Below are 72089 nucleotides of genomic sequence, written 5' to 3' on the forward strand. Positions count from 1 at the left end.
CACGTTAAACTTATGACAATTTAGTTTTAATTACTACCAACTTAGCTTCAATAGTGTACAAAAACCCTGCTTCTATCCAGCTCTGTCCTCCTTCTTTATGTTGTCATTGTCACAAATTAAATCTTCATACCTTGTGTGCTCATTAACTTAGATTTATAATTATTGTTTTATGTGTTTGTCTTTTAAATCATATAGGGAAAGAAGAGAAGTTACAAACCATAATATAATTCAACAGGTCTTTATGCTTATCAACATAGGTACCTGTATCACTGCTATTTCTTTGTATGGCTACAAGCTACCTGTTTATATCTTTCTTTGCAGCTTGAAGGATGCCTTTGGCATTTCTTGTAGGGTAGGTCTTGCAGAGCAGATTTTGATATTTTTCATTTTTGTTGTTAGTCAGTTTGAACTATTTTCTAGTATCCTCTTTGACTCAAAAGTTATTTAGAAGTGTATTTCTTAATTTTTAAACACGTTGGGATTTTCATTTAGAAAATCTTTCTGTTACTGATTTCCAGTCTAATTTCACTGTAATCAGAGAACATACTTCTGAGCTCATTTTTCTTCTCACTGCAGTACATTCTATAGTATTTTCCAGTGAGATTCTGTGTGGTAAACATCATGAGTCCTTATATATCTGACAAAATATTTTTATTCCATTCGTATGTATTTGACTGATTTAACTGGGTGTAGAAACTTCAAATTTGTTTTCCCTTAATCTTCGAGAATATGACTGCATTGTCTTCTGTTATTCAATATATTCCTTATTAGGTAGTCTGATTTCAATTTGCATCTCTTTCTTTCTATCTTTTTATTTTGAACATTTATGATTTTTCTCTTTGCTATTGGTTTTCCGAAGTTTTACAAAGATATGTCTAAGTGGACTTTTAAAAGAATGTGCATCTAGGTCTTTAGTGAGATTAATCAAACAGAAGACTCATAACTTTCTTTTCACTAATGGAAAATTATTGGCCACTGTATCTTCAGATTTTACCTCTCTACCATTCTATCTATTCTCTCCTTCCAAAGTTGCTATTAGAAGTATGTTGTTGCTCTGCATTGTCCTCCATATTTCTTAACCTTTACTTCTATCTGTTTTGTATGCTGGGAATTTCTCTCTAGTTGATATGCAAGCAAACTAACAGGGCTGTCAGTGAGGCCAATTCTGACCTTAAGTCCTGGAGCAGACCCTTGCAGACCACCCAAGTTCCAGGGATTCTCTTCCTTAGACCATAGTATACTTGAACTTCAATCATCAGCACCTGTGACCCCTCTTTGGCAAGCTGACCTTGACTTCTGGCGCCAGTATGCCTGCAGAGAACAGGAAGTTCCTGGAAGTTTGTGTCCCCCAGGGTGGACCACAGCCAATGAAAGTTGGGTATGAATGTTTGAAAGCCCAGATGTCCTGAATCAGGTCAAGACAGCTTTGAAGCATAAGTGGCACTCACAGTCCTTATGCAGGGCCAGGCTGAGGCCACCTCCTACTGGACATTACCTCCATCAAGTCTTCCTCATCTCTGTCTGGCTCCCCTCTGCCTGCATGTATTCTCCTGGGAATATTTTCTTAATAATCTGCCTGCACAACAATCTTCATCTCAGGGTCTGCTCCTGGGGAGACTGGCCTAAGACAGCTGTTCTACTGATTTTATTTATTTGTTTTTATTCAGGTAGAATTCACATAACATAAAATTAATCAGTAACCATTTTGAAGTGTACAGTTCAGTGGCATTTAGTACATTCACACAAATTACATCCTTTATACATTTGTGTGCCCATTATAATAGATTTCTAATTACTGTATTATGCATGTATCTTTTAAATCATATAAGAACATAAGGGGAGTCACAAACCAAAACACAGTAATACTTGGCCTTTATATTCACCTGTGCAGTTATGATGAACAGTGTTCTTTATTTCTTGCACAGTTTCAAACTACTGTCCAGTGTCCTTCCATTGCAGCCTGAAGGTCTCCTCTTAGCATTTCTTATAGACCAAGTCTACTCATAATACACTTCCTCACCTTTGGCTGATCTGGGAGGGTCTTCATTTTTCCTTCATTTTGAAGGACAGTTTTGCTGCTATGGAATACTTTGTAGACACTATTGATCTTTAAATTTCAGTGATTATATATTTTTAATTCCCCAAATTAACATTTTCAGCCATCTCTATTTACTTCAGAGCATCCTGTCATTGTATCCTAGGTGCTACTCTATCCTCTATTTCTCTGAATATATTAAATATGCTAATTAAAGTCCTTTTAGGAACTGCTCTAGCTAAAAATAATTTTATTGGAGTAGAGTTGATTTACAATGTTGTGTTAGTTTCAGCTGCACAGCAAAGTGAATCAGTTATTCGTATACATATATCCACTCTTTTTTAGATTCGTTTCTCATATAGGCCATTACAGAGTATTGATGAGAGTTCCCTGTGCTATACAGTAGGTCGTTATTAGTTATCTATTTTATATACAGTAGTGTGTATATGTCAATCCCAATCTCCCAATTTATGCCTCCCCCACTTACTCCCTGGTAACCATAATTTTTCTTCTACATCTGTAACTCTATTTCTGTTTTGTAGATAAGTTCATTTATACCCCCTTTTTTTATATTCCATGTAGCGATATTATATGGTATTTGTCTTTCTCTGTCTGACTTACTTCACTCAGTATAACAATCTCTAGGTCCATCCATGTTACTGCAAATGGCATTATTTCATTCTCTTTTATGGCTGAGTAATATTCCATTGTATATATGTACCACATCTTCTTTATCAAAGCAACTGCTCTATTATTCCATTTCTTTTGATCTAAGCTCTTCTGTCAGATTTACCTTCTTTATGCTATTTCCCAACTGACTTTTGGTTGTGTACATGTCAAGTTTGTTTTTTCTATTATGTCTGTGTGTGTTCAATAGTAAAGAGTGCTTTCAACCTATACTCTAGCTACCCTCTCTAGGCAGAGGGTCCTCTGACCTCATTCCTCTGCTCTCCCAGGAAGCCACAGTCTGAGGAGCTCAGCTACCCACCCATCTTGGTTTCCTCAAGTCTAGAGGAGAGAGCACAGAGGTGTTGAATGCAAGCAGACCCTAAGTAGCAAGATTGCCAGCAAGACCAAGGAGCCCAGACTGGTGAACAAAAAAAGGCCTTGGCTCTGAGCAGCTGCTACACTGAGACATTGTGTGTGCAAAGGGGTCAAGGGGCCTGATGTTAGGGTAACAAATGCAGGAATTCCGGGTCTCCCTTTTTGTAAAGCTTCAATGACCTTATAAAATCTCAGACACGATTACAGCTCAGAGCAGCCCTCGTCTCCTGCATGTAATCCTTGGGTGCCCATCAGCCACTTCAGGACCACACCCCGTCTAGTCTTGCTTCAAGCTCTGGCACCCAAAGCCTGTCCTTACTTCTTGTACTCAGTCTCTCCGCAGTCCATTTACCCAGGTGGTGACCACTATGACAGATGCAAAGGGACAGAAGGTAAAGCGATTTGGGGAGAGAGAATATGCTGCCTAAAAGACTGGAGCTTAAGAAGCCTGGCGAGCAGGGTGAGCCCTTTGTGTCTTGAGAGACATAGAGCAACATTGAGATGCTGGCAGGGTCAGGGAAGCAGGGTCCCCTGTGGGGCCTGAGACACCCCTGAGGAGGTGGCAGTATACTTAGCGATATGAAATCCATCGATTCTGCACAGTATGAGAATTGGCACGAATGCCTGGGAACACAGGGAGGGCAGCCTCGTCACTTTTCTACGTGGCATCCAGATGTGGCTCGATTTACAGACCAGCAGTCCCCCAGAATTCCCCCGAAGAGAAGAGTTTGCTGTGGGCTGGGAGGAGATTGGCCCTCCTGTTTCCTGAACTCTCACTTTGATCACCAGGCACCATAATCCACCAGAATCTGGTGGTCAGGCATCCCCTGGGAGCTGACCAAGAGCTGGATGGGGCAGACCAGGCTGGTGGGGAGCAACTCCTCTGTCCACTCTGGATTCAGTTGCCTGCTCACTCACAGACACAGGCTCCAAAGGCCAGAGTTGAAATCCTTCTGCACATGGGCATCTGGTATCCCCGACACTGGCCTGCAGAACAGAGGGCTCCTAAGAACATCACCCTTGAGGCTCCCTTCCCACAACCCCTGCTGGGGTAGGCATACACACACTGCAGGACCCCTGCCCCAAGGGGCCAACTGGGAGTGGCCCAGTGCCCAGCCTGAGATCTGCACATGCTGCAGTCCATTGGACGCCAGGCACCCTGCTCGCTGGTCCCTGCCCCACAAGCACCCCTGCAGCTGCTCTTGCAGGGCCTGACTAGACATGAAGCTGTGCTCTTGGAGTCCGTAGGGCTAGGCCTTCTAGGCCCCTATGATCTGTGCACACCTGGACTCCATCTCAAAGTTCCCCCTGCTCAAACAAGTGAAATGTTGGAAACTGCTAGATTCAACTTGCCATTTTTGCCACTGTAACTCAGCACCTCCAAGCCAGGCATCGCTCACTTCACAGTTGCCTGCAGCAGGTCTTTCTGGGTATAGAAACTCACCCACACAGACAAATTGGGAGATAGGAGATTGCTCCTGGGCTGACTGTGAAAGACCCCCTGGAAGTGGGATTGCTCAGGCCATGACTGAGAAAGCAGCCTCTTGCCTTACTTTGTCAGTTCCTGGAGGAACGTTGAGGTGTGAGCTGGAGCTGGCAGGGGACTGAGCAGTGCTGGGCTTACGCCAGGACTCTGTATACAGGCCTGCCTGCATGCTTGCCTGTGTGCACAGTGTGGTTTAGGTGGATGGACCTGTGATGTTTGAATCATGGTTTCATGTTGAATTTTATCAAAAGTGTTAGAAACACTCCTGTGTGTTTTCTCTTTTATTCTTTTGATGTTAATCGTAGTTATGCGTTTTCTACTGTAAAACTATCATTGCCTTCCTAGGAGTAATAAGAAAATGAAAGGCAAACAAAGGAAATAAAGAAAGTAAAGTCCCTTTATTTTCAGATGATTGATGACCTAACTTGGAAACCTAAGAAGAATCTACAGACAAATATTGTAACACTTGGAGAGTTAATCAGATTTAACGGATTGGAGATCAATATACAGAATGATTACACTTCTCTCTTAAGTAACAAGTCGCTAGGTGAGACTTTCAGAGGTGGCCACTAAGGGACTTTGTGGCTCTGCAGAGCCCTTGTCAGGCCAGAGATCAAATGTTGATTCTACAGCCCACCGAGGGATGGCCCTACTTGGAGGGTGCCTGGAGACTGCCTGCCCAGGAGCTGGTGGCGGGTGTGGCCCTATGGCATCACTGTGCTCACAGGAGGCAGGAGCAGGAGAAAACCGCAGCCCATGTGCCTGCCGTCCTCACAGTCTCATTTGTAAGAAAATCACATTGTCAGAACCTAACATGGCCTACAGCAATTGAAAATGGCCTAGCCTGGAACAAACTCACAGGCAAGCTGACATGTGACCACATGCCAAGACAGCCACCCAAGGAACAGCAGAAATTCAGGGCAGATGCAAGGAGGAACCTGCTGGTCCATGCCCTCCACGGCCCTTGCGTGTTGATGGTGAGAAGCAGCAGACCACTGGATGGACATGTTGGACCTGAGTAACACTGAAACTGAGGAGGTCTCCACGCAGGGCTGGGTCTCCCTGCCAGGCCTCTCAGGACTGCAGCTCTGTAGGCAGCAGCGTTAGAGGACAGGCTGAGATGCTCTGCAGACAGAATAAACGTTTCCACAGTCCTGTGGTGTTGGGGAAACAAAGGCCAGTCAGTGGGAGGAGTGCTGGAGAGAGCCCTGGTGGGGTGAGTTGAGGACCAGGAAGGCCTTTCCAAGGGCACTTGCCAGTTCTGGGCCTCCTATCAGCCATGTTGTGGCTTGGCTTGGCTGTGGGTGGCTGGAAAAGAGGGACCAGCAGAGTCCTGGCAGCTTGTTGGGTTGGGTGACAAGCTGGAAGAGCCACAAAGACAAAGACTGTTTCCCAAACAGGAGAAATTCTGAAACTTCAGACAGCAGATTAAGGTCCAAGACAAAAGTCTCAAGAGACAAACACATTATCCAGCTGTCTTTGATGTGGAGACCTGAGTAGGACCTTGGGGAACACACAGGATTTCTCTGAAGTTCCTGGAGCTGTGACCAGACTGCACAGAGCCTTGATCCTGGGTCGTCCCCATATAACTAAGGTCATCAGACCACGCCTGCCGCCTGCCCAGCAGAGGGAACCAAAAGACCCCTAACTTCCACCATTCTTATGCAGAGGACCCTGGCATTCAAGCAAAACTTACTAGGCAGTGAGAGAGAGGATCGAGCACCACCGCATCAGAGGAAAAACAGACAGTGGATAGGCTTGCCTAGCCTCCCAGGAGGTAAGTAAGCCTGTGTTGCTAGCAGCCTCCCATCTCTCTTGCCCCTCAGGTCTGGGCGTCTCTCCCGCCTGAGTGCCACCCAGGGCCCGCCAGCCCCAGGGAATGTGTCCATTTATGGGGGGCTGTGCGCTTAGAGGTCCAGCTGCCAGAGACTGAGACAGTCGGGGGGCTTACCAGCCATCCCCTTGACCACTGGGAGGATATCCTCTGCTTCATTCCTTTTCTCTTTGGGACCTCTGTCCTGCTGGGTGGGCAGGTCCACCTCTTCTCAGTTTTATCTATGCATTTCTTTATGCCCACTTATTGCCACACCAGTCCTCTTAAGCCCCTCCACCTGAGGCAATTATTTACATATTTTCAAGGTGCATTTTTATTGGAATGTGTCCTTGCAATGTGTGTATTATTATTCTGTGAGCTTGCCTTTTTTTAAAGTTAGGTGAGATTCACATATAAAATTAACCATTAACCATTTAAAAGTGAACAGTTCAGGGGCATTAAGTACATTTGCACTATTGTGCAACCTCCAATTCCAAATGTTTTCATCACCCTAAGAGGAAAACCCATAACCATTAGCAGTCATACTCGACTTCCCTCACTCCAGCCCTTAACAACCACTAATTTGCTTTGTCTATTTGGATTTACCTCTTGTGGGCATTTCACATAAATGAGATGATACAATATGTGTCCTCTTGTGACTGGCTTCTCTCACTTAACATGTTTTTGAAGTTCATCCATGCTGCAGCATGTATCAGAATTTCATTCCTTTTTATGGCTGAATGATATTCCGTTGTGTGGATGAACCACACTTTGTTTACCATTTGTTAATGGACATTTGGGTTGTTTCCACCTTTGGGCTGTTACTCAATGCTGTTGTGAACATTTTCGTACAAACATTTGTTTGAATAGCTGTTTTAATTTCTCTTGGGTACATACCCAGGAGTGGAATTGCTGGGTCATATGGTAACTGCATGCTTAACTCTTTATGAACGACCACAGTGATCACCCCAGCCACTGAGCCTGTACACATGCATTTTTAGTTTATATAAACAGTTTACGTTTTAGCTTTCATTCTGTTTTACCTTATTCTCCAAACGTGAGGTCTGTAAGGTCACCTGCGGTGTTACGTGTGCCCCTAGACCCTGATTTTATTTGCCTCGCAGCTTATTCCATGGTGAGCTCACCACATTTCACCTACCTAATGATGGGCAGCCGCCCCCCAGCCCCAAAATTGCAGTGATTCGAATCCTCCCCTGTCCCTTTCAGGATCTGTGGGGGAAGGAGATACAGGCAGGAACTTGTTGGGTCCTAGGGTGAATGTATATTCACCTCAAGCAGCAGTGCCTGCGTGTCCTGGCAGGCCAGCACCGGTGGACGTTCCTCGCAGCAGTGGTTGGTGATGAGGCTGAGCATCTCTGCCTATATACTGCAACTTGTCAGGTTTCTTCATATGTAAATTGAGTCTTCACGCCTTAGTCCATTTTCTATTGAGCTGTTGCCTTTTCTGACTGATTTGCAAGATTACACTATGTATTTAGACATTATTCACCTGTTGGTTTTAGGCATTTCAGACTTCTTACATTCTTCCAGTTGTCCATGAACTTTGTCCACGTGGTCCCTCATTGAAAAGACGTTCTTTAACTTGCTGGAGTTAAATGACTGTTTTTCCCCAGATGGTTTGTGCTTTGAAACTTTTGTATAAGAAGCTCTTTTCCACTCCTTGGTTGCAGAGATGTTCTGCATTTTTGATTAATGTTTATTTTTAAGTTTTGTGTTTAGGTCTTTAATTGGTCTAGAGGCCACTGCCATAGGTGGAGCTGGTAAAACCAGTTTTGTTTTCCATCCTGTGGTGAGCCCTTCTTCCTGATGCTGTCTACACTAAACAGCCTGGCCTTTCCTTGTCAGTGGCACATTTTTCACCTGGGTCTCTTTGAGCTCTCTCTTCTGTTCCATTGGCCTATCTGTCTTTCACCAAAATCAAACTCTTGTTATGAAAACCACCATGGATTTGAAGTAGGTATTCAATCATATACTCACACTTACATTTCATGTTGACTTAGCTATTTAAAAACCTTTATTCCACTGTATACATTTTAAAAATTAAATCTATGGAATTTCTTTTACAAACCGAAGTTTTGGAATTTTGAATTTATAGATTTATTTGGAATGAAATGGACATTTATTAATATTGCATTATCTCTTTCAAGACTGTGCAATGTCTTTTTATCTTCCATTTCACTTTCTAGGCCTTCTTTGCCTTTATTAGATTTGGAAAGTTTCCTCCAGAGAAGTTTTATGTGTCCTTTACAGTTCCATTTATCTTTATTTGTGATTATGTTTCCTGGTTAGTTATTGCTGTGTCAAAAAATGCTATTGATTTTTGTAGGCTAATTGTGTGTCTGGAAAACGTGCTGAATTTTTAAACATTGTTTTAATAGTTTGTTGACTCTGTTGATTCTTCTAGGAGGACAGGCTAGCCTATCATCTGAAATATCATCAGATTTACTTCCCTTCCAGTCCTTCCTCTACTCAGCCTTGGCCAAGATGTCAGTATGCTATAAGCACTAAGGGGCATGCTGAGTACTCTTTTGGAGTTCCCAGTCTGGACAAGGCTGCACAGAGATGTTTTCCCACAGTGAATGTTCTCACATTTGCGTAGAGCCTTTGCCAAGGCAGGATGTTTCCCTGATGTATACTCAGTTTGCCCTGGGTGTATTTTAATCAAAAATAGAGTTGAAGCTTATGAAATGTCTTCTCTGCATCGATTGGAATAAACATATGATTTTTCTCTGTTAATCAATTAATATGTTTTCTGCTTCTGTGAATGGCTAAGTAGTGCCTATCAGACCAAACTTCCTGCAGATAACAACTATAAACTTGGATAAAACATAAAAAACAACCACCTAAAGACTTTGAAAAGTGAATAGCCTTTTCAAAATACCAACTTTTGACTTTATAGATCCTCTCTATCACATGTTTAGTTTCTATTTAATTAACTTCTCTTGTTTTAGGTACATTTCTTGTAATAGTATATGGTTTTTGTTGTTGTTTTTGTTTGTTTTTTACCAGCCTGACCATGCTTGATTTTCATTGGAGTGTCTGGTACATTTATATTTAGAGTAATTGCTGGTGTGTTTGGTTTAAATCTACTACTTTATTCCATGCTTCCTATTCTTCCTTCCCTTACGCTGGTTCATTTTCTCTTCTTTCCTGCCGCCTTTGGATTGGCTGATAAAGTTCTCCACTTCCTCCTTTATTATTTATAATTATACACTCTGTTTCTATTCTTTCAGTTTTTATTCTAAAAATTGTAATTTATAATCATAATTTAACCAAAGAATAAAATTAACCAGAACTTTTAGTCATCCTGAATAATATGAGAACTTAGCTCTACCTCCTCCACCCTAATCATATGTTCTGTTACGTAGTCTTTTATTTTATTTTATTTATTGATTGATTTTTTTACATCTTTATTGGAGTATAATTGCTTTACAATCGTGTGTTAGTTTCTGCTTTATAACAAAGTGAATCAGTTATACATATACATATGTTCCCATATCTCTTCCCTCTTGGGTCTACCTCCTTCCCACCCTCCCTATCCCACCCATCCAGGCGGTCACAAAGCACCAAGCTGATCTCAATCTGCTATGCGGCTGTTTCCCACTAGCTATCTACCTTACGTTTGGTAGTGTATATATGTCCATACCTCTCTCTCGCTTTGTCACAGCTTACCTTTCCCACTCCCCATATCCTCAAGTCCATTCTCTAGTAGGTCTGTGTCTTTATTCCCATCTTACCCCTAGGTTCTTCATGACATTTTTTCCCCTTAGATTCCATATATATGTGTTAGCATACGGTATTTGTTTTTCTCTTTCTGACTTACTTCACTCAGTATGACAGACTCTAGGTCTATCAACCTCATTACAAATAGCTCAGTTTCGTTTCTTTTTATGGCTGAGTAATATTCCATTGTATATATGTGCCACATCATCTTTATCCATTCATCCGATGATGGACACTTAGGTTGTTTCCATCTCCGGGCTATTGTAAATAGAGCTGCAATGAACATTTTGGTACATGACTCTTTTTGAATTATGGTTTTCTCAGGGTATATGCCCAGTAGTGGGATTGCTGGGTCATGTGGTAGTTCTATTTATAGTTTTTTAAGGAACCTCCATACTGTTCTCCATAGTGGCTGTACCAATTCACATTCCCACCAGCAGTGCAAGAGTGTTCCCTTTTCTCCACACCCTCTCCAGCAGTTATTGTTTCTAGATTTTTTGATGATGGCCATTTTGACTGGTGTGAGATGATATCTCATTGTAGTTTTAATTTGCATTTCTCTAATGATTAATGATGTTGAGCATTCTTTCATGTGTTTGTTGGCACTCTGTATATCTTCTTTGGAGAAATGTCTATTTAGGTTTTCTGCCCATTTTTGGATTGGGTTGTTTGGTTTTTTGTTATTGAGCTGCATGAGCTGCTTGTAAATTTTGGAGATTAATCCTTTGTCAGTTGCTTCACTGGCAAATATCTTCTCCCATTCTGAGGGTTGTCTTTTGGTCTTGTTTACGGTTTCCTTTGCTGTGCAAAAACTTTGAAGTTTCATTAGGTCCCATTTGTTTATTTTTGTTTTTATTTCCATTTCTCTAGGAGGTGGGTCAGAAAGGATCTTGCTGTGATTTATGTCATACAGTGTTCTGCCTATGTTTTCCTCTAAGAGTTTGATAGTTTCTGGCCTTACATTTAGGTCTTTAATCCATTTTGAGCTTATTTTTGTATGGTGTTAGGGAGTGATCTAATCTCATACTTTTACATGTACCTGTCCAGTTTTCCCAGCACCACTTATTGAAGAGGCTGTCCTTTCTCCACTGTACATTCCTGCCTCCTTTATCAAAGATAAGGTGACCATATGTGCGTGAGTTTATCTCTGGGCTTTCTATCCTGTTCCATTGATCTATATTTCTGTTTTTGGGCCAGTACCATACTGTCTTGATTACTGTAGCTTTGTAGTATAGTCTGAAGTCAGGGAGCCTGCTTCCTCCAGCTCCGTTTTTCATTCTCAAGATTGCTTTGGCTATTCAGGGTCTTTTGTGTCTCCATACAAATTGTGAAATTTTTTGTTCTACGTCTGTGAAAAATGTCAGTGGTAGTTTGATAGGGATTGCATTGAATCTGTAGATTGCTTTGGGTAATAGAGTCATTTTCACAATGTTGATTCTTCCAATCCAAGAACATGGTATATCTCTCCATCTATTTGTATCATCTTTAATTTCTTTCATCAGTGTCATAATTTTCTGCATACAGGTCTTTTGTCTCCTTAGGTAGGTTTATTCCTAGGTATTTTATTCTTTTTGTTGCAGTGGTAAATGGGAGTGTTTCCTTAATTTCTCTTTCAGGATTTTCGTTGTTAGTGTATAGGAATGCCAGAGATTTCTGTGCATTAATTTTGTATCCTGCTACTTTACCAAATTCATTGATTAGCTCTAGTAGTTTTCTGGTAGCATCTTTAGGATTCTCTATGTATAGTATCATGTCATCTGCAAACAGTGACAGCTTTACTTCTTCTTTTCTGATTTGGATTCCTGTTATTTCCTTTTCTTCTCTGATTGCTGTGGCTAAAACTTCCAAAACTATGTTGAATAAGAGTGGCGAGGGTGGGCAACCTTGTCTTGTTCCTGATCTTAGTGGAAATGCTTTCAGTTTTTCACCATTGAGGACGATGTTGGCTGTGGGTTTGTCATATATGGCCTTTATTATGTTGAAGAAAGTTCCCTCTATGCCTACTTTCTGCCAGGTTTTTATCATAAATGGGTGTTGAATTTTGTTGAAAGCTTTTTCTGCATCTATTGAGATGATCATATGGTTTTTCTCCTTCAATTTGTTAGTATGGTTTATCACATTGATTGATTTGCATATAGCTCTACCTCCTCCACCCTAATCGTATGTTCTGTTATGCAGTCTTTTACTTTATTTTATTTTTAAAATTTTAATTTTATATTGGACTATAGTTTATTTGCAGTGTTGTGTTAGTTTCAGGTGTACAGCAAAGTGATTCAGTTATACATATACGTATACCTATTCTTTTTCAAATTCTTTTCCCATTTACGTTATTACAGAATATTGAGCAGAGTCCATGTGCTATACAGTACGTCCTTGTTGGTTATCCATTTTAAATACAGCAGTGTGTATATGTCAATCCCAGAGTCCCAATTTATCCCTCTCCCTCTACCTTTCCCCTTTGGTAACAATAAATTTGTTTTGTAAGTCTGTGAGTCTGTTTCTGTTTTGGAAATAAGCTCATTTGTATCATTTTTTTTAGATTCCACATATAAGTGATGTCATAAGATATTTGTCTTTCTCTGTTTGACCTACTTCACTTAGTATTATAATCTCCAGGTCCATCTATGTTGCTGCAAATGGCATTATTTCATTCTTTTTAATGACTGAGTAATATTCCATTGTACATATATACCATATCTTCTTTATCCATTCATCTATCAGTGGACATTTAGGTTGCTTCCATGTCTTGGCTATTGCAAACAACATTGCAATGAATATTGGGGTGGATGTATACTTTTGACCATGCTTTTGTCTGGATGTATGCCCAGGAGTGGGATTGCTGGATCATATGGTAGCTCTATTTTTAGTTTTTTTAAGGAACCTTCATACTGTTCTCCATAGTGGCTACACCAAGTTACATTCTCACCAACAGTGTAGGAGGGTTCTCTTTTATCCACACCCTCTCCAGCATTTATTGTTAGTACTTTTTGATGATACCCATTGTGACTGGTGTGAGGTGATACCTCATTGTAGTTTTGATTTGCATTTCTCTAATAATTAGCCATGTTGAGCATCTTTTCATGTGCCTATTGCCATCTGTATGTCTTCTTTGGAGAAGTGTCTATTTAGGTCTTCCACCCATTTTTTGATTGGGTTGTTTGTTTTTTTTGCTATTGAGCTGCATGAGCTGTTTGTGAGTTTTGGAGATAAACCCCTTGTCAGTGGCATCATCTGCAAATTTTTTTCTCCCATTCTGTGGGTTGTATCTTTGTTTTGTTTATGGTTTTCTTTGTGTGCAAAAGCTTTTGAATTTAATTAGACCCCATTTGTTTACTTTCGTTATTTCCGTTACTCTAGGAGATGGATCCAAGAAAATATTGCTGCAACTTATGTCAAAAAATGTTCTACCTATGTTTTCCTCTAGGAGTTTTATAATATCCAATCTTATATTTAGGTCTTTAATCCATTTTAAGTTTATTTTTGTGTATGGTGTCAGAGAATGTTCTAATTTCGTTCTTTTACATGTAGCTGTCCAGTTTTCCCTGCACCATTTATTAAAGAGACAGTCTTTTCTCCATTGTATAGTCTTGCCTCCTTTGTCGTAGATTAAGTGACTACAGGTGCAGGGATTTATTTCTGGGCTTTCTATCCTGTTCCATTGATCTATATCTCTGCTTTTGTGCCAGTACCATACTGTCTTGATTACTGTAGTTTTTTAGTATAGTCTGAAGTCAGGGAGCTTGATTCCTCCAGCTCCATTTTTCTTTCTCAAGATTGCTTTGGCTATTCGGGGTCTTTTGTGTCTCCATACAAATCTAAAAACTTTTGGTTCTAGATCTGTAAAAAATGCCATTGGTAATTTGATAGGGATTGCATTGACTCTGTAGATTGCTTGGGTAGTATGGTCATTTTAACAATATTAATTCTTCCAATCCAAGAACATGGTATATCTTTCCAGTTCTTTGTGTCTTTGATTTCTTTCACTAGTGTCTTGTAGTTTTCCAAGTACAGGTCTTTTGCCTCCCTAGGTAGGTTTATTCCTAGGTATTTTATTCTTTTTGATGCGATGGTAAGTGGGACTGTTTCTTTAATTTCTCTTTCTGATCTTTCATTGTTAGTGTATAGAAATGCAACAGATTTCTGTGTATTAATTTTGTAACCTGCAATTTTACTGAATTCATTGATGAGCTCTAGCAGTTTTATGGTAGTGTCTTTAGGATCTTCTATGTATAGTATCATGTCACCTGCAAACAGTGACAGTTTAACTTCTTCTTTTCCAATTTGGATTCCTTTTATTTCTTTTTCTTCTCTGATTGCCATAGCTAGGACTTCCAAAACTATGTTGAATAAAAGTGGCAAGAGTGGACATCCTTGTCTTGTTCCTGATCTTAGAGGAGATGCTTTCAGCTTTTCACCATTGAGAATGATGTCAGCTGTAGGTTTGTCACATATGGCCTTTATTATGTTGATGTATGTTCCTTCTATGCCTACTTTCTGGAGAGTTTTTATGATAAATGGGCGTTGAATTTTGTCAAAAGCTTTTTCTGCATCTATTGAGGTGACCATATGTTTTTTTAAATTTTGGCATCAAAATTTAGGTTTATTTGTGTATCCTAGAAGTTTATTTTTTTTTAATTTTTTGTTGTATGTTCAAATTGTTTTTTTTAAACATCTTTATTGGAGGACAATTGCTTTACAATGGTGTGTTAGTTTCTGCTTTATAATAAAGTGAATCAGTTATACATATACATATGTCCCCATATCTCTTCCCTCTTGCGTTTCCCTCCCTCCCACCTAGAGGGGTGGGATAGGGACGGTGGGAGGGAGGGAGATCATATGGCTTTTATTCTATTTGTTGATGTGGTCTAACTCTTTGACTGATTTGTGGATATTGAAAAATACTTGCATCCCTGGGATAAATTCCACTTCATCATTGTGTATGATCCTTTTAATGTATTGTTGGATTCAGTTTGCCAGTATTTTGTTGAGGATTTTTGCATCTATGTTGTTCAGTGACATTGGCCTCTAATTTTCTTTTTTTGTGGTATCTTTGTCTTGTTTTGGTATCAGGGTGATGGTGCCCTCATAGAACAGTTTGGGAGTGTTCCTTCCTCTGCAAGTTTTTGGAACCTTTTCAGAAAGATATGTGTTAACTCTTCTCTAAATGTTTAGTAGAATTCACCTGTGAAGCCATCAGGTCCTGGACTTTTGTTTGTTGGGAGTTTTTTAATCACAGTTTCAATTTCAGTACTTGTGGTGGTCTGTTCATATTTTCTATTTCTTCCTGGTTCAGAGATTGTACCTTCCTAAGAATTTGTCCATTTCATCCAGGCTGTCGATTTTTTTGGCATACAGTTGCTTGTAGTAGTCTCTTATGATTCTTTGTATTTCTGTGGTGTCCGTTGTAACTTCTCTTTTTTCATTTCTAATTTTATTGGTTTGAGCCCCCTCCCTTCTTTTCTTGATGAGTCTGGCTAAAAGTTTATTACTATAAAACTCTTAGAGGAAAACATAGGCAGAACACTCTCTGACATAAATCACAGCAATATCTTTTTCGATCTGTCTTCCAGAGTAACGGAAATAAAAACAAAAATAAGCAAATGAGACCTAATTAAATTCAAAAGCTTTTGCACAGCAAAGGAAACCATAAACAAAATGAAAAAGACAACCCACAGAATGGGAGAAGATATTTGCAAATGATGCGACCAATGAGGGACTAGTCTCCAAAATTTACAAACAGCTCATGTGACTTAATTGCATAAAAACAAACAACCCAGTCAAGAAATGGTGACCTAAATAGACATTTCTCCAAAGAAGACATACAGATCGCCAAGAGGCACATGAAAAGATGTTCAACATGGCTAATTATTTGAGAAATGCAAATCAAAACTACAATGAGTTATCATCTCACACAGTCAGAATGGCCATCATCAAAAATCTACAAACAATAAATGCTGGAGAGGGTATGGAGAGAAGGGAACCCTCCTACACTGTTGGTGGGAATGTATATTGGTACAGCCACTGTGGAGAACAGTATGGAGGTTCCTTAAAAAACTAAATAGTTACCATATGATCACACAATCCCACTCCTGCACCTAAATCTGGAAAAGATAAAAACTCTAATTTGAAAAGATACATGCACCCCAATGTTCATAACAGCACTGTTTACAATAGCCAAGATATGGAAGCAACCTAAATATCCATCAACATGTGAATAGATAAAGAAGATATGGTATATATATAACAATGGAATATTAGTCATCCATAAAAAGAATGAAATAATGCCATTTGCAGCAACATGGATGGACCTAGAGATTATCGTACTAAGTGAAGTAAGTCAGACAGAAAAAGACAAATATCATGTGGTATCATTTACATGTGGAATCTAAAAAAAAAATGATACAAATGAACTTATTTACAAAACAGAAATAGACTCACAGACACAGAAAACAAACTTAAGGTTGCCAAAGGGAAAAGGTGGGGAGGCACAAATTAGGAGTTTGAGATTAACAGATACATACTACTATATATAAAATAGATTAACTGCAAGGACCTACTGTATAGCACAGGGAACTATATTTAATATCTTGTAATAACCTATAATGGAAAAGAATCTGAAAAAGAATATATATATATACATATATATCTGAATCAAAGGCTGTATACCTGAAACTAATATTGCAAATCCAGTATGCTTCAATAAAAAATAAAAAATATGTTCTAACTAATAATAGTTGTAGGCCATAAGAATAATAGACAGTAATAAATTGTATTTCTGTACACTAGCAACAAATAATCCAAAAATGCAATTATGAAAATAACTCAATTTACCATAGTATCAAAAAGAACAAAATACTTAGGAGCAAACAAACTTATGGTTAACAAAGGGGATAGTGGGGTGTGGGGGAGAGATAAATTGTAATAAATTATAACGGAAAAGAATCTGCAAAAGAATATATATTGCTGTACACCTGAAACTAACACAACATTGTAAATCAACTGTACTTCATTTTTTAAAAATTGAGCCCTTGTCTTATATCATATACAATAATTAATTCAAAATGGATTAAAGACCTAAACATAAGACCTTAAGCTAATAAAGTCCCAGAAGAAAACGTAGGAGAAAAACTTTATGAAATTGGATTTGGCAATGATATTTTTTGGATATGACACCACAAGTAAAGGCAAAGCAAATATAGACAAATGGTTTACACTAAATTTAAAAAGTGTGCATCAAAGGGCATAATCAGCAGAGTTAGAAGGCACCCTATAGAATAGGAGAAAATATTTGCAAATCATATATGTGATGAGTTAATACCCAGAGTATACAAAGAACACTTATAACTCAACAAAAAGAAACAACCTGATTTTAAAAATCAGCAAAGAGTTAAATAGACATTTCTCTAAAGATGGTATACCAATGGCCAACAAGTACGTGAAAAGATGCTCATTAGAGAAATGCAAATCAAAAGCAATGAGATATCACCTCGCACCCATTAGGATGCTTGCTATCAAAAACCAGAACATAAGTGTTGGCAATGGAATAGTTTCAGCTCAATAAAGGAAGGAAATTCTGATATATGCTACAACATGGATGAATCTTGAGGACATGCTCAGTGGAAGAAGCTGGTCACGAAAGAATAAATACTGTATGATTCCAAGAGCAAATGCTGTACGATTCCACTTATATGATCCTATAGCAGTCAAATTCAGAGACAGAAAGTAGAATGAGGATTGCAGGATTGGGGGAAGGGAAGTGGAGAGTCATTAATAAATACAGTCTTAGTTTTACAAGATGAAAAGATATGGATGTTGGTGATGGCTGCACACAATATGAATGTATTTCATACCACTGAAATGTACACTAAAAATGGTTAAGATGGTAAGCTTTATGTTATGTGTATTTTGCCACAATAAAAAATCTAAAAATGAGTAAAGAGGCAAACCACAGAATTGGAAAAAATATTTGCAAATCACATAAAGGATTAATATTCAGAATATATAAACAATGCCTAAAACTCTACAACAACAGAAAGCAACCAAACAAAAAATGGGCAAGGGGTTTGAATAAACATTTCTCCAAAGAAATGGCCAATAAACACATGAAGAGATGTTTAACATCACTAATAATTAGGGAAACGTAAATACAAACACAAGACTACACATACATTAGAATGGCTATTATAAAAAATCAGAAAACAAGCGTTTTCAAAGTTGTGGAGAAGTTGGACCCCTTGTACATTGCTGCTGAGAATGTAAAATGGTGCACCTGCTGTGAAAACAGTATGGAAGTTCCTCAAAAAATTAAATATGGAATTACCATACGATCCAGCAATTCTACTTCTGGGTATATACACAAAAGAATTGAAAGCAGGACTCAGATATTTGTATGTACACAAATGTGCATAGCAGCATTATTCACATTAGCCAAAAGGTAGAAACAACGCAAATGCCCAATGACAGATGAATGGACAAACAAAATGTAGTGTATACATCTGATGGAATATTATTCACTCTTAAAAGGAATTAAATTCTGGTACAGATTACAACATGGAAGAACCCTGAAAACATTATGCTAAGTGAAATGTCAGACACAAAATGACAAATACTGTGTCATTCCGCTTATATGAGTTTCTTGGAGTAGCAAATTCATAGAGACAGAAAGTGGAATGGTGGGTTCCAGGGACTAGGGAAGGAGGGAATAAGAGTTATTGTTTAATGGGCAAAGAGTTTCAGTTTGGGAAGGTGAAAAAGTTCTGGTGATGAGTAGTGGTGATGGTTGTACAACAATGTAAACTGAACTTAATGCCACTGAAATAACTGTACACTTTTAAATGGTCTAAATGCTAATTTTTACGTTATGTGTATTTACCACAATAAAAAAAGAAAAAAGTTTAAAACAAAACAGTAAGTGGAAACTTTAGTCTTGGAGAACTTACCAAGACATCATAAAAGTTTGACCACCTAATACCTTGTTTAAACATTGGTTGAACCTTCTAGATGTGTGTTCTCTTCGATTCTCTGTAAATATTATTGTGATCATGCCTGAAAAACAAATTCTTTCACATTAGCAGTGTTGATGAACTGCACTCACAGTGGAAGAACATGGGACTTACCAAGATCAACAAATTCATCAAAACAACCAGCTGTGCCCACCCTTCTGGCCCTCTCACTATGTGTTGTCACTTTCACTTCTGCTGTTTCAGTTCATGATTAGAATGTCCTTGTTCTCATAAACTGCTTCGACTCTTCTGTTGTCATTTCCATTCTCTCTCAACTGGTTCTCATGACTGTCATCCTTATTTCCTTCATGATTTTGACTACCAGAGTCTTTAGTTTGCATTTGGATGTAATAAGAGAAGTTTTGTCTCTGAAGTCTTTTCTTTTTTTTTCTGGTTTGCATTTTTGGCTTCTTTTTCTCTTGATTATTGTTTGACTAGGTTACTCCCTGCCTGTCATTATTTGCATTTTAATATGATCAAGAATACTGAAAAAATGTACAAATTAATTTGATATTAAGGCCTCCACAAGAGCAATTCAAGATGCATTTTAAGTTGCCACTTTGTTCTACTGAGTGGTGGTCACTGATGCACTGACGTGTGTAGGAGTTGTGTCATTGGAGCACTTACTTTTCCAGGCAGTTTGGCTGCATCTGCAGCCACAGTGTGTTGTTTTTCACCAGGAACCAACAAAACTTTGCCAAGGCAGACCAGGAAGAGGAACTAAGGCATGCAGGTCATCTGGGATGCATGAAGCACTCAGCTTCAATGGCCACTTTGCCATTGTGTACTTTAAGTTTTCTGGCCAACTGACACAGGGATTTGTAAGTTGTACTTCCTGAAATTCCATTCAAACAGGAGATGTTTAGTATGTTTACTACTGCACATGCTGCATTATCAGCTATATTCCTGACAGCAGAGAGCTTCCATCTTGACCTGTGTGGTAAGAACTAAACTCTCGCTTGCAGACGAGCTTGTGCCTCTGTGCCGCACAGTACAGGACATGAGTGTTCCTGGCAGCATTGCTGCACCCAAATGGCTAGCAGTTACTCACCTTTTCACAGAAGGATGTATACCATGTAAATAAGTGCAATGTGGGAAGATGTATCACACACTGACTCTCCCTTAACTGGATCCCCAGTGGCCCTGGATGAGAATGAAGGAAAGGCAGGGAAAGACACCAAATGCAGTTAAAGTTTGTCTTAACCAATTGCTGTTAAAATACTCAAGTGTTGCAAACATCACAGATCACAATGATGGGAATGCATTGCTCTGGCCCCGAGTGCAGCTTCATCTCATCTTCACGCCAAGGTGCCTCTTGTCACTCCAAGGTCCTGACAGTGCTTGGCACACAGCAGTGTTCAACAAATATTTTGCGACTGTTGCATGGAATGAATGTGGTTATGTTTTGACTATTAAAATAATTGTAGTGTTCAATCATTCCAAAATTCCTGGAATAAAGTCTACTTGGTCAGGATGTATACTGTTTCTGGGACCAACTTTTTATGGCCATGCCGAATTGCACTTTTGAAAACTTAAATACCTTCAGTGATTTAAAGTGACACATTTCCCATATACTGATTTTCCAACATGTACTTGGGCCCAGTTCTGAGTGTTTTATCCACTGGTGTGTATGCACAGACACAAACTGTCAAGTCTTTACAACATGTTATAATTGCAGCATCTTTATGGGATATTTTAATTTCTGCTGGGTTAGTCCCCACCATGGCCTTCATATTTAGTTTTATTCCTGGGTTTTCTCACTTTTTTGTGTTTTGATACAAACTCTGAAATCAATTTATCTAGCTCCAGAAAAAAAATACACACACACACATTTTGAGTTGATCTGTTCAAGAATATAGGCTGCCTTATCATTCATCCAAATCCTTTTCTTTTGTATGTATGTGTGGTGTTTTGTTTTGGTTTTTTTTTTCCCCCAGGAGTATTTTAAAGATTTCCTCATATCTATGTTCACATTTCTTGTTAAGGTCATAGGTATCTTATCTCTTTCGTTATTATAATTGGAGTCTTGTCTTCCATTATGTAACTTCTAACTGGAATATAGACTGGTTTTGTCATGTTTTATCTAATGACTTTACCGAATTTTCTTACTATTTGTGGTAGTTTCATAGTTTTCTCTTGGGTGTTCCAGATATGCTCTCTTTTTATAATAGGAGGTAGTTTTAAAGGCTCTTTTCCATTTCCCTGGTTGATCCTCTTGTGCCGCTGTGGTGGCCAATCTTCCAATACGGTGTTAATTAAGCAGCAGGGGATAGAGGAGCAACATTTCTGTGACCCTAACTTCAGCAGAAAGGCACTCAATGTTTCCTCACTAAGGAAAGTGTTAACATTTAGGCTGAGGTATATATATCTTATTATCCATTGATTCCTTTTTTAAAAGTTGGAAATGGGTTTTGAATTTGTTAAGCACCTTGTCATTAATTTTATTCTCCTTAGAAAAGCAATTAGTATGGTGAATTATATCTATCGGTTTTCTAATACTTAATCATCTTTGCATTACTGGAATAAATCCTACATGATTATAATGTACTATTTAAAAAATAATGTTGAATTGTTTGTTAATCTTTCATCAGGATTTTTTTTTAATTGACAAGTTGGATTGTCTTAATTGTTTTCTGTGTGATCAGTTTTTGTCTTCACAACATTCTGCTCCCTTGTCTGTGTCTGGAACAGCATGGACAGCACTGGGACAATCCTGTGGTTGAAGGTCTGATATGATTCCCAAGGAGGCCATCTCAGCTAAGGACTTTTACTAGGATGGAGAATTTTTTCTTAAATTTCCCCATTTCTTCTATGGAAACTGGTCTCTAGTCTTCTGTCTCTACTGTGGTTAGTTTTGGTAAATTAGTTATTTCCTAAAAAGTGATACTTTTCATTTTGAATTTATTTATATAGAGGTGTACAGTATCTCTCATGATTTCTTAAATTTTCTGCGCTTAATTGTCGTTTCTTGTTTTGTGTATTTTTGGTCTTACATTATATCTCTTTTTGTGTGTGGCTGCATTGGGTCTTCATTGAGGTGCGCGGGCTTCTCACTGCAGTGGCTTCTCTTGTTGTGGAGCACGGGCTCTAGGTGCGCGGGCCTCAGTAGTTGTGGCTCGCAGACTCTAGAGTGCAGGCTCAGTAGTTGTGGCACACGGGCTTAGTTGCTCTGCGGCATGTGGGATCTTCCCGGACCAGGGATCGAACCCGTGTCCCCTGCATTGGCAGGCGTATTCTTAACAACTGCACCACCAGGGAAGTCCCCTCACATTATATCTTGATTATATTCGTGATTTATTTTCCTACTTCTTGATTTTTTTTCAAAATCTATATTTCTAAAATGCTAGTTTTAGTGTTTTCTGATGTTTGGCTATTTATTTCTGCTTTTATCTTTTTTAGTTTCGTGTGCCGACTCTCAGCTCATGTTTTCCATTTTCCAAATTAGATGTTTGAATATTTAAAACTCTTTGATATTGATAGGTCTAAGTTTTTAAGATGACGACCTTCCCTTTGCCCTGGCTTTGGTCACACCCTGGATTCTATATCCAGACACCAGGGTTTGTATGGCTATCCTTTCCAGAGATGCTGCAGTTTGGTTTATCCTTCTCCTCTCACCCTTCTGCCTGTCATTGTGATAAGGCAGGGTGATGAACATACTCTGTGTGCATGAGGGAGCCTGCACTCTGGATAGAAAGATGAACATAAGACTTCTGGGACACTTGCTTTGTAAATATTTAATATCTTACCAAATCTCAGGTGCCCAGAGCACTCAACCAATGTGCTCTGCTCTCCCATGTACCCCTGCCCTTCTGTGATGAGACCAGCCTCTGCCTTCCTGGGTGTGGCCCTGGTCAGCCTCCTCTTGGACCTTGCATGTGGGCCTGGCTGATTGCCCACACCTTGCTCAGGTGTGTGAAGACTTCGGCTGGAGCTGGGTAGGAACAGAGGCATGCAGCCATGAAGAAGCTGGATGAGGGCTGTGGTCCTTACAACATTGACAGGACAGCCAGTGAAGTCACAAGGACATTGATGGCAGCCCCCAGAGTGGAGGAGAGGGTAGGGAGTGGCTGAAGAGGTAAGGGTGTGTTTTCTATGTGATAACGAATCCATTCTGAGAAAAAGGAGACTCGGGCATAAACTGCAGGATACATAGGGTATGTACAACCACGCCCCCAGCTCACTACTCCAATTTGCATCCAGGTGCTGTTGAATTCACAGACAAGTGGGCCCCCAGAGTCACCCTGGAAAAAAGAGGAGTTTCTTGTGAACTGGGAGTTTGGGGCCTCCTGCATGAGGGTGGCCCAGTGCCAACACTGTGGGATGGGGCCAGGATCCTGCCACTCATGCAGCCCCACCTTGTCAGTGAAGAGGCCCTGCTGCAGGCAAGCAGTGTTCACTGCATTGTCCTGCAAGTAGAGGGTGGGTGCTATGGAGTGACAGTCAGCAGGCATGGCCCCTGGGCAGACGTGGAGCCCTGGGCTGCTCTGGCCAGCACTGGGGTCCACAGGGCCTGACTGAGGCCTGTGTTCCATTTGCACATAAGCTACCCTGTGGCTTCCCACTCAACCCATGGCTGCATGGAGATGTACTTCTGATCCCCACAGGAGCCAGGTGGTCTGGGACCACCTACCCAACTGGCAGAAGTGCCCCGGGCTTAAAGCAGATGGAAGATCTGAAATCCCTGGGCTTAGCCTCCCGCCCCCACAGTGGGTTGTACCTCACAAGCAGTCTTCATGTTCCTGAGGTCCCCGGCACACAGCATGTCCGGCAGAATGTAGGACGTGTGTCCATAGAGCATCTGGCATAGGGGCAATGGGACCAGAGGCAGCTGCACCTCCTGCAGCTTGTCTGAAGTGTCTCCTGTCAGAAAGGAGTGCAGGCCCAGTGAATGGTCTTCTCACACCTGTTCCACAGGGCACACCAAGCCCCAAGGCCTAGTGGGCTCACACTGGAGTTCCTTCTCTTACTCCCACCCTCCACATGGCTCCTTTCTCTGCAATGGGGACTCAGGCTTTGGTCAATAAAGTTTAAACATATGTCACATGACACTTCCTAAGAGAGATGTAAGAGCCAGGACTTGGTTCAGCCCATTACATTCCCATTGCCGTGGCTCAAGTGCAAACAGCTCCATCAGCTGAGCCCCTGGGTGAGAGTGAGCACATGACACAGTGCGTGCAAGAAAGTAGCCTCCAATTTTTGTGGGTTGTCACTCCATGTGTCCTTGTCTATGCCAATGGATATAGTAATTGCTCCCAGAAAACTTGCACTTTCCTGACCAATGTGCAAGTGGGCCTGCTCTACCTGGAGAGGAGCTGTTCTCACAGGTTAAAGACTCAAACGATTGGGTATCAAGTGGGGGCATGTATTTGGGGATGGCATAGCCTGCGGTAGGTGCGGAATCAGTTTTAGAGCTAACGAATGTGTACCTCGAAGGAAGAAAATGGGAAGCAGAATATCAGCAGTGTTTGCGGTTGCTGCTGTGTTGGCAAGTTAATATCAGGAGAGGAGCCATGGAAGAATTAGATGATTGCAAATAGGAATGCAGAGCAATAGAAGGAGTCAAAAAACTCAGGGTGGGGGATGCTGGAGAAGGAACACAGTGAAATGCAGTTAGGAAATACTTTTAAATACTAAGCCAGCTAAAAATCTACCTGAGGCCTTTCATTGTGCCCACAGTGGGGTGACTGGGAGTGAACTTCCCTCTACCAGAAGCTAGCAGTAAACATGTCTACCCAGCAGGCAATTATTTCCCATTGGACCTGAGTCAGGGCAGGGCTGTGGCCCCTGAGCAAAGAGAACAGATGAGGCAAGGTCTACAAGGGCCCCATCATCCTGCCTGGGGCACACTCCAGGCTGTGGCATGAGGAGGAGCACAGGCAGTTGGAATCCGCAAAGGCAGATGCCAGAAGGAGGGTGCTCCAGAGAGAAGGACCCTAGAGGGAACACAGGGGGCCTCAGTGCCCCAAGTCTGCCGTTGGACCCCGAGCCATGTGTGCAGAATGTACAATTCCACAGGAAGGGCAGAATGGCCAGGTTAGACTTCACAGTTCCCAGAGTCAAGAGTGGAGAGTCTTGTGGAGCAACCAAGACATTGAGTGAAAACAGTGTAGATGCAGGGTAAAATATCCCTTACACAGATGCCAAGGCCCACATGGAACCAGGTGGACAGAGGGCCAGAATGATGAGCTCTGCACAATTATTAGCACAGCACAAAGGAAGAGGTGTATCACAGAAGTGGAAGGGAGAAGTCAGCTAGCTGTAATTTCAATGAGTTCTTCAATTGTGGGCTAGTGTGCCAGTTCAGAATGATGAGAAATCAGACAAGAGGAGGATTGCACTCACTGGTAGGTCTTTCCCTTAGGTCTCCACTAGCAGCTCATGAAATATACTCAGGGCACGGCAGGGGTCCACAGAGAGGGCACCTCAGTGCAGGTGTTCAGAAAATGACCACTACCACTGGGGACCTGTAAGAACACAGCTTGCTTCCCTACTCACATGTGGAGCAGAAGCCTTCTACTGGTTGTGTGTGGGGGGCCACCACATACTCCTGCCCTCAGGACCTGGTACAGGTGGACTATTCTGGAGGAAGAGTAGAAACAAGCCCTACATCCCTGGAAAATCTGAGGTGCCAAGAGCCCACATCAGTAATACGAGAGGTCTGCTAACATGAGGGCAGGGTCTAGATTCTCTCAGAACCATCACAGATACAAAGCAGAGCTTAGCTGCCCCAAAGGTAGAGTAGTGGTGCACAGAGGTCCATTTCCAAATCTAAGACCTACAGCTCTGCCTGAGGCTGAGGCTGGGTCAGGGGATCAAGTTTCTCCTTCTCAATAGCAGCCTAGTAATGAATACCAAGAACAGCAATTTTCTTCTGGAGGGCAGGCAAAATGTGCTGTGGATGTACAGAGTGAGGTGAAGTGAAGGGTGAAGCAGGAACAGAGAAACGCCCCAGGTCTCACACAGAGCACAACATTGCAGCAGCCCACCATGGAGGGACCTGAGGCCTCTGGTGCTCTGAAGTCAGTAAGAGCAACAACAGAAGCCACAACCCAGCTCAAGTTCTCACTAGCCTGAATCAGCCCTGTCCCACCCTACTAATGCTTTGGCAGAAGAAGAGGAATGCCTATTTTGGGATACAGAGACTTTAGTCTTAAATATTCTTCTATAATGTCTAACATTCAACCAAAAATTAAAAGATACACATATATACACACACACATGCACAGACACAAAGGTATGGGGAAGGCAGGAATAAAACACTGGACCCACTGTCAAGATATAAAACATTGAATACAGTCAGGCCCAGAGATGACCAAAATGTTGAAAGTATATTTAAGGAACATTAAAATAACTATGATTAATATGTTGAAGAAATTATTAAGAAGTAAACAACAAGCATGAAAAGAATGAAGAATTTAAGCAGAGATATGGAAACTACAAAAAAAAAAGGACCAATTGGAAATGCCAGAAATACACATTATCAGAGATTAAAAAATTACTTCATTGGGTGTATCAGCAGACTGGACACAAATGAGGAAAAAATCAATTAATGTGAAGATAGGTTAATAGCTATTACCCATGCTGAAACACAAAAGGAAAAGAGTGGGGAATAAAGCAAAACAGAGCACTTATGAGCTGTGGGACAATAGCAGCATAACATATGTGGAATTATTCCCAGAAGAAGAGAGTACAGGGGATAAGAAATATGTGGAAATATAATGGCCAAGAAATTTCCAAAATTAAAGACTATAATAACCAGAGATTCAAGAAGTTCAGAGAGCCCCAGGCCAGAATAAAACAAGCAAACACATACACTTAGAAACATCATAGTCAATGGAATTCCCTGGTGGTCCAGTGGTTGGGACTCTGCCCTTCCACTGCAGGGGGCATGGATTCAATCCTTGGTTAGGGAAATAGGATCCTGCAGGCCGCATGGCAGAAAGAAAGAAAAGAAAGAAAGAAAGAAAGGAAGGAAGGAAGGAAGGAAGGAAAAGAAAGAAAGAAAGAAAGAAAGAAAGAAAGAAAGAAAGAAAGAAAGAAAGAAAGAAAGAAAGAAAGAAAGAAAGAGAAAGAAAGAATCATAGTCAAATGGCTGAGAAAAAAAGTCAAGGAAAAGCCTGAAGACAGGGAGGGTGGGGAAATATTTCATACAGAATATCACGAATAAGAGTTACAAGTTTATCATCAAAAACTATGCAAACCAGAATAAAATGAAGCAGCCTCTTGCAAAGCAAATTAAAACCAGAAAACCATCTACCCAGAATTCTGTATCTAGAATTATCTTTCAAAACTGAAGGTAAAATAAAGACTTCTTCAGACAAAGAGATCTGTAACTCTTATTCATTGCTGACAGTGTAAAATTGTACATACATTTTGGGAAATCCTTTGTAGTTTCTCAGAACTGCATAAATAAGTAAACACATTGTCATGTATGCGCCCAAGAGCAATGAAAGCACATATGTAGAGAGAGTTGTAAGAGAATGTTCATAAGAGTTTTATTCACAATAGCCCCAAACTGAAGCAACCCAAATGTCAGTCAACAGAAGAATAGACAAATGAATTTTGGTATTTATGTGATTAAATATTCCTCAACAATAATCAAAAAGGAACTAATGATACATGCAAAACATGAATAAATCTTACAGAGTATATTGAGCAAAAGAGTACTGTAACTCCATTTATATAAAGTCCAAAAATATAAAACTCATTAATGGGGACAGAAATGAGAACAATACTTACCTTAGAAGAAAGAGTTTGGCTGCAAAGCAGTAAGAAAACTTTTTGAGATGATGAAAATGTTAAATGTATTGATTTGAGAGTTTCACGAATGTTTATAAGAAAAAGAAACAATCCTAAAAGCTAAGAAAAAAGACCAGAGAAGCTCACTGAAGAACATTCAAAGAAGAGGTGAGTGAGTGGGAAACAGTGTGGTCTTGTGAGCTGAGTGTCAGAGAGTTCTTTTTGTTGGTAATTTTCAGAGGTTTGCTGGTGTGGAATAGGAGAAGAGGGAAATAAAGAAGAAATATGTATTGTATTGAAGTCAGAACGCATGTAATGTTATCTAAGCGACCTAAATAAAGATGGGGCTACTTTCTAGTTATTTTTGGTTTGTTGGCCTTGACTGAGAAACTGCAAAACTGCATTAGGTGGCCCTAGGGTTACTTGGACCACTTTTTTTTTATTGCAGTACACGGGCCTCTCACTGTTGTGGCCTCTCCCGTTGTGGAGCACAGGCTCTGGATGCGCAGTCCCAGCGGCCATGGCTCATGGGCCCAGCCTCCCCACAGCATGTGGGATCTTCCCGGACCGGGGCATGAACCTGTGACCCCTGCATCGGCAGGCAGACTCTCAACCACTGCGCCACCAGGGAAGCCCTTGGACCACTTTTGATTTGTGCATCCTAGAGCATGTTCTTGCATTCTAGATGGTTCTCTCACTGAGTTCTGCTGAGGGAAGGCCATAATGCTGTGGTTGTATCTTGAATGAAGGGTAAGTCAGGCCCAGGGTCTCATACAGGATGAGAAGATATATAAAGGCAGCTTCCAGCTAGAAGAGAATGGAACCTGCCATTCTTTTATTTAGGTCCAACCTTCCCAATCTGTGGCATTAGTTCCTGAGGGGTAGTGGATTCTATGCCCCGGAATCCATGTATATACCATGATTGTCTGTGAGAGATTTGTGGAGAGGATCCTGGGAGATGGCCAAGCAGGAAACACGGAATCTGTCTCCCACCAGGACAACTGCACTGGCAGAATTTGTCTGATGTAAGTATTTTGGAGCTCTAGAATCTGTTGAAGGCTTGGAGGGTAAATTGCAGTCAACTTTAGTCAATTTCAGCTCTTAGCACAGTAACAGCTACAAACCCCCACCCCTGGGACAGGCGGCTGTACACATATTCCTGGAGAGCTTGCACACAGCATGTGAGAGCCAAGGTGAGCAAAGAAGACCCTGTCCTCTGTATATTGGGGATCTGTGCTTTGATTGCTGTTCTGATCACAGAGGTACACACAAAGAGGGAGGCAGCCATTGTTGTTGCATCTCTCCCAATTGTCACAAGCACCTACTGCTCCAGATGAAGTGACTTCTAGGGAATTTATGGGGCCATGGCCCTTTTCTCCCTTCATTTTTCTGTTTTTGGGATCCAGACATTAAAGATTAGGACATTCAAAAGCAACTGAATATATGGGGAAAATTAGAAAGTAACCATGCATGCCCAGGTAAAGGTTCAGAAAAAACATAAGATCTCAACCTCAGACTGGTCCTCTGCACAGAGACAGCCTACAACAATCACTAACACACACAAATTTTTTTAAACCCAGCAAACCCTGGGTAAGGGGGAGGATCTGATTTCCATAGCTACCACATTGTTAGATTAAAATGTCCAGTGTTTGACAAAAAAAACCACAAGACATACAGAGAAACAGGAAATGGCTCAATCAAAGGAAAAATATAATTAACAGAATCTGTCCCTAAGAAAGACATAAAGGCAGATATATTAGATAAACTTTAAAACATGGTCTTAAAAATGCTCAAAGAACTAAAAGATGTGGAGAAAGTCAAGAAAATAATGTGTGAGCAAAGTGGAACTATCAACCAAGATAGAAAATCTAAAAACAAAACAAAAAGGAGGGGCTTCCCTGGTGGCACAGTGGTTGAGAGTCCGCCTGACAATGCAGGGGACATGGGTTCGTGCCCTGGTCCGGGAGGATCCCACATGCCACGGAGCAGCTGGGCCCATGAGCCATGGCTGCTGAGCCTGCACGTCCGGAGCCTGTGCTCCACAACGGGAGAAGCCACAACAGTGAGAGGCCCGCGTGCCGCAAACAACAACAACAACAAAACAAAACAAAAAGGAACTCCAAAGCTGAAAAGTACAATGACTGAAATGAAAACTTCACTAGATGGATTCAAAGGCAGCTCTGAGCAGGCAGAAGAAAGAAGCGGTGAACTTGAAGATAGGACAATAGAAATTATTGAGGTTGAGGAAGAGAAATAAAAAAGATGGAAGAAGGGCTTCCCTGGTGGCGCAGTGGTTGAGAGTCCGCCTGCCAATGCAGGGGACACGGGTTTGTGCCCCGGTATGGGAAGATCCCACATGCCGCGGAGCGGCTGGGCCTGTGAGCCATGGCTGCTGGGCCTACGTGTCTGGAGCCTGTGCTCCATGGCAGGAGAGGCCACAACAGTGAGAGGCCCGCGTACCACAAAAAAAAAGATGGAAGAAAAGCAAACAGAGCCTAAGGGACCTGTGGGACACCATCAAGAAGGCAACATACACATTATGGGTGTCCCAGGAGAAGAGAGAGATAAAGGGGCAGAAAGAGTATTTAAGAAATAATAGCTGAAAATTTTGCAAATTTAATGAAAGACATAAATATAAAAATCCAAGGGGCTCAACAAACTCCAGGAAAGATGAATTCAAAAGGATCCACACTGAAACACACTATAATCAAACTTTCAAAAGCCAAAGCCCAAGAGCGAATTCTGAAAGCAGTAAAAGAGAAGAGAATCATCACATACAAGGGATCCTCAATAAGATTATCAGTATATTTCTCATCAGAAACTTTGGAGACCAGAAGACAATGGACAGATATAGTTAAAGTGATAAAAGAGAAAAACTGTCAAACCAAGAATTTTAATCTGGCAAAAGTGTCTCTCCAAAGTGGGGAGGAACCAAGCTATTCTTAGAAATTCCTAGATAAACAAATGTAGAGTGGGTTTGTGACCACTAGACTTGCCATGCGAGAAATGCTCAGGGGAGTACTGCAGGTAAAAAAAAAAAAAGGACACTAGACAGTAACTTAAAGGCATATGAAAAAATGAAGATCTCGATAAAAATAAATACATTGTTAGTGATAAGAGCCAATATCATTTGTTTTTGTTTGTTTCTTGCGGTATGTGGGCCTCTCACTGTTGTGGCCTCTCCCGTTGTGGAGCACAGGCTCCGGACGCGCAGGCTCAGTGGCCGTGGCTCACGGGCCCAGCTGCTCCACGGCATGTGGGATCTTCCCGGACCAGGGCATGAACCCGTGTCCCCTGCATCGGCAGGCAGACTCTCAACCACTGCACCACCAGGGAAGCCCCAAGAGCCAATATTATTGTAGCAATGTTTTGTAACTGCACTTTTTGTTTTCTACATGATTTAAAAGACCAATGCATTTAAAAGAATTGTTAGTTTATGTTTGGGAGCACAAAATGTATAAGATGTAATTTTGTGACATCAACAACCAGACTGGCTGTGGATGGAACTCTAAAGGAGCAGAGTTTTTGTATGTTATTGAAGTTAAGCTGTTGTAAATTCCAATTAGAATGTTAAAGGTAATCCCCAAGATAATCACAAAGAAAATAGCTATAAAATATACACAAAAGGAAAGAAATTTAAACATTTTACTACAAAAAGTCAACTAAATACAAAAAAATAGTCATGCAGGAAATTAGAAACAAAAAAGCTATGGGGCATATAGAAAACTAGTATCACAAAGACAGAAGTAAGTCCCTCCTTATCAATAATTACTTTAAATCTAAATAGACTTAAACTCTCCAATCAAAAGGCAGAGATTTTCAGAATGGATTAAAAACACGTGACCTAACTATATGATGACTACAAGAGTCACTTGAGATCCAAAGGCACAAACAAGTTGAAAGTGAAAAAATGGAAAAAGATATTTCATGCAAATAGTAACCAAAAAAGAGCAGGAGTGGTTATTCTAATATCAGCAAAAAAAAAATAGATTTTTAAATCAAAAAAGTTTATAAGAGACAAAGAAGGACATTACATATTAATAAAAGACTCTAAACAGCAAGAAGATATAACAATTATAAATATTTACATCAAAATATATGAAACAAAAACTGACAGAATTCAAGGGAGAAATAGAAAGTTCTACAATAATATTTGCAGACTTCTATACCTCTCCCACAATAATGGATAGGACAATCAGACATAAGATAAACAAGGAAACAGAGGACTTAACACAATAAACCAACTAGATAAAATAGACATATACAAAACATTCCACCCAACAACAGCATAAACATTTTCCTCAAGTACACGTGGGACATTTTCCAGGAGAGACCATATTTTAGGCCACAAATTAAATCTCAATAGATTTAAAAATATTGATAGGATGAAAATTTCATGACATTGGACTTGGCCGTGATTTCTTGGATACAACACCAAAGGCACATGTAACAGAAGAAAAAATAGACAAACTGGACTTCATGAAGATTTTAAAATTTTGTACACGAAAGACACTATCCACAGTTGCCTTTTTAAGGCAACGTATGGTCTAGGAATAAATATTTGCAAATCATATATCTTATAAGGTATTAGCATCCAAAATATATAGAAAACTCCTAAAACTCAACAACAAAAAAACCCAAACAACCCGATTCCAAAATGGGCAAAGAATTCAAATAGACATTTCTCCGAAGAAGACATATGAATGGCCAATCAACACATGAAAAGATGCTCAACATGCACATCAAAACTGCAATGAGATACCACTCCACACCCATAAGGATGGCTACCATCAAAACACAGAAAACAACAAGGGTTGGCAAGGATGTGGAGAAATTGGAACACTTGTGCACTCTTGGTGGGAATATAAAACGGTACAGCTACTATGAGAAACAGAATGGAGGTTGCTCAAAAAATTAAAAATATAATTACCATTTGACCCAGTACTTCTATTTCTGGGTATATACCTAAAGAATTGAAAGCAGGGGCTAAAATAGCTATTTGTACATCCATTTTCATACCACCATTATTCACAATAGCTAAAACATGGAAGCAACCCAAGTGTCCACTGACTAATGAATGGATTACCAAAATGTGGTGTATGCACACTATGGAATATTATTCAGCCTTCAAAAGGAATGAAATTTTGCAGGCCTAAATAGACATTTCTCCAAAGAAAACATACAGATGGCCAACAGGCACATGAAAAGATGCTCAACATTGCTAATCATTAGAGAAATGCAAATCAAAACTACTGGTGTATCACCTCACACCAGTCAGAATGGCCATTATTAAAAAGACTACAAATAATAAATGCTAAAAAGGTGTGGAGAAAAAGGAACACTCCTATACTGTTGGTGGCTTCAGCCACTATGAGGAACAGTATGGAGGTTCCTTAAAAAACTAAAAATACAGTTACCGTATGATCCTGCAATCCCACTCCTGGGCATATCACCCAGAGTAATTCAAAAAGATACACGCACCCCAATGTTCATAGCAGCACTATTTACAATAGCCAAGACATGGAAGCAACCTAAATGTCCATTGACACATGAATAGATAAAGAAGATGTGGTATATATACACAGTAGAATATTAGTCATCCATAAAAAGAATGAAATAATGCCATTTGCAGCAACATGGATGGATCTAGAGATTATCATATTAAGTGAAGTAAGTCAGACAAAGACAAATATCATATGATATCACTTATATGTGGAATCTATAAAAATGATACAAATGAACTTATTTATAAAACAGAAATAGACTCACAGACATGGAAAACAAACTTATGATTACCAAAGAGGATAGTGGGGGTGGGGGGAGACAAACTGAGATATATATACTACTATATATAAAATAGATAAACAAGGACCTACTGTATAGCACAGGGAACTATATTCAATATCTTATAATAACCTGTAATGGAAAAAATATCTGAAAAAGAATATATATATATATAGAGAGAGAGAGTTTAATGGGTATACAGTTTCAGATTTACAAGATGAAAAGAATCCTGGGGATGGATGGTGGTGATGGATACACACCAATGTGAATGTATTTAACACCACTGAACTGAACACTTAAAAACAGTTAAGGTGGTAAATTTTATATTTTGTGTATTTTAACACAGTAAAAAAAAAAAAAGATTTGTGCTAAGAAGTTCCCTCAAATGAGAAGACCCAAGAGGGTCAGGATCATAAAGCAGATACAAGTTACACTGTACTAATTTCCCTATTTGAGAGATGTTTACATAGGTATGCATTATATTATTACAAACAAACATAAAGAGGATCACGTATGAACCAATGAATAATGTTTTTTGAACCATGAATTAGGATGACTCCCATCCTCTGCCCCTGATGGCCAAAGAAAGCAAGATAGACAGATACCAGACATATGAAATGACACTGGATGTCTGATAAGGGAGAGAGGACTGGGATGAACTTGGGAAAGGTCTCCTAGAATGAGAATATCGTGGAGAATTCATATGATCTGGGCCTACAGAGATCGTGGGTGTGCATCCCCCCGTTCCCCTGCAGAGGTTGGGGTGCAGAGATTTGTAAGATAAACCTGGGGGACGAGAAATATTGCTAGGAGATGAGTGGTCCTGGTTTCAGAGTAAACTGAATTTGAGCGTTGGGTCAATCATTTCCTGAATGAGGTTAAAAATGAGACTATTGAAAAGTATGTTGGAAGATTACTGAAGGTTTAAAGCAACAATAATGTCAATATAGTGTGCAGAAGAAAAATATAGAACAATAGCATAAGGAATTGAAGGGGGAAATGGAGTTATACTATGTTAAGTGTTTATCTGTTAAGCAGTAAACTATAAACTGAGGGGAGATGAATTTCATTAATTAATCCAATTCTCCATACTTTCCTACATATATGCCCTTTGCCATATGTCTTTGCAGTCACTCCCATTGAGAGGTGTAATGTATTTTCTCAGTCCTTAGGTCTGAATTTTGCCACATGACATGCTTTGTCAATGGGATTTGAGCAGAAGTGTTGCAAGCAAAGGCTTCAAAAAGTGTTTTGTTTCTCCCATAATTCAAAAAGAGTCATGTACCACAACATTCATTGCAGCACTATTTACAATAGTCAGGACATGGAAGCAACCTAAGTGTCCATCGACAGATGAATGGATAAAGAAGATGTGGCACATATATACAATGGAATATTACTCAGCCATAAAAAGAAATGAAATTGAGTTATTTGTAGTGAGGTGGATGGACCTAGAGTCTGTCATACAGAGTGAAGTAAGTCAGAAAGAGAAAAACAAATACTGTATGCTAACACATATATATGGAATCTAAAAAAAAAAAAAAGATTCTGAAGAACCTAGGGGCAGGACAGGAATAAAGATGCAGATGTAGAGAATGGACTTGAGGACACTGGGAAGGGGAAGGGGAAGCTGGGGCGAAGTGAGAGAGTAGCATTGACATATATACACTACCAAATGTAAAATAGATAGCTAGTGGGAAGCAGCCGCATAGCACAGGGAGATCAGCTCGGTGCTTTGTGACCACCTAGACAGGTGAGGTAAGGAGGATGGGAGGGAGATGCAAGAGGGAGGGGATATGGGGATATATGTGTACATATAGCTGATTCACTTTGCTATACAGCAGAAACTAACACGACATTCTACAGCAATTATACTCCAAAAAGATGTTTTAAAAAAGGTGTTGTGTTTCTCCACCACTGCCTGTGTACATTTTCTGGGCAGCCTGCTGGACAGTGAAAGATGCATGAATCAGAGTCTAGCACTCCAGCTCAGTCTGTCACAGGCCAGCCCATAGAGAGACAACCATTAAATACACAGGCAAGCTCAGCCATAACCAGCAGGACCACACAGCTCAAGACCTGTTCATGTAAAAGTGTTGCCAGTCTGGGCTAAAAGGTAGTGTGATGTTCGAAATGTCGAAAAGGCTCTGGGCCCCAGGAGAGGCTGGGAAATTTGCTCAATGTGGTATTTTTCAAGGCCCTTTTAAGAAGTAGCTAAGGAGCAGGATATCTCAGAGAACAGTGCCAAGAGCCATGGAAAACAATGAGTCATTCAAAATCTTAGCAGGTTTATTGTAGAAATTGGGGAACTAATTCTAAAATTCATATGGAAACGCAAAGGACCCAGAATGCTCATGATAATCTTGAAGAAGAGAAACAACTGTGGAGGATGTGTTAAGACCAGACTCATCATAAAGTTATGGTAAACACAGCACTGTTGTACTGGAGAGATCCATGTGGCAGAATAGTAAGCCTGGAAGTAGACCCACACACATACGGTCACAAGATGTTTGACAAAGGTGCCAATACAGATCAGCGGGAAAAGGCGATATTCTTTACAAATGGTTCTAGAGCAAGTGAATATCAATATAGAAAAAAGTGAACCTTGTTTTTTTTCCTCACATCACATGCAAAAAATTAATTTTAGATGGATCTTATAACTAAAGGTAAAAATTAAACTCATAATGCTTCTAGGATAAATGGAGAAATTATCTTCATGAGCTTACAATAAGCAAATCTTCATAAGCAGGACACAAAAGACCCTACATATGAAAGAAAAAAAGCAAGCCATAGTCTAGCAGAGAATATGTACATACCTATCAAAGTACGTGTATCTAGAATACATAAAAAATTCTACAAATCATAAAACCTCAAGAGGCTATCACGACACAATGATCGGCATAGCTAAAGTGAAAAAGACTGATACTATCAAGTGTTGGCAATGATGTGGAGCAACTAGCACTCTCATACATTGGTGATGGGAATATAAAAAGTCACAACCAGTTTATAAAGCTGTTTGGCAGTTTCTAATAGAGTTAAAATTACCCCACCCTATAGCCAACACATTCTATATTACCAAGTATATCCCCAAGATAAGCAAGTACGTTTGTTCACAAAAGGACTTATACAATAATATTTGTTGTAGATTTTTTCATATGACCTAAAAACTGGGGACAACTCAGATGTCTATCTAAAGGAACATGGATAAAAGAAATTTTGCCAAGTTGATACAATGGAAGATTAAATGACAGAAAAACAAGACGACTACTGATATGAACAACAATGTGGATGAATCTCACAAATAGCAGGATGAAGGAAAGAGAAAAAAGAATACATGCTGTGTGATTTCTTAAACATGAGGTTTAAGACAAAGCATATCTGGGCTTCCCTGGTGGCACAGTGGTTGAGAGTCCGCCTGCCAATGCAGGGGACACGGGTTCATGCCCCAGTCCGGGAGGATCCCCCATGCCGCACAGCGGCTGGGCCCGTGGGCCATGGCCGCTGAGCCTGCGCGTCTGGAGCCTGTGCTCCGCAACGGGAGAGGCCACAACAGTGAGAGGCCCACGTACCGGAAAAAAAAAAAAAAAAAAAGACAAAGCATATCTAAGATTCCACTGCCAAATCCAAGGTCATGAAGATTTACTCCTATGTTTTCTTCTAAGAGGTTTTTTTGTTGTTGTTTTTTTTCGGTACACGGACCTCTCACTGCTGTGGCCTCTCCCGTTGCAGAGCACAGGCTCCGGATGCGCAGGCTCAGCGGCCATGGCTCACGGGCCCAGCCACTCCATGGCATGTGGGATCTTCCCGGACCAGGGCACGAACCTGTGTCCCCTGCATTGGCAGGTGGACTCTCAACCACTGCGCCACCAGGGAAGCCCCTAAGAGTTTTATATTAACTCTTAATTTTAGGTTGTTGACCCATTTAAAATTTTGTGTATGGTGTGAGATGGGGGTCCAACTTCATTCTTCTGAATGTGGATATTCAGTTGTCCCACCATCATTTGTTGAACAAACTACTCTTTCCCCATTTAATGGAGTGGCACCCTTGTCAAAAGTCAATTGGTTATAGATGTATGCATTTATTTCTGGGCTTTCAATACTATTCCACTGATCTATATATCTATTCTTATGCCAGTACCACATTGTTTTGATTATTGTAGCTTTGTAGAAAATTTTGAAATCAGGAAGTGTGAGTCTTTCAACTTTGATCTTTTTCAAGACTGTTTTGGCTATGCAGGTTCCCTTCCAATTCCGTAGGATTTTGAGGATCAGTTTTTCCATTTCTGCACAATGTTGGAATTTTGATAGAGACTGCACTGAGTATCTAGATCACTTTGGGGAGTGCTGACATCTTAACAGTATTAAGTTTTCCAATTCAGGAATGTGACTTGTCTTTACATTTATTTAGATCTTGTAAAATTTCTTTTAGCAATGTTTTGTAGCTTTCAGTATACCAGTCTTTCACTTCCTTGGATAAATTTATTTATAGGTAATTTTCCTTTTGGATGATATAGAATTGTTTTCTTAATTTCCTTTTTCAATTGTTCATTAATGTGTATAGAAACTGATTTTGTGTGTGTGTGTTGATCTTGTGCCCTGCAAATCTGTTGAATTTGTTTATTGTCTGTCATCTACGAAGAGAGATAGTTTTACTTCTTCATTTCCTATTTGGATGCCTTTCATTTCTTTTTATTGCCTAATGTATCTGTCTAGAGTCTGGTACAACATAGAACACTAGTGGTGAAAATTAGCATCCTGTCTTGTTCCTGATATTAGGGGTAAGTTCTCAGTCTTTCTTCACTGAATATAATGTTAGCTGTGAGTTTTTCATAAATGCCTTTAATCATCTTGAAGAAGTATCTTCCTATCCCTAGTTTTATGACTGTTTCTTTAAATTATGAAAGGATGTTGGATCCTGTCAAATACTTTTTATCCATCATTTGAGATTATCATATGGTTTTTTTCCACTTTTTAATGTGGTATATTACATTGATCAATTATTGTGTGTTGAACCTCCTTTGTATTCCAGGAATAAATCCTACTTTGTTGTAGTGTATAATCTTTCTAATATACTGTTGGATTCAGTTTGCTGGTATTGGTTGATGATTTTTGCATATATATTCACGAGGGATAGTGGTCTGTGATTTTCTTTTCTTGTGGCATCTTTGTCTGGCTTTGGTGTCTGCGTAATGTTAGCCCCATAGAATGAGCTCCTCTCCTATTTTTTGGAGAATCTGAAAATAATTGGTGTTAATTTTTCTTAAAATGTTTGGTAGTATTCACCAGTGAAGTCATCTGGTCCTGGACGTTTCTTTGTTGAGAGGTTTTTGAATACTGATTAAATCTTTTTACTTGTTATAAATCTATCCAGAAATTTTATTTTTTCTTGATTCAGTTTTGATAATTTGACTGTTATAGTAATTTTCCCATTTCATGTAAATTATCTAATTTTTTGACATAGAATTCATTGTAGTATTATCTTATAATCCTTTTTATTTCTGTAAGGTCAGTCGTGATGTTCCCTGTTTCATTTCTGATTTTAGCTATTTGTACTTTATCTTTTTTTTTTGTGGTCAGTCTAGCTAAAGTTTTGTTAATTTTGTCAATCTATTCAAATAACTAACTTTTATTTCATTCACTCTAATTTTTTCTATTCTCTATTTCATTTTTTTCTGCTCTAATCTTCATTATTTCCTTCCTCTTGCTAGCTTTGGGTTTAGCTTGTTCTTTTTACAGTTCCTTAAGTCATAAAATGAAGCTATTTATTTGAGGTCTGACTTCTTGTATAGCTATAAATTTCCCTCTGAGCACTGATTTCACTGCATTCTATAAGTTTTGGTAATGTGTTTTTGTTTTTATTCATCTCAAAATATTTTCTAATTTAATACGTGATTTCTCCTTTAATCCTTGTTTGTTTAAGAGTTGTAACATATTCTTTGGAAATAAGGAAAGTAAACCTAATTGAAAGAAGTATAATGCTAGGAATAAAGAAATTAGATTAACATGTGCATAAAGCCAGATAAGCATGTGCTGTATAAAACAGCAATAAAAGAGAATAATCTTGATTGTATAAAAAAGATGGAATGAAAATACTGGAAAACAGTAACATACAAAATGGAAGTAACATATGAAATAATAAAACATATATGTTCATATATATAAATATATGAAACAGGGTATTTTTTCCTTTGGATAACATGTATAACTGAACATACACGAGTATATATGTTCATAACTCATGTATGTTCAGGTGTGCATGTTAAAAAGTTAAGAAGAGCTACAAGAAGATTAAAAATTGGAAATTTTTTTTTTTTTTTTTTTGTGGTACGTGGGCCTCTCACTATTGTGGCCTCTCCTGTTGTGGAGCACAGGCTCTGGACGCGCAGGCTCAGCGGCCATGGCTCACGGGCCCAGCCACTCCGCGGCATGTGGGATCTTCCCGGACCGGGGCACGAACCCATGTCCCCTGCATCAGCAGGCGGACTCTCAACCACTGTGCCACCAGGGAAGCCCAAAAATTGGAAATTTAACTTGCAGAACAGTAGACAGTAAAAAAGTAATGTAGAAAATCAGGGACTTCACTGGTGGCGCAGTGGTTAAGAATCCACCTGCCAATGAAGGGGACACGGGTTTGAGCCCTGGTCCGGGAAGATCCCACATGCCACGGGGCAACTAAGCCCATGTGCCACAACTACTGAACCTCCATTTTAGAGCCTGCAAGCCACAACTACTGAGCCTGTGTGCCACAACTACTGAAGCCCACATGCCTAGAGTCCATGCTCCACAACAAAAGAAGCCACTGTAATGAGAAGCCCGTGCACCACAACGAAGAGTAGCCCCCACTCTCAGCAGCTAGAGAAAGCCTACATGCAGAAACAGACCCAACACACCCCAAAATAAAATTAATTAATTAATTAAAAAAAAGGAAATCAGTCTATTGGAAAGGGAGAATGACAGGGAAAATATTTAAAAGAAAGCAGCAAACAGACAGTACAAAATAATAATTTAGAAATAAGTCTACACATGAGATTTCTGGCTAGGATGGAGTAAAGAGGTCAGCAAACCCTTTCTCCAATAAACAAGTATAAAACTGAACAAAATTATTTTTAAAAATTTCAGGGCTCCATAGGTCAAACAAAAGCAAAGGAAACTTGAGAGGTGCTTATTCATGAACAACTGGTAGAACTTTGGGTAACAATGGCAAAAGTCTGACCTAGTTGTCTGGGGCTTCACCACTCTTGACACTCCTCTATCTCTGCTCTGTCACTGTGGTAGTTTTACCTTGGTAGGGCTGGCTGAGAAAGCAGTTTTTCTGCCAGAGGGAGAGAACTTGACTTGGAGGGGACAGCTGAAAAAAACAACACTTTGTACTGTCATTTAAAGTATTTAGGTTTGTAGGAAATGAGCAAGGAAGACCTAAAGCAGTATTGGTCGGAGACTGTCATTCTGGGTGGGGTGAACAGTGTCTCTGATGGAAATTTATGGGGACTCTGGAAATAAGAGAGCAATAGAAAGGCTAGATAAATCTCCACTGATCCCTGGGATGACTGTGTAACTATATGTATAAACATGGAGGCACAAGTGGGCTCAGTGAAAAAAGCTGAGGCAGACTCAAGAGTCACACAGACTCTAAATGTGTTCACCAGCCTCCACACAAAACCCACTGTCAAAGGTGGAAGACTTAGAAGTTTGAGATGCCCAAATCATTGGCTAACCAATGAGATATTAAGACACAGTGGTGACACTTAGGAAGACAGAATAAAAATAATAAATAGAAGAATTAAGAATAAAAAAATGAGCACAGACCTCAGCAACTACAAACTACAAGAGAGATTCTGCAAACTAAGTCCAGGCAAATTACTCAAAACAAAGCAAAAGAAATCAAAACCTTCAGGGAAAATCAGAATCCAAAGTTCTTACAATGTTTTATGTATGTCCAATTTTCAACAATAAAAATTCTATGCAAAAAATAGGAAAGTATGACCCATATTCAGGAAAAAACAAGTCAATATAAAGAAGCTCTGTGTGGCCTCAGGTGTTGATTTTAGTTGATAAATATTTCAAAACAGTTGTTATAAGTATGTTTAAAGAATTTTTTTAACTACATTAAAAAAGTTAAATGAAAATATCATGATAATGAGTCAACACATAGGGAATCTTAGCAGAAATACAAAAACTATAAAAAAAGAATAAAATGAAAATTCTAAAGTTGAAAAGTTCAGTAACCAATATTAATAATTCAGTAGGTTGGATCAACAGAAGATATGAGATAGCAGAAAAAATAATCAGTGAAATTGAAGCTAGATGAGTAGAAGTTATCTAATTTAAAACACAGAGCATAGACTTCCCTGGTGGTGCAGTGGTTAAGAATTTGCCTGCAAATGCAGGGGAAATGGGTTTAAGCCCTGGTCTGTGAAGATCCCACATGCTGTGGAGCAACTAAGCCCATGTGTCACAACTACTGAGCCTGCACTCTAGAGCCCACGAGCCACGACTACTGAAGCCCATGTGCCCAGAGCCTGTGCTCCACAACAAAGACAAGCCACTGCAATGAGAAGCCCACACACTGCAATGAAGAGTAGCCCCTGCTCACCGCAACTAGAGAAAGCCCAAGAGCAGCAATGAAGACCCAATGCAGCCAAAAATAAATTAATTCATTTAAAAAAAAGAATAGAGCAAAAAAAAGTGAAGAAAAGTGAACAGACCCTAGAGACCTGTGGATGCCATGAAGCACATCAACACACATGTAACAAGACTGCCAGAAAGAGGGGAAAGGAGAGAGGTGAGAAGAGGAGAGGAAAGAGAGAGAAAGGGAGGGGGGGAGGGAGAGAGAGAAGTGCAAAAAAAATTGAAGAAAATGTGGCCCAAAACATCCTGAATTTGATGAAAAAGAATCTTCATATCTGAGAATCTCACTGAACCTCAGGAAAGATAAACACAGAGATACACATCTAGACACAATATGATTAAACTCCTGAAAACCAAAGACAAAAGACAATCCTGAGATCAATAAGAGAAAAGCAACCAATTACATGGTGATAAACAGTATGGTTAATAGCTGACTTCTCACCAGAAACAATGAAAGCCAGAGGCAGTAGAACAACAGGCTCAAAAGTGTTGAAAGAAAAAACCCTTCAAGAAAGAATTCTGTATCCAACAGAACTATCCTTCAGACATGAAGGTGAAATCAAAATATTCCAAGATAAATGATGTATAAATATATGTATCTATTATAGATCTTCTTTGTGGTTAACATGTGGTTAGCATTATATAATGCTTCTATATATACACATGATTATTTTACATTGCTGATCTTTTATTTTCAAATGCATTTTAACAACACTGCATTTTTACTCCCCTTTCTTCAAGATTACTGTTTTTGACATCATATTTTACTTCTTTTTGTTTTGTGTATTACTTAACTACTTATTGTGGATATAAATGGTTTTGTTACTTTCATCTTTTAACCTTCTTACTAGCTTTGTATGTGGTTGATTTACTATCTTTACTGTATATTTGCCTTTACTGATGAGCTTCTTCCTTTCATAATTTTCATGTTCTAGTTGTGGCTCTTTTTCACTTAGAGAAGTCCCTTTAACTTTTCTTGTAAAGCTGGTTTGGTGGTGCTGAACTCTTTTAAGTTTTCTTGTCTGTAAAACTTTGGATCTCTCCATCAAATCTGAATGAAAGCCTTGCCAGGTAGATTATTCTTAGTTGTATGTTTTTCCCTTTCACTCTTTAAATACACCATGCCATTCCCTTCTAGCCTACAGAGTTACTGCTGAAAAGTCAGCTGATAGCCTTATGGGAGTTCCCTGTATGTAACTTGTTGTTTTTCCCTTGCTGCTTTTAATATTCTCTCTTTATCTTTATTTTTTGCCATTTTAATTACAAGGTGTCTTGGTGTGGTTGATCCTGTTTGGGACTCTGTGCTTCCTGGACCTGATGTCTGTTTCCTTTCCCCAGTTAGGAAAGTTTTCAGCTATTATGTCTTCACATATGTTCTCTGCCTCTTTCTCTCTCTCTTCTCATTCTGGGACTCCTATCATGCAATTGTTAGTATGCTTGATGTTGTCCCAGAGGTCTCTTAAACCATCCTCATTTCTCTCTATTTTTTCTTTTTTCTGTTCTGTTCAGCTTCATTGATTTCCACTACTCTGTCTTCCAGCTTGCAGATCCGTTCCTCTGCATCATCTAATCTATTGTTGATTCCTTCTAGTGTATTTTTCATTTCAGTCATTGTATTCTTCATCTCTATTTGGTTCTTCTTTATATTTTCAAATTCTTTGTTAAAACATCTAACTGCTCGCTCTGTTCATCCATTCTTCTCCTGAGTTCTTTGGTCATCTTTATGATCACTACCTTGAACTCTATCAGGTAGATTGCCTATCTCCACTTTACTTAGTTCTTCTTCTGGGGTTTCATCTTGTTCCTTTATTTGGAACATGTTCCCCTGTCACCTCATTTTGACTAATTTGCTGTGTTAATATCTATGTATCTGGTATGTTGACTGCATTTTCCCACCTTGGATAAATAGCCTTTTGTAGGAGACATTCTATGCATCCCAGCAGTGTAATCCCCTCTGGTCACCAGAGCTATATGCTCTAGTGATGCCCCATATGTGGGCTGCGTGGGTCCTCCTACTGTGGCAAGCTGAGTTCTGAGGACTGTCTGGTAGGCATGGCTGACCCCCAGTCAGATTGGTTGCCAGGCCCTGCTTTGTGCGGAGGCTGCCAATTGATTGTTGGTGCCAGGTCATGAGGTGGCTGCCTGAGTAACACTGTGGGGTCCTGGTGCTAGTGCTGGCTCACTCGTGGAAAGAGTCAAGGTTCTGGTGTGGGTGATTGTGGGGTCAAGATTCTTGGACCTAGTGTTGGCCTACTGGTGAGTGGGGCTGGATCCCAGGGTGGTTGGCTGAGGAGTCCAAGATATCTCAGAGCTGGTGTTGGTCTGCTGGTGAGTTGGCTGCTTTCTACAAGATAGGGTGAAAGGCTGTGCTGTTTCTGGGGTGAAAGGCTGTGGTGTTTCTGGGGCTGGTATACGCCTGGTGGTGTGTGGGGCCAGTGGCCAGGAGATCTGGACCTGGTGTCTGCCCACTGGTGGGCAGATGCCAGGTCCTGGGGTTTCTCGTTGCAGATCCTAGGGGCCCCAAATCTTGTGTATTGCTCTGCTGGTGGGCAGTGCTCAGGCCCAGCTTGTCTCAGGGCTGGTGCCAGCTTGATGGAAGGTGAGCTGGATCCTGCCATAGTAGGCTGTGTGCCTGCAGTTGTCCTGGGCCTGTTGTCCACCCACCGGTGGGTGAGGCTGGTCCTGAGGCCAGAGCCAGCTCACTGATGAGTAGGGACAAGCCCCAGGGGTTTCTGGGGCTTGTGCCTCCCCACTGGTGGATGGAGCTGTGTCCTGGTGTCTCTGGCTGCAGGGCCTTGTGTGCCCTGGGTCTACTGCCTGCACAGTGACATGTGGGGTCAGGTCCTGAGCCATCTGGTAGACAGGGCCATGTCCAGTGGTGGCTGTTGTCTCAGGAAGTCTTAAGGTAACCTGTCTATTGGTGGATGGGCCTGTATCCAGCCCAGCTAGTTGCTAGAGTTGAGGAGTCCCAGTACTGGTGACTATAGGCTGGTGGGCAAGGACAGGGCTGAGTTCTGAGGCTAATAAGCTAGATGGAGGATTCCAAAATAATGCTTGTCAACACAAATGTCCATGTGGTAGAAAGAGCTCCCCAAAATAGCGCCACCAGTGTCTGTGTCCCCAGGGTGAACTCCAGTTGCCTCCTGCCTCTCTGGGAGACCCTCCAAGATCAGTAGGTGGGTCTGACCTACGCCCCTTTCAAATCACTGCTTCTGCTCTGGGTCCTGGAGCATGTAAGATTTTGCATGTGCCTTTTAAGAGTCTTTATTTCTCACAGCTTTCTGGGTCTCCCCAAATTAAGCCCTGTTGGCCTCCAAAACCAAATATTCCTGGTGCATGACCCCAGGACTGGGGAGCCCAATGTGGGGCTCAGACCCTTTACTCCTTGGGGAGAAGCTCCATATTTGTAATCATTCTCCTGTTTATGGGTCAGCCACCCAAGGGTATAGGTCTTGACTATACTATGACTTTGCCCCTCCTATCCATCTCTTTGTGGTTCCTTCTTTATATCTTTAGTTGTAGAAAACCTTTTCTGGTGGATTCCAGTCTTTCTCATCAATAGTTTTTGTATCAGTAGTTGTAATTTTGGTGCTCCAGTGAGAAGAGGTGAGCTCAGGGTCTTCCTATTCCACCATCTTGGCTATATCTCCCTAACTCTGGTCTCTGTCTTTTGATTTGCGAGTTTAACCCATTTACATTTAAAGTAATTACTGACAAGGAGGAACTTGCTTCTGTCATTTTGCTACTTATTTTCTACATGACCTATAGCTTTTTTCCCCCCTCATTTTCTTGTATTCCTGTCTTCTTTGCATTTAGTTGATTTTTTGTAGTGAAATGTTTAAATTCCTTCTTAATTTCCTTTTGTGGTTACCATGGGGACTACATTTAACATTTAAAGTTTTAACATTCTAATCTGAATTTATATCCACTTAACTGCAATAATGTTTTTTTACTTAAGTAAACCAGATATGAAACTTTCTTAAACTGGTGTAAGATATCAATCTGAAATCTCCAAACCAAGCCACAGACTTAATAGTAAACCATTAGAAGCATTTCCATTAAAATAAAAAACAAGAAAAGTAGACCTAGCAACATTTCTACTAGAGGTTCTAACCATTGCAATAAGAAAAATAAATAAAAGATAAAATATAGGAAAGGAAGTGATGAAACAATATTTATTTTAAGAAAATATGATATTAAAAAATCTAGAACAATTAAATAATCAACTGATAAAATATTATAAATGAGTACTATATGGTGGCTGGAAACAAGATCAATGCACAGAAATCAACAGCTGTGTCTGATTAGCAAATGCAATTAAAAATAATCTTTTAAATAACCATAAAAATTCTAAATTATGCAGATTTAAACCTAGAAAGAAAGTGCAAGGCTTTTATGGATAATTAGAATAAATAAAATGTTTTTTCATAGGTTAAAAAAAGATTATCTCTAAATTGAATTTAAAATCGTAAGAAAAACTATGTTTGGAAATTTGTGTTCTCAGTATACTAAATATTCATTCCACACTCAAAGTAGATGTAACTACTTCTCTGTAAACAACAAAGCCAGCCAGGAGTAAAACAAAATTCTACATTGACAGAGAAACAGATAGCGATTGATGGATAGGGATTCCAGTCCTCAGATACTTGCAACCCCTTAATGGACAGAACATGTTCTCTCCTGTAATGTCATAGAGCCATCATCCCTTCCACAAGCTCCAATAATGGGATCGACCCTGCACTTTGTTTTCTTACCTTGTTGGGAGATGGATCCCCATCCTGTAGCCCAGCAAGAAAGGTTCGAAAGAGTCACATCTGGGGGTGCAATACAGATGGGAAGCACAGAGTCGGAAAACACAATGCGAGTTTTCAGCTGCACCAGAGCGATGTCGCCTCCAACAGGATGGTACATTTCATATGTGGGGTGTATGATCACCTTATTCACCTCAAACCATTGGGTGTGATTGCCTGCAACCCTGAGGTCCACAAGGCCCACATACATATCAAATGCTTCAATGACCTTGTTCCTGTAGGGACAGAGGACAAAGGCATAGTGGTTTGAGCACTTTGAACCTGGGAAGAGGAGCTTCCATGAGATCACAGACTCAGGGAGTCCTGGAGCATGGCAGCCTGGGTATCCAAGCTCTCAGCCAGGATGTGGAAAGCAAGCCCTTCCAGCACATTAGGGACCTGACTGTCTGGCAGAATTGCTCCCAACAAAATCCTGACCTGAGCCCATGGAGGATTCAGGGACCCACCAAGACCTGCTGGACAGCCCAGGATGGTGAGCTTGTCAGATGTACAATGAGCTGCCAATGAAGATAACTCTTTCATCACCTCTCATCCTGTGATTTGTCCTCTCTTCTCTCCTCTCATCTAAGATGTGGCTCCTCTCCTCACCTCTCATCCTATTATGTGGTTCCACACCTTTCTGGAAGAGCTGATGTCCCTAAAGGAGCCCTCAGCCCTGTGCAAGAAACTGTAGTGGATGGAGCTGTGTGCTGGGTCCCACTCTCTCCCCTGCCTCCAAGAAGTCCCAGTCCTATGTGACCCACGTGGTTGGTCGTGCAGCCCTAGACCTCCATGGGAATGGTATCCAGCACTGCCCACTCACCTGCCAAAGCAGTGGGCGGCTGACAGGATCCAGTATTCATCAATGATGGACCCACCACAGATGTGGAAGCCTGCATAGTGCACACTGACCTGCCACGGCCACTTTTTCTCAAGGGTATCCACGCCTCCCATGATCCTCCCCTGCCTACGACGCTGGCCACAAGCTGAGGAAAGAAGGACCGAGTATGCGAGTAGCAGTGGCACCAGGGCAGGGCTGGCCACAGGCAAAGCCGAGGAGGGTGAGTGGGAGGAGGGAAAAGGGGGAGGGCCGCGGAAGACTGGGTCTCCACCCTTGGGGGGAGGAAGGCCGGGATTCACCGCAGGGACCACCGCCAACCCGGGCTTGGAGGGGTCCTACCCACATCACGGCTAAAGGCGACCCCTTCACTGGCAGGGTGCCTGTGGGCCGTGGCTGCAGCCTGGGTGTGAGGCAGGAGAAAGAGGAGCAGAAGGAGGCTCGGGGTCCTGGACTCTCCAGGCCCAGTGCGAGGGCCGGTCAGGTCGGCGGCCATGACGTGGGAGTGCCTCATGGATGCGAGGGCTAGAGCACGCAACCTGTGACGTCACAAACATGCGACAGTGCCCAGGCACACGATGGCATTAAAGCGTGACAGCATAAACACCGGCTCTGTCACTCCTCAGCTGGGAGCCAGATCTCAATGGTCCTCCCCTCCATCACCCCCCAACCCTGCTATGGCTGGCTCGCTGTGGTCTCATTCCCTAGAGGGTAGTCAGTAGACTCTGGGTGGTCTTGCTCCCCGGATGGTGGTGGTCATTGGTTTCTCTCCCCACTCTTGGCTGATGCAATGGAAAGAATTTCGTCCTGTGTCTCCCAACATCCAGCCAGTAAGCTGGGGTTTGGTCATGTCTCAGTTGCAGCATTCCAGAAATGTACAAACACTTTTCACGCCTCTTCTTGATCACATTTGCTAATGTGCCATTGAATAGAGCAAGTTATACAGGTGTTGGGAAAAAAGCGATGGAAAAATGCCTTATACTACTTAAGCCTTCTCTCTGGAAACTTCAGAACTCTGCTGCTGTGACAATACATACGGAAATGAACAGGACTGTATTCCAATAAAACTGTATTTACAGACACTGAAACTTGAAGTTCATTTAATTTTCACGTCTCACAAAATATTCTCTTGTTTTACCCCCAAGCAATAAAAAGTGTACAAACCATTCTTAGTTCAGAATGTACAGATGTACATTAGTTCAGATGTACAGAAACAGGTAGTTTGCCAACCTCTACTCTGTTTCTTATATCTCGTTTTTTAAAATAGATTTTATTTTCTATAGCAGTTTTGGGATCACAGCAAAATTAAACAAGGCACAGATATTGTTAATGGGGCAGGCAATGCATGTGTTAGGGTAGGAGGTATTGGGAAATCTCTGTACCTTCTATTTCTTGATATTAATCCCTTGTCTTTTATATGTATTGCCAATAATTTCTCTTTCTTCATTGTTCCTTGTCCTTTAATATGTTTCAAGTGTGTTCATAACTGTTCAATGGAGAATTTTTATAATGGCTGCTTTAAAATCCTTGTCTAATAATTCAACAGCTATGTTAGCTTGATGTTGGTGTCTATTAATTGTCTTTTCTTATTGAAATTGAGAGTTTACTAGTTCTTAGTGTGACAAGTCATTTTGGACTGTGTCCTAGGCATTTTGAGTATTACTCTATGAGACTCTCTGGTTCCCACTTAAATCTTCTATTGATATTTTAGCAAGTTGCAAACCTGTTTAGGTTCAGAACGCACATTCTGGCTCACTCTTGTGGACTGTGGTTCCAACAGCAGTTTAGTTTATCACGTCTCTGCAGGGCTATTCTGGTCTGTCCGCTTGCATGTTTCCCAGATGACAGGACTCCACCTCACGGTCTTCTCAGTGCTGGCTTGAGATGGGGAATGGTGTTACCTCCTACTACAGGTGGGGAGAGAAGACAGTCTCCACAATGTGTCTGGCTTGTGTGTCCCATCCTTCCTGCAGGGGGTTGTGGAAGTCAGATAGCACTGGTTCTCAATCAGGGGTGATGTTGCAAGGGCACATTTGGTAATAACTGGATACATTTCTGATTTTCAGAATTGGGGGAGTGTGCTATTGGCATCTGGTGGGTTTTACAGGGATGCTGCTATACATCCTATAATGCATAGAATACCCTTCCAGAACAAAGACTTTTTCAGCCCCAGATGTCAATAATGCTGAGGTTGAGATATCTTGGCTTATAGGTTCCACGAGGAGCACCTTACTGTGGGGCAAAGTGGTTGGAACATAGCCTCTTACCAGTGAACTCAGTGTCTGCGATGCTTGTTAGGGAACAGAGGGGTGCAGCTCTCCTCATGTTTGCCCCAAAAACAGGCAGAGTGGCGAAAATGTTTCTGTCATGGTGGGCAACCCTTTTCTGGGCCTTTGACTTTTCTTAAGGCGTGTGTGTGTGTGTGTGTGTGTGTGTGTGTGTGTGTGTGTGATCGTGTGTTGGTATTTCGAGGTTGCAGGCTTCTCTAACCCCAAGTTGGACACATGGGAGGAAAGAAAACCCCAGGAAACTCCCCACTGGGTTGTTCTTCAAGTCCTGGAATCCCTAGCTAGTCTGCCTCCTTTTGTCTACATTTCAGAATCTTCTAGTAGGTGATTTGTGGCCTTGTGATCAGTGGGAGGAATAAAATGAAATGTATTCATCATTTTTATCTAAGTCTTAAGGAACTTGAAATCTTTAATAACTTAATTGTTTTCTTCTCCCAGCTGAGTTTGTTTCCTACGAATTGCTATTTTCAACTTGATTGATTTGGTGCTTATTTTCTGTGTTTAGAGGCTTTCCTTGGATATCTGGTCTATTTGAAATTATGAGTGTTGGAAAAAAAGGTGATTGGAAACTCTGGGATGTGGACATGGCTTGTTTACTTTGAGCTTCCAAGTGAGAGAACAGGATGAGTCATGGGAGAGCTGCTGATGTCAGTATCATTAGGTGGTCCCTCTTGGGCTTGTCAGCTTCTCCAGAGTATCCCAAACTCCTTCCTGAATGGCAGGAGTCTTACTGTAGGGTTCTGGCAGCTCAGGTTGAAGACGGCTATGTCTTTTTTAATAAATTTATTTATTTTATTTTTGGCTGCATTGGGTCTTCATTGTGACTCACAGGCTTTCTCTAGTTGCGGGGAGTGGGGGCTACTCTTTGTTGCGGTGTGCGGGCTTCTCATTGCAGTGGCTTCTCTTTTTTATTTTAATTTTTTTAGTTATAATATTTTTAACTTCTTTATTGGGGTATAATTGCTTTACAACGTTGTGTTAGTTTCTGCTGTATAATAAAGTGAATCAGATATATGTACACATATATCCCCATATCTCCTCCCTCTTGCACCTCCCTCCCACCCTCCCTATCCCACCCCTCTAGGTGGTCACAAAACACCGAGCTGATCTCCCTGTGCTATGTAGATCCTTCCCACGAGCTCTCTATTTTACATTTGGTAGTATATATATGTCAATGCTACTCTCTCCCTTTGTCCCAGCTTACCCTTCCCCCTACCTGTCTCCTCAAGTCCATTTTCTACATCTGCGTCTTTCTTCCTGTCCTGTGACTAGGTTCATCAGAACCTTTTTTTTTTTTTAGATTCCATACACATGTGTTAGCATACAGTATTTGTTTTTCTCTTTCTGACTTACTTCACTCTGTATGACAGTCTCTAGGTCCATGCACCTTACTACAAATATTTCAATTTCCTTTCTTTTTATGGCTGAGTAATATTCCATTGCAATATGTGCCACATCTTATTTATCCATTCATCTGTTGATGCACACTTAGGTTGCTTCCATATTCTGGCTATTGTAAATAGCGCTGCAATGAACATTGTGGTACCTGTCTCTTTTGAATTATGGTTTTCTCAGGGTATATGCCTAGTAGTGGGATTGCTGAGTTGTATGGTAGCTCTATTTTTAGTTTTTTAAGGAACCTCCATACTGTTCTCCATAGTGGCTGTATCAATTTACATTCCCACCAACAGTGCAAGAGGGTTCCCTTTTCTCCACACCCTCTCCAGTATTTATTATTCATAGATTTTTTGATGATGGCCATTCTGACTGGTGTGAGGTAATACCTCATTTTAGTTTTCATTTGCATTTCTCTGATTAGTGATGTTGAGCATCCTTTCATGTGTATATTTGCAATCTGTATATCTTCTTTGGAGAAATGTCTATTTAGGTCTTCTGCCAATTTTTGGATTGGGTTGTTTGTTTTTTTGATATTGAGCTGCATGAGCTGTTTGTATATTTGGGAGATTAATCCTTTGTCAGTTGCTTCATTAACAAATATTTTCTCCTATTCTGAGGGTTGTTTTTTTGTCTTGTTTATGGTTTCCTTTGCTGTGCACAAGCTTTGAAGTTTCATTAGGTCCCATTTGTTTATTTTTGATTTATTTCCATTTCTCTAGGAGGTGGGTCAAAAAGGATCTTGCTGTGATTTATGTCATAGAGTGTTCTGCCTATGTTTTCCTCTAAGAGTTTTATAGTGTCTGGCCTTACATTTAGGTCTTTAGTCCATTTTGAGTTTATTTTTGTAAGCAGTGTTAGGGAGAGTTCTAATTTCCTTCTTTTACATGTAGCTGTCCAGTTTTCCCAGCACCACTTATTGAAGAGGCTGTCTTTTCTCCATTGTATATTCTTGCCTCCTTTATCAAAGATAAGGTGACCATATGTACATGGGTTTATCTCTGGGCTCTCTGTCCTGTTCCATTGGTCTATATTTCTATTTTTGTGCCAGTACCATACTGTCTTGATTACTGTAGCTTTGTAGCATAGTCTGAAGTCCAGGAGCCTGATTCCTCCAGCTCCATTTTTCTTTCTCAAGATTGCTTTGGCTATTTGGGGTCTTTTGTATTTCCATACAAGTTGTGAATTTTTTTGTTCTACTTCTGTGAATAATGCCATTGGTACTTTGATAGGGAATGCATTGAATCTGTAGATTGCTTTGGGTAGTGTAGTCATTTTCACAATATTTATTCTTCCAGTCCAAGAACATGGTATATCTCTCCATCTGTTGGTATCATCTTTAATTTCTTTCATCAGCATCTTATAGTTTTCTGCATACAGGTCTTTTGTCTCCTTAGGTAGGTTTATTCCTAAATATTCCTAAAGAGCTATTCCTAGATATTTTATTCTTTATATTGCAATGGTAAATGGGAGTGTTTCCTTAATTTCTTTTTCTGATTTTTCATTGTCAGTGTATAGGAATGCAAGAGATTTATGTACACTAATTTTGTATCCTGCTACCTTACCAAACTCATTGATTAGCTCTAGTAGTTTTCTGGTAACAACTTTAGGATTCTCTATGTATAGTATCATGTCATCTGCAAACAGTGAAATCTTTACTTCTTCTTTTCCAGTTTGGATTCCTTTCATTTCTTTTTCTTCTCTGATTGCTGTGGCTAAAACTTACAAAATTATGTTGAATAATACTGGTGAGAGTGGACAACCTTCTCTTGTTCCAGATCTTAGAGGAAATGGTGTCAGTTTTTCACCATTGAGAATGATGTTGGCTGTGGGTTTGTCATATATGGCCTTTATCATGTTGAGGTAAGTTCCCTCTATGCCTACTTTCTGGAGGGTTTTTATCATATATTGGTGTTGAATTTTGTCAAAAGCTTTTTCTGTATCTACTGAGATGATCATATGGTTTTTCTCCTTCAATTTGTTAATATGGTGTATCACAGTGATTGATTTGCATATATTGAAGAATCCTTGCATTCCTGGGATAAACCCCACTTGATCATGGTGTAGGATCCTTTTAATGTGGGGTTGGATTCTGTTTGCTAGTATTTTGTCCAGGATTACTGCATCTGTGTTCATAAGTGATATTGGCCTGTAGTTTTCTTTCTTTCTGGCATCTTTGTCTTGTTTTGGTATCAGGGTGATGGTGGCCTCATAGAATGAGTTTGGGAGTGTTCCTCCCTCTGCTATATTTTGGAAGAGTTTGAAAAGGATAGCTGTTAGCTCTTCTCTAAACGTTTGATAGAATTCGCCTGTGAAGTCATCTGGTCCTGGACTTTTGTTCGAAGATTTTAAATCACAGTCTCAGTTTCAGTGCTTGTGATTGGTCTGTTTATATTTTCTATTTCTTGCTGATTCAGTCTCAGAAGATTGTGCTTTTCTAAGAATTTGTCCGGGCTTCCCTGGTGGTGCAGTGGTTGAGAGTCCACCTGCCGATGCAGAGGACATGGGTTCATGCCATTGTCCGGGAGGATCCCACATGCCGCGGAACGGCTGGGCCTGTGAGCCATGGCCGCGGAGCCTGTGCGTCTGGAGCCTGTGCTCCGCAATGGGAGAGGCCACAACAGTGAGAGGCCTGTGTACCGCAAAAAAAAAAAAAAAAAAAGAATTTGTCCATTTCTTCCAGGTTATCCATTTTATTGGCATATAGTTGCTTGTAGTAATCTCTCATGATCCTTTATTTCTACAGAGTCAGTTGTTAATCCTCCTTTTTCTTTTCTAATTCTGTTGATTTGAGTCTTCTCGCTTTTTCACTTGATGAGTCTGGTTAATGGTTTATCAATTTTGTTTGTCTTCTCAAAGAACCAGGTTTTAGTTTTATTGATCTTTGCAATTGTTTCCTTCATTTCTTTTTCATTTATTTCTGATCTTATCTTTATGATTTCTTTGCTTCTGCTAACTTCGGGTTTTTTTTGTTCTTCTTTCTCTAATTGCTTTAAGTGTAAGGTTAGGTTGTTTATTTGAGATTTTTCTTGTTTCTTGAGGTAGGATTGTATTGTTATAAGCTTCTCTCTTAGAACTGCTTCTGCTACATCCCATAGGTTTTGGGTCATCGTGTTTTCATTGTCATTTGTCTCTAGGTATTTTTTGATTTCCTCTTTGATGCGGTGGCTTCTCTTGTTGTGGAGCACAGGCTCTAGGTGCACAGGCTTCAGTAGTTGTGGCTCGCAGGTTCAGAGTGCAGGCCCCGTAGTTGTGGTGCACATGCTTAGTTGCTCCATGGCATGTGGGATCTTCCCAGACCAGGGCTTGAACCCTTGTCCTCTGCATTGGCAGGTGGATTCTTAAACACTGCGCCACCAAGGAAGCCCAAAGATGGCTATGTCTTAACATTCTTAAGTATGTCATCTCCTAACCTTCCAGTTTTGGCATCCAGGGCCTTAAACTGGCCTGAGACTCCTCAATGTGAATTACCTGTTTCACTCCTGGCAGAAAACAAAACTCCAGATTTCTGCAACAGTCTGTAAGGTACTCTAGACTAGAGATATGGAGTGGGGAGAAGTTTTAGGGATATAACTGCTTCTCAAACCACTTTTCTCCCAATAGTCCTTCCTTCCTAGTCAGATCTAGACACACTGGTTCTTTTTGAGAATTCTGTATTATAGATCATTTTGTTTTCAGCTTTCTCCATGTTGTACTTAATTCTTTTAGGTCAATTACTATTTATAGATCTGCCATCCACTTGCCAAGACCTTTTTGATTAAGATATAATTTACAAACAGTAAATTGTAGCCAATCATGCAAGTTTTGACAAATATATACAGTCCTGTTACCACCACCATCAAGCTATAGAAGAGTTCCATTGTACCCCCTCAGCCCCACCACCATTTTCCCTGTGCACCTTTATTGTCAAGCCCTCCTTCTTCCCCCAGCCCCTTTAAACCACTAATCTAGTTTTCCATCCACATAGTCTGGCCTTTTCCAGAATGTCATATAGATAGTCTTCTAAGTCTGGCTTCCTCTACTTAGCATAATGCAACTGAGGTTCATCCATATGATGGCCAGTAAAATCCCTGGGCCTAGAATTTCCTTTTCTGAAGAGTTTTTAACCATGAATTTAATTTCTGTAATACATATAGGACGATTCAAATGATTGAGTTCTTCTTGAGTTAATTTTAGTACTTTGTATCTTTTAAGGAAATTATCCATTTCACTTGAGTTGTTGAATTTACATTTCTAAAGTTAGTAAACATCCCCTTATTATTCTTTCAATGCCTGTAGTTATCACCCACCTTCATTTCTGATATTGGTATCTTCTAACATGTTATTAATTAATTAATTTATTTATTTATTTATTTTTACCTGTGCTGCCCAACTTGTGGGATCTTAGTTCCCTGACCAAGGATTGAACCCAGGCCCTGTCAGTGAAAGTGCCTAGTCCTAACCACTGGACTGCCAGGGAATTCCCTAACATGTTATCATTTTATATATGCAGGCTATTTGGTTTTTGTATGCTACTTTACTGAATATTCTTTCAGTTTGTGATAGTTTCACATTGATACTTTTTTTGTTATTGAGTTGTAAGAATGCTTTATAAATTCTTGATATGAGTCTCATCAGATATATGGTTTGCAAATATCTTCTCACAGTAGGTGGGCTGTCTTTTCACTGTCTTAAATGTGCTTTATGACATACAAAATTTTTAATTTTAAAGAAGTCCAAATTATCTATTTTCTTTTGCCATTTGGGCCTTTAGTGTCATATCTAAGAAACCATTGCTTAACCTAAGGTCATAAAGATTTATTCCTGTGTTTTCCTATAAGCAGTTTATCATTTTAACTCTTACATTTAGGCCTATGATCCATTTTCAGTTAAATTTTGTGTCATGATGTGAGGTAGGAGGTCCAACTTCACTCATTTGCATGGGATATTCAGTTGTCCCAACATCATTTGTTGAACAGATTAATCTTTTCTCACTTATTTTCTTGGAATCCTAGCCAAAAAATGTTGATAATAAGTGTAAGGGGATTTTTTTCCTAGACTTTTAATTGTAATTGATCTATATTTCTATCCTTATGCCAGTTCTACACTGTCACAATTACTGTAATCTTGTAGTAAGTTTGTAATCATGAAAATTTAAGTCTTTCAACTTTGCTTTTTTCTTTTTCAAGATTGTCTTGGCTAGTCTGAGTATTTTTCAATATGAATTTTAGAGTCAGCTTGTTAATTTCTGTAGAAAATCCAGCTGGAATTTTCATAAGGATGCAATCAATCTGTAGATCAACTTTGAGAGTATTACCATCTGTTATGGGTTGAATTGTATTCCCCAACAGATACGTCCTACCCTCAGTATTTCAGAATGTGACCTCATTTGGAAATACGGTTATTGAATATGAAATTAAAGTTATGATGAGGTCAAACTGGAGTAGGGTGGGCCGTTAATCCAATATAACTGGTATCTTTATAAGAAGCAGTTGACCAGATGATGCCCACTAACATATCAGGGATAATCTCCTTTATTTAAAGTCAACTGATTGTAAATGTTAATTACACCTACAAAATACCTTCACAGCAACATTTAAACAACATTTGAAGAAACAATTGGGCATCATAACCTAGACATGTTGACACATAAAATTAACCAAGACAGTCCTCCCTTCTCAACTTGGCACCCATACATATCTAATCCATACTTAATCTCCAAATAAAGACAACAGCAGAGTCATACTTCTGTCTAACATGATGTATCCATCCTGAGTACAACTGAAAATGCAGTAACCCTTTTCCCAGGAGAAAATCCAAGTCTTTGAGTGATGTTGTCTCTTCTCTTTGGCATCCTGAAACGTATACACACACACACACACACACACACACACTCTCTCTCTCTCTCTCTCTCTCTCTCATAGAAAAATGAGGAAAAAATACTCATAACACCTATAATCCTAGTTTCTGCAAATGGTCACATGGTCCTAGCTGGTATTTACACTTCCCTCTTCCACGACTCATTCCATATTCCCCTTGCCCAGCAAGCACCCTAAGATGGTCATGGTTCTTTATCTCATAGGTCATAGGTGACTCAAACTTTCATTCCTGAAGGATCTGGGCCATTACTAGTCCTACCTGAATTGGGTTGTTGTAGTTTTTCATTGATTTTAATCATAGCATGGTGATATGGAGAGACACTGTAAGGGATCTTCTGGGTTCCAGACATATTCTTCCTCACTTCCACTGTGGAGTAGTAGTCCAATTTCCCTTTGGTAATCAGGCTTAATCATCCCAGCTAGTAACTCTCATTTTTTGCCTGTTGATTCAGAAGCATGAGGAGCAAAAACTAGCTGGGTGGCAGCCTTAAATTCCAATTCAATGGCATCATTGTTGTGTTTCCTTATGGAAGCATTCCTCTCTGTGGAACAAAGACCTCTATATCAGGATTAGGAAACTAATACACAATCTTAACAATATTAAATCTGATCCATGAACACGAATGTCTTTTTATTTATTTAGATTGTTAATTTCTTTCAATATTTCTCCCAAGTCTTGCATTTCTCTTATTAAATTTATTCCTAAATATTTTATTCTTTTTGGTGCAACTGGATTATTTGTTGCTAGTGTACACAAATACAATTGATTGCTGTCTATTGATCTTATGTCCTACAACTATTATAAGTTATAACAGATTTTTAGTGGCTTCTTTAGGATTTTTGTATATACATGATCATGTTATCTCCAAGTAGAGATCATTTTACTTCTTCCTTTCCAACCTGGATTAAAATTTTAATTGTCTTTTATTTCATTTTCTCACCTAATTTTGAATAGAAGTGGCAAGAGCAGACATCCTTACCTTGTTTCTGGTCTTAGTGGGAAAGCTTCCAGTCTTTCATTATTAACTATGGTGCTAGCTGTGGATTTTTCCTAGATACTCTTTATAAGGGTGAGAAAATTCCCTCAAATTCCTAGTTTGTTGAGTTTTTTTAAATCATGAAAGGGTGCTGAATTTTGTAAAATGCTTTTTCTACATGTATAAGATAATCATGTGGGGTTTTGGCCTTTATTCTATTAATATGTTTTATTATATTAGTTAATTTTGGAATGTTAACACAACCTTGCATTCCAGGACCAATCCCACTTGGTCATGGTGTATAATCCTGTTACTATGTTGCTGAATTCAGTTTAATACCATTTTTTTAAAAACATCTTTATTGGAGTATAATTGCTTTACAATGGTGTGTTAGTTTCTGCATTATAACAAAGTGAATCGGCTATACATATAAATATAACCCCACATCTCCTCCCTCTTGCTTCTCCCCCCCCCACCCTTCCTATCCCACCCCTCTAGAGGGTCACAAAGCACCGAGCTGATCTCCCTGTACTATGCAGCTGCTTCCCACTAGCTATCTATTTTACATTTGGTAGTGTATATATGTCAATGTTATTCTCTCACTTTGTCCCAGCTTACACATCCCCCTCCCAGTGTCCTCAAGTCCATTCTCTGCATCTGCATCTTTATTCCTGTCCTGCCCCTAGGTTCTTCAGAACTTTATTTTTTTTTTTAGATTCCATATATATGTGTTAGCATATAGTATTTGTTTTTCTCTTTCTGACTTACTTCACTATGTATGACAGTCTCTAGGTCCATCCACCTCACTACAAATAACTCAATTTTGTTTCTTTTTCTGGCTGAGTAATATTCCATTGTATATATGTGCCATATCTTCTTTATCCATTCATCTGTCGATGGACACTTAGGTTGCTTCTATATCCTGGCTATTGTAAATAGTGCTGCAATGAATGTTGTGGTACATGACTCTTTTTGAATTATGGTTTTCTCAGGGTATATGTCCAGTAGCAGGATTGCTGAGTTGTATGGTAGTTCTATTTTTAGTTTTTTAAGGAACCTCCATACTATTCTCCATAGTGGCTGTATCAATTTACATTCCCACCAACAGTGTAAGAGGGTTCCCTTTTCTCCACACCCTCTCCAGCATTTGTTGTTTGTAGATTTTCTGATGATGCCCATTCTGACTGGTATGAAGTGATACCTCATTGTGGTTGCAATTTGCATTTCTCTAATGATTAGTGATGTTGAGCATCCTTTTATGTGTTTGTTGGCAATTTGTATATCTTCTTTGGAGAAATGTCTATTTAGGACTTCTCCCCATTTTTGAATTGGGTTTTTGTTTTATTGATATTGAGCTACATGAGCTGCTTGTATATTTGGGAGATTAATCCTGTGTCAGTTGCTTCATTTGCAAATATTTTCTCCCATTTTGAGGGTTGTATTTTTTATGTTTTCCTTTGCTATGCAAAGTTTTTAAGTTTCATTAGGTCCCATTTGTTTATATTTGTTAATTCCATTTCTCTAGTAGGTGGATCACAAGGATCTTGCTGTGATTTATATCATAGAGTGTTCTGCCTATGTCTTCCTCTAAGATTTTTATAGTGTTTGGCTTACATTTAGGTCTTTAATCCATTTTGAGTTTATTTTTGTGTCTGGTGTTAGGGAGAGTTCTAATTTCCTTATTTTACATGTAGCTGTCCAGTTTTCCCAGCACCACTTATTGAAGACGTGTATATGTTCTCCATTGTATATTCTTGCCTCCTTTATCAAAGATAAGGTGACCATACATGCATGGATTTATCTCTGGGTTTTCTATCCTGTTCCATTGATCTATATTCCTGTTTTTGTGCCAGTACCATACTGCCTTAATTACTGTAGCTTTGTAGTATAATCTAAAGTCAGGGAGCCTGATTCCTCCAGCTCTGTTTTTTTGTTTTTCTCAAGATTGTTTTGTCTACTTGGGGTCTTTTGTGTTTCCATACAAATTGTGAAATTTTTTGTTCTACTTCTGTGAACAATGCCATTGGTAGCTTGATAGGGATTGCACTTAATCTGTAGATTGCTTTGGGTAGTAGAGTCATTTTCACAATGTTGATTCTTCTAATCCAAGAACATGGTATATCTCTCCATCTGTTGGTATCATCTTTAATTTCTTTCATCTGTGTCTTATAGTTTTCTGCATACAGGTCTTTTGTCTCCTTAGGTAGGTTTATTCCTAGATATTTTATTCTTTTTGTTGCAATGGTAAAGGGAGTGTTTCCTTAATTTCTCTTTCAGATTTTTCAACATCAGTATATAGAAAGGCAAGAGATTTCTGTGCATTAATTTTGTATCCTGTTACTTTACCAAATTCATTGATTAGCTCTAGTAATGTTCTGGTAGCATCTTTAGGATTCTCTATGTATAGTATCATGTCATCTGCAAACAGTGAAATCTTTACTTCTTCTTTTCCAGTTTGGATTCCTTTTATTTCTTTTCCTTCTCTGATTGCTGTGGCTAAAACTTACAAAATTATGTTGAATAATACTGGTGAGAGTGGACAACCTTCTCTTGTTCCAGATCTTAGAGGAAATGGTTTCAGTTTTTCACCATTGAGAATGACGTTGGCTGTGTGTTTGTCATATATGGCCTTTATTATGTTGAGGTAAGTTCCCTCTATGCCTACTTTCTGGAGGATTTTTATCATAAATTGGTGTTGAATTTTGTCAAAAGCTTTTTCTGCATCTATTGAGATGATCGTATGGTTTTTCTCCTTCAATTGGTTAATATGGTGTATCACAGTGATTGATTTGCATATATTGAAGAATCCTTGCATTCTTGGGATAAACCCCACTCGATCATGGTGTATGATCCTTTTAGTGTGGGGTTGGATTCTGTTTGCTAGTATTTTGTCCAGGATTACTGCCTCTGTGTTCATAAGTGATATTGGCCTGTAGTTTTCTTTCTTTCTGACATCTTTGTCTGGTTTTGGTATCAGGATAATGGTGGCCCCATAGAATGAGTTTGGGAGTGTTCCTCCCTCTGCTATATTTTGGAAGAGTTTGAGAAGGATAGTTGTTAGCTCTTCTCTAAATGTTTGATAGAATTCGCCTGTGAAGCCATCTGGTCCTGGGCTTTTGTTTCTTTGAAGGTTTTAAATCACAGTCTCAGTTTTAGTGCTTGTGATTAGTCTGTTTATATTTTCTATTTCTTGCTCATTCAGTCTCAAAGGTTGTGTTTTTCTAAGTATTTGTCCATTTCTTCCAGCTTGTCCATTTTATTGGCATATAGTTGCTTGTAGTAATCTCTCATGATCCTTTGCATTTCTGCAGTGTCAGATGTTACTTCTTTTTCATTTCTAATTTTGTTGATTTGAGTCTTCTCCCTTTTTCTGGATGAGTCTGACTAATGGTTTATCAATTTTATTTATCTTCTCAAAGAAACAGCTTTTAGTTTTATTGATCTTTGCAATTGTTTCCTTCATTTCTTTTTCATTTAATTCTGATCTGATCTTTATGATTTATTTCCTTCTGCTAACTTTAGGATTTGTTGTTTTTGTTGTTGTTGTTCTTTCTCTAATAGCTTTAGGTGTAAGGTTAGGTTGTTTATTTGAGATGTTTCTTGAGGTAGGATTGTATTGCTATAAAGTTTGCTCTTAGAACGGCTGTTGTTGCATCCCATAGGTTTTGGGTCGTCATGTTTTAATTGTCATTTATTTCTAGGTACTTTTTGATTTCCTCTTTGATTTCTTCAGTGATCTCTTGGTTATTAAGTAGTGTATTGTTTAGCCTCCATGTGTTTGTATTTTTTACACATTTTTTTCCTGTAATTGATATATAGTCTCATAGCGTTGTGGTTGAAAAAGATGATACTTGATATGATTTCAATTTTATTAAATTTCCCAAGGCTTGATTTGTGACCCAAGATATGATCTATCCTGGAGAAAGTTCCATGAGTATTTGAGAAGAAAGTGTATTCTGTTGGTTTTGGATGGAATGTACTATAAATATCAATTGAGTCCATCTTGTTTAATGTTTCATTTTAAGCTTGCATTTCCTTATTTATTTTCATTTTGGTTGATCTGTCCATTGGTGAAAGTGAGGTGTTAAACTCCCCTACTATTATTGTGTTACTGTCGATTTCCCCTTTTATGCCTGTTAACATTTGCCTTATATATTGAGGTGCTCCTATGTTGCATGCATAAATATTTACCATTGTTATATCTTCTTCTTGGATTGATCCCTTGATCATTATGTAGTGTCCTTCTTTGTCTCTTGTAATAGTCTTTATTTTAAAGTCTCTTTTGTCTGACATGAGAATTGCTACTGCAGCTTTCTTTTGATTTCCATTTGCATGGAATATGTTTTTCCATCACCTCACTTTCAGTCTCTATGTGTCCCTAGGTCTAAAGTGGGTCTCTTGTAGACAGCATATATGCGGGTCTTGATTTGGTATCCATTCAATCAGTCTATGTCTTTTGGTGGGAGCATTTAATCCATTTACATTTAAGGTAATCATTATTATTATTATTTTGCATTACGCGGGCCTCTCACTGCTGTGGCCTCTCCCGCTGCGGAGCACAGACTCTGGACATGCAGGCTCCTGACGCGCTGGCTCAGCGGCCATGGCTCACGGGCCCAGCCACTCCACGGCTTGTGCGATCCTCCCGGACCGGGGCACGAGCCCGTGTCCCCTGCATCGGCAGGCAGACCCCCAACCACTGCGTCACCAGGGAAGCCCGTAAGGTAATTATTGATATGTATGTTCCTATTACCATTTTTAAATTGTTTTGGGTTTGCTATTGTAGGTCTTTTCCTTCTCTTGTGTTTCCTGTCTAGAGAAGTTCCTTTAGCATTTGTTGTAAAGCTGGTTTGGTGATGCTGAATTCTCTTAGCTTTTGCTTGTCTATAAAGGTTTTAATTTCTCCATTGAATCTGAATGAGATCTTTGCTGGGTAGAGTAATCTTTGTTGTAGGTTTTTCCCTTTCCTCACTTTAAATATGTCCTGCCACTCCCATCTGGCTTGCAGAATTTCTGCTGAAAGATCAGCAGTTAACCTTATGGGGATTCCCTTGTATTTTATTTGTTGCTTTTCCCTTGCTTCTTTTAATATTTTTTCTTTGTATTTAATTTTTGATAGTTTGATTAATATGTGTCTTGGCGTGTTTCTCCTTGGATTTATCTTGTATGGGACTCTTTGTGCTTCCTGGATTTGATTTACTATTTCCTTTCCCATGTTAGGGAATTTTTTTACTATAATCTCTTCAAATATTTTCTCAGACCACTTCTTTTTCTCTTCTTCTTCTGGGACCTCTATAATTCGAATGTTGGTGTGTTTAATGTTGTCCCAGAGGTCGCTGAGATTGTCCTCAATTCTTTTCATTCTATTTTCTTTATTCTCTCTGCACTGGTTATTTCCACTATTTTATCTTCCAGGTCACTTATCCATTCTTCTGCCTCAGTTATTCTGCTCTTGATTCCTTCCAGAGAATTTTAAATTTCGTTTATTGTGTTGTTCGTCATTGTTTGTTTGCTCTTTAATTCTTCTAGGTCCTTTTTAAACGTTTCTTGTATTTTCTCCATTCTATTTCCAAGATTTTGGATCATCTTTACTATTATTACTCTGAATTCTTTTTCAAGTAGACTATTTCCATTTGTTTGGTCTGGTGGGTTTTTACCTTGCTCCTTCATCTGCTGTGTGTTTCTCTGTCTTCTCATTTTTCTTAACTTACTGTGTTTGGGGTCTCTTTTTTGCCAGCTGTAGGTTCATAGTTCCCATTGTTTTTGGTGTCTGCCTCCAGTGGGTAAGTTTGGTTCAGTGGGTTGTGTAGGCTTCCTTGTGGAGGGGACTAGTGCCTGTGTTCTAATGGATGAGGCTGGATCTTGTCTTTCTGGGCAAGACTGCATCCGGTGTGTGTTTTGGGGTGTCTGTGAACTTATTATAACTTTAATTAACCTCTCTGCTAATGGGTTGTGTTGTGTTCCTGTCTTGCTAGCTGTTTGGCATGGGGTGTCCAGCACTGTAGCTTGCTGGTCGTTGAGTGGAGGTGGGTCTTAGTGTTGAGATGCAGTTCTCTGGGAGAGATCTTGCTGATTGATATTACATGGGGTCAGGAGGTCTCTGGTGGTCCAATGTCCTGAACTCGGCTCTCCCACCTCCGAGGCTCAGGCCTGACAGCCAGCCAGAGCACCAAGAGTCTGTCAGCCACATGGCAAACCGGTGCTCTCTGTCAATCTCCCGCACAACTGAATTTTATGTACTATAGCATCATAATAATATTTTGGTATCTTGAGGGAAAATTTATCTACCATATTCTTCTTGGACCTTACCCTTCCACATAAATTATACTTTTTAATACAAGTTTTTAGTGTATATTTACAAATATGTCAGGATTTTGATTAAAATAAAAATTTTAATCAAAATTTAATAAGTTTCTTTAAATCCATAGATTAATTGGAAGATAACTATATTTATAACATTAAGTCTTTGTATCCATGAACATTGGGTATCTCACTATTTATAATTTATCTTATCCTTTGTTATCTTTTTTTAAAATTTATTTATTTCATTTATTTTTGGCTGTGTTGAGTCTTTGTTGCTGTGTGCAGGCTTTCTCTAGTTGCAACAGTGGGGGCTACTCTTTGTTGCGGTGCATGTGTTTCTCATTGCAGTGGCTTCTCTTGTTTGTGGAGCACAGGTTCTCAGCGTGCAGGCTACAGTAGTTGTGGCATGCAGGCTCAGTAGTTGTGGCTCGTGGGCTCAGTAGTTGTGGCTCGTGGGCTGCAGAGTGCAGGTTTAGTAGTTTTGGTGCATGGGCTTAATTGCTCCGTGGCATGTGGCTCTTCCTGGACCAGGGCACGAATCTGTGTCCCCTGCATTGGCAGGCAGATCCTTAACCCCTGCACCACCAGGGATGTCCCTGTTGGTTTACCTTAAATACTTGAATATTTTTGTTGTATGGTAAATGCTGTCATCTTTTTAAATTTGTGTCCCAGATGTTTGTTGCTTATATATACAATATGATTATTTACATTTGATCTTCAATCCAGTCAATTTGCTAAATTTTTCTATAGCTAGAATAATTTTTCTTTAGATTCTTCTGACTTTTCAGTGTAGAACCCAGGTTATCTATATATGACAGTTATTTCTCATTTTCTTTATTGCAGGAATGTAATGATATAAATAATAGAATTATTATTAGAATAACAATCTCATTAATAGAATAAAAGAGAGCTCATTTCAATAGAGAAGACATTTAATAATGGTCATTATAAACACATGATTAAAAATCTTAGTAAAGTGGAAACAGAAGGGAAATTTCCTAACTTGATGGAGAGTATCAAAAAAAACCCACCACCAACAACAAAGCCTGTAGGAAACATCATTATAATTGGGGAGGAGTTTTGACTATTTATTATAAAATCAGGATGGGAACGGGTGCTATCATATTTCTATTTGACACTGGGGAGAAGCTAGGGTATTCACTCTAAAATCAGGAATGGGAAAGGGTGCTATCACCATCATATAAGACACAGGGCAGAAACTAGATATCAGGTATAGGAAAGAATGCTATCATTGTTTTATTTGACATTGGGAGAAGCTAGGAGCATTCACTCTAAAATTGAAAATAGAAAAGGATGTTGTCACCCTTCAATTTGACGTTGGGGAGAAGTTAGAAGAATTCATTCTAGAATCGAGAGTAGGAAAAGATGCTATCACCATTTTATTTGACACTGGGGAGAATCTAGAGCATTTACTCTGAAATCAGGAATAAGAAAGAGTGCTATCACGATTCTATTTCGCATTGCTTTGGATCTCCTCACCTAATTCTCTACCTCAGCACTGATCCCTGTCAACTTCAGCCATGATTGTTACTATGCTTGCTGGTGCTTTCATTTTCAAGGAGTGAGAATTTAAGCACTTTTGTCTCCACCATGAAACACAGGTGCATGGATAAGACTTGGTACATGAATGCATGTTGCCCTAGTGTGTTTGCTTCCATTTATGCTCAATGATTATTATGCCTGGTTTGTTGGTTACACCTCATGTTTTCCACTGGGGCTTGAAGAAATGAAAGAAAGTGTTCCTCTTGTCCATTAGCTCTTAGCCCTTCTTCTAACAGCCATAAGTTCAGAGTTTCTCTAGGAGCTTGAAATGCACATGTATCCTGGTGCTCTTTTTAACAAATTTTAGAGTTTTTACCTAGGAAGTGTCCAAGGTAACATGCTATGTGTCAAGATGATAGAACAAAGTTTTCTTGTGAAATGAGTGCCACAAATGTGTGGGTGGATGGTTGTAGAAGAAATGAGAAGGAAAAGCTAATGGTTTTCAAAGGCCCTAGTTTTTTAAGGGACTGCTTTCACCAAATAGAAACTTGCATTTGGGTCTAAGTATGGGACACTAGTCACTGACCCCAGGAATGTGACTGCATGCTCTGGTCTGGATTATGGGAAAGTCTCTGCAAGGGTTTACCTGGGGCAAGGAAGTAAAAGCAGAAAAGGCCAGAATCCTGAGGCCTAGAGCTAGTGATAACTGCCTAGGGCTGCAAGATTCATTATAGCACAATGGCCCAAAGGTGTGGGAACTGCAGCCATGGGCATCCCTGGCCTACAGGTCTGTGGAGAGAAAGGCTTCCAAGTGAACTCTCTTCCTCAGTTCTCCTTTGTCCTGTGGAGCTTCAAGCTTTGCAGGATGGTGTTGGTTAACTCTTCATGCACAGAATCATAACCCCTGGACTCTGCAGCTCACTTAGGTGAGGTGAGGAGAGGTGAGACATGTCTTTAGGGCAGGAACATATGGAAAGAGACACCTCATAAGCTGGCCAGATCCAGACCTTGGTTGGTTCCCAGCATAGCCACACTGGGCACTTGGCCATGAAATCCTGGAGACTGAGTTGTGAGGGTGGGAGACAGGAAAGCCTACTCTTTTTCCAGCTGAAAGCAAACTCTCCTTCTTCCCAGGGTGCTGTACTTACAGAAAACAGCTACAAATCAGAATGATGATCTGGCCCAAATTGCTCAAGGATAAATGGAAACATGCCATATTCTTATGTTTCTTTAATGTTGCCAGCCATATTGAATGGGTCAGTATGACTGCAAGAGTTGTCTCCCTATCCATCTGGTCCACCTAACCCATTAAAAATATAGGTCTTAGACCTGTGGGCAAATTCATCACCTGGTGACTATGCTTGTCTCTTTACCATGATGTGGTCTCTTTACCAGGCTCATACAAAATTTCTCAAGACCCTCCTTCCCAGGCTGCTTCACCATCCCTCTCCTGCCCTTGCCTTTTCAAATAGGGTGGGCTTTCTTCTCAAAATTGCTGTTTGTTTTCTGCCAATTTCATGGATTGTCCAAAGAGTCAGGGCCATCCATAGGAGTGTGCTCCAGCCTGAGGGCTTGGTGAGGGATTGAAGAAGAGAGTTCAGGATTTCAGACACCCCTGAAGGCAGGGCATGGATCTGGCAAGCCTTGAAGGGTGGTGGTCCTGAAGCACACTTATGGGATGCAAGATTTCCAGGGACTAGATGTAAGAGAAAATAGTCTCTACTGAATGATAATTGCCCCTAAGGTACTGATAGATTCCTTAAAGGTTTATGAACTGAGAGGCCCTAGGATTTCTTCATTTGACTTTGTGACATCAGGACTCCATGATTCCTTTGCATATACATGAATGGGATCTATACATGTAGCCACAGGAACCTTGTGAGAACCAAGTAATGCAGCCTGAAATGAGAAGAGGAACTCTGTGCAGCAAACCTTTTAAATGACACCACAGTGTGTTAGAATGACAGCACTGACTTCCCTCCCAACTTAAGAGGGGGTACCACAGATGCATTTTCTCTTCCCATTGAAAGGATGAAAGAAGAACCAAAATTGCGTCACTATAGAAATAAGGGTAATGATGACACTACATTAAATGTACAATGCATTTCTCATTAAAACACTTAAAAAAAAAGAATTTATGGATGCATAATATTCATCATATTCTTAAGGGAAAATCCCAGATGCATTCCCCATGAAGCAACTAATTTACTGAATAACCTACTATGAAATTATTAGCCCAATATCAGATAGGAGAAAATAACCTGAAGAATTGGGAAAGAATGACTTTATACTCTTATTGATAACCCTAAAGAATCAATGTGATTTAGCTAGACTGACCAAGGAAAACAAAGGGAGAAAATTCAAATTACTAAACTCAGGAATGAAAGCAAAGTCATCACTACCAACCCTAAAGACATAAAAAGGATTATAAAGGAAACCAAGAACAACTATACCAACAAATGGGATAATGTAGACAGACTGAACAATTTATTTTTTTCTTTTTGAAAACTAGAAAATCACATTTTTTATTAGAAATATTTAATATAAACCAATAAAACAAAATTTATACCAATGACTAAACTAGAGCCAAATATCAAAATATGAGATATCAGATATAAAACAGTATTGTTTTGTTCTACTATACTGTCAAATTTTGTTATTTCATTGTGTGGTATGTAAGATATTTAATTTTTTTTCTTTTCCTGTATATGAACAATTTCTTAAAATTGACTCAAGAAGAAATACAAAATATAAATAGATCTACAACAAATAAAGAGATTGAATTAGTAGAAACTTCCCACTAATAAATGTCCAGGCTCCAAAATCTTCAATGGTAAATTCTATCAGACATAAAAATCAAGACCTGTACTCAGAAAACTATAAGATACTGATGAAAGAAATATAAAAGATGACACAAACAAATGGAGAGATATACCATGTTCTTGGATTGGAAGAATCACCATTGTGAAAATGACTATACTACCCAAACAGTCTACAGATTTAATGCATTCCCTATAAAATTACCAATGACATTTTTCACAGAATAAGAATAAAATTTTTTTAATTTGTATGGAAACACAAAAGGCCACAAATAACCAGAGCAATCTTGTGAAAGAAAAACAGAGATAGAGGAATCAGGCTCCCTGACTTCAGACTATACTACAAAGCTACAGTCATCCAAACAGTATGGTATTGGCACAAAACCAGAAATATAGATCAATGGAACAGGATAGAAAGTCCAGAGATAAACCTATGGTCACCTAATCTATGACAAATGAGGCAAGAATATACAATAGAGAGAAGACGGTCTTTCAATAAGTGGTGCTGGGAAAACTGGACAACTACATGTAAAAGAATGAAATTATAACACTCCCTAATACCATACACAAAAATAAACTCAAAATGAATTAAAGGCCTAAATGTAAGGCTGGCTACTATAAAGCTCTTAGAGGAAAATATAGGCAGAACACCCTCTGACATAAATCACAGCAAGATCTTTTTCGATCCACCACCTAGAGTAATGAAAATAAAAACAAAAATAAACAAATGGGGCCTAATGAAACTTAAAAGCTTTTGCACAGCAAAGGAAACCATAAACAAGGCAAAAAGACAACCCTCAGAGTGGGAGAAAATATTTTCAAACGAAGCAACTGATAAGGGATTAATCTCCCCAATATACAAACAGCTCATGCAGCTCAATATCAAAAAAACGCAAACAACCCAATCAAAAGATGTGTGGAAGACCAAAATAGATATTTCTCCAAAGAAGACATACAGATGGCCAAGAGGCACATGAAAAGATGCTCAACGTCACTAATTATTAGAGAAATGCAAATCAAAACTACAATGAGGTTATCACCTCACACTGGTCAGAATGGCCATCATCAAAAAATCTACAAACAATAAATACTGGAGAGGGTGTGGAGAAAAGGGAACCCTCCTACACTGTTGGTGGGAATGTAAATTGGTACAGCTACTATAGAGAACAGTATGGAGGTTCCTTGAAAAACTAAAAATAGAGCTACCATATGATCCAGGAATCCCACTCCTGGCATATATCCTGAGAAAACCATAATTCAAAAAGATACAGGCACCCCAATGTTCATTGCAACACTATTTACAATAGTCAGGACATGGAAGCAACCTAAATGTCCATTGACAGAGGAATAAAAGATGTGGTACACATATATAATGGAATATTAGCCATAAAAAAGAATGAAATAATGTCGTTTGCAGCAACATGGATGGACCTAGAGTTTGTCATTCTGAGTGAAGTAAGTCAGACAGAAAAAGACAAATATCATATGATATCGCTTATATGTGAGATCTAATAAAAGGGTACAAGTGAACTTACCTACAGAACAGAAATAGAGTTATATATGTAGAAAACATACATGGTTATCAGGGGAAAAGGGAGAGAGAGACAAATTGGGAGATTGGGATTGACATATACACACTACTATATATAAAATAGATAACTAATAAGGACCTACTGTATAGGACAGGAAACTCTACTCAGTACTCTGTAATGGGCTATATGGGAAAAGAATCTAAAAAAGAGTGGATATATGTACAGGTATAACTGATTCACTTTTCTGTACACCTGAAACTAACACAACATTGTAAAGCAACTATATGCCAATAAAAATTTTAAAAAATCAATACCAACGCTTCACAAACTCTTCTAAAAAAATAGAAGAGGGAACATTTTTTAATTCATTCTTTGAGGCTAGAATTTCTCTGACATCAAAACCAGATAAAAACATCAGAAGAAAACTACAGATCATTATCTTTTATGATATAGACACAAAAATTCTCAACAAAATGCTATTAAACTAGAGGGGAGCTTCAAGATGATGGAGGAGTAAGATGTGGAGATCACCTTCCTCCCCACAAATATATCAGAAATACATCTACATGTGGAAAAACTCCTACAGAACACCTACTGAACACTGGCAGAAGACCTCAGACTTCCTAAAAAGCAAGATACTCCCCCACGTACCTGGGTAGGGCAAAAGAAAAAACAGAGGCAAAAGAATAGGGATGGGACCTGAACCTCGGGGAGGGAGCTGTGAAGGAGGAAAAGTTTCCACACACTAGGAAGCCCCTTCACTGGTGGAGACAGGGGATGGGCTGTGGGGAAGCTTTGGAGCCACGGAGGAGAGAGAAGCAACAGGGATGCAGAAGGCAATGCGGAGAGATTTCTGCATGGAGGATCACTGCCCACCAACACTCACCAGCCTGAGAGGCTTGTCTGCTCACCCGCTGGGATGGGTGGGGGCTGGGAGCTGTAGCTCCGGCTTTGGAGGTCAGATCCCAGGGAGAGGACTGGGGTTGGCTGCGTGAACACAGCCTGAAGAGGGCTAGTGCACCACAGCTAGCTGGCAGGGAGTCCAGGAAAAAGTCTGGACCTGCCTAAGAGGCAAGAGACGTTTGTTTTGGGGTGCACGAGGAGAGGGGATTCAGAGAACTCCTAAACGGGCTCCAGAGATGGGCGTGAGCCACGGCTATCAATGCGGACACTAGAGATGGGCATGAAACTCTAAGTCTGCTGCTGCAGCCACCAAGAAGCCTGTGTGCAACCACAGGTCACTATCCACACATCCCCTCCCAGTAGCCTGTGCAGCCCACCACTGCCAGGGTCCCGTGATCCAGGGACAACATCCCCAGGAGAACACACGGCATGCCTCACACAGTTGCAATGTCACACCAGTCTCTGCCACTGCCGCAGGCTCTCCCCACATTCGATACACCTCCTTCCCCCTGGTCTGAGTGAGCCAGAGCACCCTAATCAGCTGCTACTTTAACCCAGTCCTGTCTGGGCAGCAACAGACGCCCTCAGGTGACCTACACGCAGAGGTG

The 72089-nt window shown here is 39.8% G+C and overlaps 1 protein-coding gene and 1 long non-coding RNA gene across 2 annotated transcripts; one reads left to right on the forward strand and one right to left on the reverse strand.

Moving 5' to 3' along the window:
* The first annotated feature begins 4890 nt into the window (after window positions 1–4890).
* Window positions 4891–19371, forward strand: LOC137220861 (uncharacterized). The gene is made up of 2 exons (XR_010941816.1): window positions 4891–6342; window positions 19194–19371. It is a non-coding gene; the product is annotated as an uncharacterized lncRNA (long non-coding RNA).
* A 3541-nt stretch (window positions 19372–22912) lies between these two features.
* PRSS38 (serine protease 38) lies at window positions 22913–48417 on the reverse strand. The gene is made up of 5 exons (XM_067730242.1): window positions 48246–48417; window positions 47889–48051; window positions 47030–47301; window positions 23842–23984; window positions 22913–23365 (listed from the first exon to the last, which is right to left on the reverse strand). Exons 1-5 carry the CDS (start codon window positions 48415–48417, stop codon window positions 23111–23113), a joined length of 1005 nt encoding a protein of 334 aa, XP_067586343.1. The 3' UTR covers window positions 22913–23110.
* Window positions 48418–72089: the final 23672 nt, after the last annotated feature.

Source organism: Pseudorca crassidens, chromosome 3 (assembly GCF_039906515.1).
Source record: "Pseudorca crassidens isolate mPseCra1 chromosome 3, mPseCra1.hap1, whole genome shotgun sequence".
In the NCBI taxonomy this organism is placed as follows: domain Eukaryota; kingdom Metazoa; phylum Chordata; class Mammalia; order Artiodactyla; family Delphinidae; genus Pseudorca; species Pseudorca crassidens.

What these genes read in the sequence shown, in the direction of transcription:
- PRSS38 (XM_067730242.1), bottom strand. Translation starts at nt 48,417, where the DNA reads ATGAGGCACTCCCACGTCATGGCCGCCGACCTGACCGGCCCTCGCACT. An exon ending in CGCCTTTAGCCGTGATGTGG is followed by an intron (nt 48,052 to 48,245) that starts GTAGGACCCCTC and finishes TTCTTTCCTCAG; the next exon opens with CTTGTGGCCAGCGTCGTAGG. An exon ending in GGGATCCATCTCCCAACAAG is followed by an intron (nt 23,985 to 47,029) that starts GTAAGAAAACAA and finishes CCTTTCTGACAG; the next exon opens with GAGACACTTCAGACAAGCTG.